Here is a 60,948-nt window from a genome sequence, read left to right on the forward strand (position 1 = left end):
TCTTGTGATGCCCCTCCTGGAGTACTCTGTTCAGCTCTGGGGCACACAGCATAAGAAAGACGTGGTCCTGCTCGAGCGGGTCCAGATGAGGGCCACAAAGATGATCAGGGGGCTGCAGCACCTGCCCTATGACAGGTTGAGAGACTTGGGGTTGTTTAGCCTGGAGAAGAGAAGGCTCCACGGAGACCTTATAGCGTCCTTCCACTACTTAAAGGGGGCATACACCAAAGATAGGGAGGGACTTTCTACAAGGGAGTGTAGTGATAAGATGAAGCGTAATGGTTTTACACTGAAAGAGGGTAGTTTTAGATTAGATACTAGGAAGAAATTACCTGCTGGGAGGGTGGTGAGACACTGGAACAGGTGCCCAGAGGAGCTGTGGATGCCCCTTGCCTGGAAGTGTCCAAGGCCAGGTTGGATGGGGCTTTGAGCAACCTGATATACTGGAAAATGTCCCTGCTCATTGCAAGGGGTTTGGAACTAGATCATCTTTAAGGTCCCCTCCAACCCAAACCATTCTGTGATTCTACAATCATGGCAACATCAACAGCTGTGGAAGCTGCTAGATACCCACCACTACACAAGGACAGCAGGTTGAAACATTACCCTCCCACAATGTCTTTCCCAAAACAGGAGCAAAAAGGTTCATCAGACAGTATTCAGCAGTCTGCATGTCACCCCCTCCTACCAACACATTGCCTACAGCAATCAGGCAGCAGCACAAGGGACTGTCTCTGCTGGCAGATAGTCGTACAACACTGTGGGGGTTTCAATACCATGTAACTATCTCAAACCCAGAAGGCCTCCAGCTCCAGATTCTTGGAGCCTGGAAAAGAATCCTGGGCAAAAACACTCTCTGCCCATCCTGCCTCATGCTTTCCTCTAGGCAGCCTCCACTCCCCACTCTCCAACATGCATTCTCAAGAAAAGCACACATCTCCCATTCTTGTCTTCTTATGGCATAGGCCATGGAATTCCCAAGGATTTGCGGTTCCCACAGACAAGTCTTCCCACTGCTCAGAATCACCCTTCACATCAGGAAATGCCCAGGCCCTGCTCAATGCCAGGGCCACAATCACCTCCACGACATGCCACAGTTTCCTTTCCCGGCTCAATCCAACTTTTGCTTATGCTTCCCATCAATGAGATCACCGTAGAAAACACACAGAGGTATCACGTACACAGCGTCGGCAAACTCTCTGCTGATGACCCGTCATGTCTGGCAATGTTTTGTGGGATATTTGAAAAACAAAGGACATATAGTGAACAATCCAGGCACAATGGAACTGATTATTCCGTGAGCCAGAGGCCTCTGCACGCAGCAGGCCTCAAGGACATAGCAAAGATTAACTGTTGCTACAAGTTTGATGAAGCGAGCACAAAAAGTAGAACAAGGCTAACTGTTGCTACAAAGTTTGATGAAATAAGCACAAAAAGCTGAACTAAGTTGGACCTATGTGACTGAAAGAAGGACACAAGACAAGATACAGGCGGAGGGAACCATTCGCGTGATCAGAAGGCCTTATCCTATCAAATTATTGTTTTAGGCACGTGGACAGCACATGTTAACCAATCAACAGACGGCTTACGCATGAGCAGGAACTAAAATACTTATATAAACCAAGCTATTTCGGCAATGAAGTGGCATCTGCTTTGATCATATTGATTGTGTGCAGCGTCCGTGACTTCCGCGTTGACAATGTTGCAGCTATCTCAAAGGGAAATGTTGCAGACCTGAGAGCAAGACTATTTCTGCAAGTGACATTGTGACAGCTCTAAATGGCAACAGCATCAATTTCTTGCTCTGAAAAAACAACCCAACTGTTGATGAGCACCCCACTGCAACACATGATATTGACTACATAGGAAAATCTGGTTTGGGTTTTGTTTTGTTGGGTTTGTTTTGTTTGGGTTTGTTCTGCTTGTTAGGTTTTGCTTCTTTGGTGATTTTGGGTTTGTTGGGGTTTTTTTCCCCAAGAAGATGTTTCCAGGGCTTCAGCAACCATGAGGCTGTCGATTCAAATATTAGAAGAACATCAAAACAGACCAGTGTATGTCACATGACTTCTTTGGCCACGAACAAGAGACCAAAACCTGGGGGATGCTGGAAAAAAACAAAATGAAAAGGAAATTCCTGTCTCTAACACCTACCTTGTTGGGTGATGCTCCTCTCCCTGAACACTTTACACTAGCAACTAGCGTTACAACGCACTTGGAAAAACAACATGGGAAAAGTCTGTATTGCCTTCCCTACTTTCATAATTCCTCCAGTTGGTGAATAAAAATGCAGAAATTACACCACGGGGAGAGAACACCCTGAACACCCAACTGTCACCTTCCATCACAGCTCTCGCAGAAGGGAATCAAATCAGGACGAGGACAGAGTTTGCGACAAGAAACCACAGTTCATACCAGCATGGTCAGCAGAAAGCAACTCTAAGAAGCAGTACATAGTGCCTGCATGTCTGGCACGCCTTCAGCAAGCTCGGGTGGAAATGCTGCACACCAGCAAGCCCGAGAGTCCGCAAAGCTGATGTCGTGGCACCTCACATCGCAGTCGGCAGGGACTTCATTCCACGGGACAACAGCCCACACCCACAACAGCAAAGCTCAGCTGCGGACGGCCACCGCTGCGGGGTGCGGCAACACCTTGCTTGCTTGCTTGCTCGCTTCCCCCCGCCCCACAGCGAGAGCCCGGGGGCTCCGGCAAGGACGCCAAGGTCCCGTGAACACCCTGAAGAAGCACCCGCCAGGCCCCCACCGCCCGCGGGCCCCGGCGGCGGAGCCCGGCTCCCACCAGCGCCTGCCCAGGGCCCGGGCGACAAGGGCCACAAGAAGGGGGAAGGGGCGAGAGGCGACAAAGGGGGGGGCACTGACCGTGTCCACGAGAGCGGGCGCCTCCGGCTGCGTCTCCTTCGCCGCGGGGCCGGGCGGCGGCGGGAAGTTGGGGCTGAAAACCATCAGGTCGCTCTTGCCCGCGCCCTCCGCCACGCACAGGCTCCGGCTCTGGCGCTGCGAGTACGACCAGCTCCCCACTTCGCTGGCGCACACCAGCGTCGCCGGCCCGGGCCCCGACAGCACGGCCGCCCGCGGCGCCCACCGCGACGCCCCGTACAGCACCACCGCCAGCAGGAACAGGCTCGACACCGCGCAGATGGCCACCACCAGCCACACGTTCGTCGCCGCCGCCGCCGCCGCCGCCGCGCCGCCCTCCGCGCCCGCCGCCGGCCGCAGCCCCGCCCCCGACGAGGACGAGCCCGAGCCCGCGGCCGCCAGCGCCGCCTCGGCGCCCTCCACCAGCGACACGCTCAGCGTGGCCGTGGCCGAGCGCGCCGGCTCCCCGTGGTCCCGCACCACGATCACCAGCCTCTGCCGCGGGCCGTCCGCCTCCTCCAGCGCCCGCGCCGTGCTCACCTCGCCGCTGTACAGCCCCACGCGGAACGGGCCCTTCCCCCGCGGCTCCCACAGCTCGTAGCGCAGCCACGCGTTGTAGCCCGAGTCCGCGTCCACCGCGCGGATCTTCGCCACCACCTGCCCCGCCGGCGCCCCCCACGCCGCCCACGCCCACAGCGCCCCCGAGCCCGAGCTCGAGCCCGGCCCCGACGAGCCCGCCGCCCCGCCACCCGGCCCGCCCCCGGCAGGAGCAGGCGGGAGCAGCGCCGGCGCGTTGTCGTTCTCGTCCACCACGAAGAGCTGCACCGTGGCGTTGCCGCACAGCGGCGGCTCCCCCGCGTCCACCGCCCGCACCTCGAACTGCAGCACCTGCACCTCCTCGTAGTCCAACGGCTGCAGCGCCCACAGCCGCCCGCTCTCCGCGTCCACCGACACGTAGCTCGACGCCGCCCGCCACCCCCCGCCCGCCACCGCGCCCCCGCCGACGCCCTCCGCCACCGAGTAGCTCACGCGCCCGTTGCCCGCCTCGTCCGGGTCCCGCGCCCACAGCCGCGCCAGCTCCGCGCCCGCCGCGTTGTTCTCCCGCGCCAGCACCGTGTACACGGCCTGCGCGAACGCCGGCGCGTTGTCGTTCACGTCCGACACCGGCACCCGCACCCCGCGGCTGGCGCGCAGCGCCGGCGCCCCGCCGTCCTCCGCCCGCACCTCCACCTCGTACTCCGACACCCGCTCCCGGTCCAGCGCCTCCCGCAGCACCAGCGAGTACGAGCCCGCGAACGTCGCCACCAGCCCGAACGGCGCCGCCGGCCACACCGCGCAGCGCACCCGACCGTTCGCCCCCGAGTCCCGGTCCGACACGCTCAGCAGCGCCACCACCGTCCCCACCGCCGCGTCCTCCGGCACCGGCACCGACAGCGACGTCACCCACACCTCCGGCGCGTTGTCGTTCACGTCCAGCACCTCCAGCTCCACGCTGCAGTGACCTGACAGCGGGGGCGAGCCTTTGTCTCTCGCCTTAACGTGTAGGTCATAGAAAGTTTCTCTCTCAAAGTCCAGGGCGCCCGTCAGTCTGATCTCCCCGCTGTTCCTGTCGATGCTGAACACATCTGAGGCCGAGGGAGGCACAATAGTATCAATTTCATAAAGCACCTCGCCATATATTCCCAAGTCCGGATCCGTGGCGTTCACCCGCACCACTAACGTCCCCTCTAAGGAGTCTTCGGGCAAAAGGACTTTATACACTGACTGGTTGAACTGGGGCGCGTTGTCATTCACGTCCAGCACCGAGATCACCAGCTCCATCGTGCCCGTCAGCGACGGACGGCCCCCGTCACTCACCGACAACACCAAACGGTGCTCAGGCATTGTCTCGCGGTCCAGAGATTTCGCGAGCACCAGGAACAGGGATTTCCTGTTCTCGTCAGAGGATTTAACATCGAGCGTAAAATACTCGCTGGGGCTGAGGGTATAGGAGAGCTGCGCGTTGGCTCCGACATCTGCATCCGACGCGCCCTCCAGCGGGAACCGAGACCCTGGGGGGGAGTTCTCCGGTAAACTGAGGTTTTTCCGGGCGGCGGGGAAGAGCGGCGCGTTGTCGTTGATGTCGGTCACCTCCAGCTCCACGTGGAAGACGCGCAGCGGCCGCTCCACCAGCACCTCCAGGCGCAGGGCGCACGGCGCGCTCTTCCCGCACAGCTCCTCCCGGTCCAGCCGCGAGCTCACCACCAGCGCCCCGCTCGCCCCGCTCACCTCCACGCTCGCCCGCCGGCCCTGCGCCACCAGACGCAGCCGACGCGCCTCCGGCTCGCCCGCCTCCAGGCCCAGGTCCTGCGCCAGCCGGCCCACCACCGTCCCGGCCTTGGCTTCCTCCGGCACCGAGTAGCGCACCTGCCCGCCGCCCAGCGCCCAGGCCGCCTGCAGCACCAGCACCCGCACCACGGGCCCCCAGCACACGCCCATCGCCGCCGCCGCCCGCACGGGCCCCGCACGGCTCCCCGCCGCCGCCCGGACGCACCGGCTCTCCTGCCCGCCCCGCGCCGCCCCCCGCGCTCACAGCCGGGCTCTCCGCCGCACTGGGGCGGAGCCGCCTCCCCGCTCCGACCCCGTTCCTGAGCCTGCAGCGACACCGTGTGCTGCTCCGACGCCTCGCACGCTCCCCACCATCGCCAGCCCGCCGCCTCTCGCCTCGCTTCCTTCCGTGCTCCTCCTGCTTTGCCCCCTTCCTTCCTTTTTCCCCTCCTCCTCGCGTCTTTGCTCTTGCCCTCGTCCTTTCTTCTTTCCTCCTTCAGTTATCTCTTCTTATGCGTTTATCGCCTTCTTCCTTCCTTTCCTGACATTTTCCTTCTCTTTTATTCTTTCTCTTTCGTCTTCTCTTTCCAACTCCTTTCTGCTTTCTTCTCTTTCCACCTTCGAGGTCCTCTTTCTGCTCTTCCTTCTCCTTTTCGTTCCTGCCCTGACGTGCCCAAGTCTTTACTCCCCTTTCCCTTCTCCTTCCATCCTTCGCTCTTCTCTGCCGCCGCTGACAGCTCGCCAGCCGCCTCCGGCACCGCGGCGGAAACCGTCAAAGACGGAGCCAGCAGCGCTAATTACGGGCCAGCAGCGCCGGAGCGCGGTACTCTAAACAAGGCGGAGGCTGTTAGGGACCAACCCTCTTCAGCGTCTACAGGTGACGTCGTGCTCGTCATCTCCTCTATCGTCTCTTCTTTCCTTCCTTTCTTCCTCTTTGCTTTCTTTTTACTTCCACCAATTCCTTCCTTGTCTTCTTCCTTCCCTTCTGCCATTTTCTCTCTCCTTTTCTCCCTTTTTTCCGTTACCCTTTCTTCTCCTGATTCTTCTTCCTTCTGCCTTTCCTTAGCTCTATCCCTAGATCTTCCCTTTTTCCCCTGCCCTGCCTCATCTTTGCCTCCTAATCCTTTCTGTTTATACACAAACAGCCGAGCCATTGTATCTTCCTTTCTTTTTCTCCTTCACCAAAATAATTTCTAAATGGCTACAACACACTCACAATGAAGCATGGACACCCCTTCAGGCAAGGCCTCTCCTTCCTCTTCCTCACCACTTTTCAACAAGCCTTACACAGCACCCTGAGTACTCAGGGTGCTGAGGACTTCCACCTCATTCATCCTGTCAATACAACGTTGGTGCATGCTGGTAATCTCCACTATCGTCTCTTCCTTCTTTCTTGTTTCTTCTTTCTTTCATTCTTTCTCGTTTTCTTGCTTGCTTGCTTGCTTCTTACTTGCATAGATTACTTCCTGTCCTTCTTCCTTTTCCTCTTCCTTCCCGTCTCATCTCCCTTTTAGTTTTTTTTTTGTCCTGCCCTATCCTTGCCTCCCATTCTTTTCTACTTCCATCCTTGCATCTTCTGTTTCGTTTTTCCGTTACCAAGAAGTTTTAAAAATGTCTACACCACACTCACCATGAAGCACGGACGTGCCCTTTGGCAAGAGCTCTCATTCCTCATCCCTATCACCTTCCATCCTTCCATATAGTAAACAACCCTCCTGTTTTCCTCCAGTCTATGAATCTGCACCTGCCCTTATCTTCCTGAAGAAGAACACACCCTTCGGCATACCAGCCATCTCAAGGACCCAGCAAATCACAGAGTGAGGCAATCAAATGGCAAAGAACATCTCTGCCTCATCTGTTATGGGTTTGTGTGGCATGGGGGGTTTTGCTAGCGGGGGAGGGGTCGCAGGGGTGGCTCCTGTGAGAAGCTGCTAGAAGCTCCCCTGGCTCCAAGCCAGACCCTCCTCTGGCCCAGGCCGACCCAATCAGTGACAGTGGTAGCACCTCTGGGAGAAGGTATTAAAGAAGGGGAACCTGCAGTGAGTGGGGGTATTGGAATGTGAGAGGAACACCTCTGTGGATACCGAGGTCAGTGAAGGAGGGGGAGGAGGGGCGCCTGAGGATGTTGATGCCCCTGCAGCCCGTGGTGAGATGGCAGGCTGTCCCCCTGCAGCCCGTGGAGGTGAGCAGGGGAGCACATGCCCCTGAAGATGGCCGTCACTCCATCCAAAAGCCCACACTGGAGCAGTGCGTGGCTGAAGATCAGCCTGCGGAAAGGACCCACGCCAGGGAAGTTTGTGAGGAACTGCAGCCCGCGGAACTCACGTTGGAGAAGTTCGTGAAGGACTGTCTCCCGTGGGAGGGACCCCACGGTGGAGCAGGGGAAGAGTGAGGGGTCCTCCCCCGTGAGCAGGAAGGAGTGGCAGAGACAAGGTGTGGCAACCTGACCCCAACACCCATCCCCTGTTCCCCTGCGCCGCCAGAGAGAGGGGGTAGAGAGAAAACGGAGTGGGGTTGAGCCGGGAAGGAGGGAAGGGTTGGGGGAAGGTGTTCTAAGATTTCGTTTTACTTCCTAATATCCTTGTTTTGATTTGACTTGTAGTCAATTAAGTTGATTTTGTTTCTTCCCAAAACTGAGCCTGCCTTTTACCCGTGACCGTAAGGGGTGAGTGATCCCACCCTGTCCTTCTCTCGACCCATGAGACTGCCTTTATATTTTCTCCTCAACCCACAGTAGCTGGGGGGGGGGGGGGGGGGGGGGGGCGTGAGAAGCAGCTGCATGGTGCTTTGTTACCGGCTGGGCTGAAACCACGACACTCATCAGAACACAATCCACCACTCTCTGAAACACAAGCCCCAGATACAGGGATGTCTCATTAAAAAAAGGCTCCACAGACTCCAAACAATACAGACAATGCAGGCGCGTCTCTCATTCAGGAACTCATACCTAGCACAGGCGAGCAGAACCTTCCAGGAGGGCTGAAAAAGCACAGGGCAACCACAGCTCCCAAGCACTCTCCATATACCTCCATCCTTCCAGACTCATTTTCCACCTGCATGCTGAATCGCAAGCTCTTGCTTCCCATTCAGGCAGGCATGCACTGCAAGAACAACACAGCAAGAACCTCAGTACCCAGGGGCATTAGTCCCCTCGGAATAGCATGACCCACCCATCACACAGCCAAACAAAAGCCACAAGGGTAACACCATGGCATTTTTACAGACAACATCTGCTCAATGCCCAAAACATCCACCCCATGAAATGGACTGTGATCGCTCCTTCATATACGCTTGCTGCCACACACTCGGGTTATGCCTCAAAGCAGCAGGAAAGCTACAAGAGCAGGCAGTGGTTCCTTGCTGCTCCAAACCTACAGGCATTACAATCCTGGCAACATACGGTTGATTCAACAGCAAGATACCACGACAAAACAGGAAGAACATTACATCTGTCTCTCAGAATCATCCACTTCAGGTATGAACAACTTAGCTGTAGAATCATTAGCTGCTTCTTCAAAATAAAAAACATTTTCAGGACAGCAGAAACAATGGCTTTAAGAGACATTTGCAACTAACATTATGAGATATTCCTGGGGAAAGTGGCCACAAAAAAATTACTCATGTTCTGCAAAAGCCTGGAAAACGATACACAGTGCACAGTGCTCCCTTATGCACTTCTATCACAAGGAGAGTAGGAAGGAGACCTGAAAGCCAAGGACATTCTGTCAATGTCAAGCTCAGCTCAAGAGAGTGGAAAAGCCATCCCCTGCACTGATGACAAACCGCCCAAATGTCTGCAACCTGACAGCTGCCACAATTCCGCCTCCTGCATCTCATCCGCTGTTACCAACACATTGCCAATGTGAGAGAAGAGAAAACAAAACAATGGGAGGTTTTGGTAAGAGGAAGGAAGAAAACCAAAGGAACCCCTTGCACTGTATTGAAACACAAGAGGACAACAACAGGCACAAGGCTATGCAGAAATTCTGGAGGCCCCGAAAGGATCCCAGGCAAGTAGCACTGTCTGTGGAGCCTCTTCTTGAGGTTTTCTAATGGCATCCTCTATCCCACACCCAGGGCAACGGCATCTCCAACTAAGTGGACATTCTCCACTTCTTCCCCAATGACACAGACCACGTTCTAACCAGCATCTCCATTTCCCTCACGCAAGACTTTTCCCCACTCAAGGTCACACTCCCCATGACGCATGCCCAGGCCACACTTCAGCCACTCAAAGGATTGCAGCCACAGCACCCGGGGACTGCTCCAGCACAACAACATGCCCCACCTCTAAGCCCCATTCTCAACATGACCCAGGCCTTTGCACATCCTCACTTTCCCTCACAAATGGCACAGAAAACATACAGAGGGCTGCAAAGCCGCACAGTGTCTGACACACTCTTCCCAGCTGCCTGAACTTCACCCTGAATGTTTTCTGGCTTTTCAAGCAATCTCAGAGGGAAACAACACTGCTGTGCATTAGAATGTAAAGATTCTTTGATTAGAGCTGGACAGCTCTGACTCCTGTCCCAACAAATTTATTTTTTTTCTGCAGACAACCACACCAAATATTGAAGCAGAAGTGCAATCACAATGTCAACCACATGGGAGAATTTGTACCAGAGAAAACCACAGCTGGGCAGGCTTTGGCGTGTAAGTGCACATCTCTGAATGACTTAAGCATAACAGGACACACCATCTCTACCAAGGCCAACTGTGCAAGTGAACAGGTACAGGGAGTCAAGCACAGAAAGATTACACCCACCTCCCTACATCCCCTTACAAATCCTCCCCAAGGAGGATCAAGGAACCATCATGGCAACGTCAACGGCTATGGAAGCTGCTATAGATGCCCACCACTGCACAAGGACAGCAGGGTGAAGCACTACCCTCCCACAACACCCTGCCAAAACACAGGAGAAAGAAAGTTCATCAGACAGCATTCACCAGTCTGCATGTCACCCCCTCTTAACAACACATTGCCTACATCAGGCAGGCTGCAGGGGAACCTACTGACCCTGGTGGGAGACATTCATAAACTCAAAACACATTGCAGGCATTTCAGTTTCACATACTGTCCCAAGATCCAGAAGGCCTCATACTCCAGACCCTTGGAGCCTGGAAAGGATCCTGGGCAGCAACACTCTCTGCCCATCCTGCCTCATGCTTTCCTCTAGGCAGCCTCCACTCCCCACTCTGCAACATGTGTTCTCAAGACAAGCACATCACCTCCCATTCTTGCCTTCTTACAACACGGCCCACGGTCTTCCCAAGGATTTCCACTGCCCTCTGTCTTCCCACTGCTCAAGGTCAACCTTCACATCCAGAAATGGCCAGGCCTTACTCAGTACCACTGCCACGTTCACCTCCGCAACATGCCACACTCTCCTGTGGCTTCAGCAACCTCGGACGGAAACGTTACACAACTGGGAGCAATAATAGTTATAGGGGTGATATCGGAACAGCTCTAATGGCAATGGGCATAAATTGCATGCTGTGCAAGAAGAACCCAAATGCTGACAAACACACCAGTGTCACCAATGATATCTTCTGTATACAAAAACTTTCTCTTGAGTTTTGGGGGTGAGCTGTTTAGCTTGTTGGGGTTGTTTTCATTTGGTTCGTTTTCTGAAAAGAGGTTTTTCCATCAGTTCTGTAACGGCATGGCTGGTGATGCAAATGTTGAATGAACATCAAAACAGGCCAGTGTACAGTCACGCCTCCTCTCGGGCCAGGAACTCAAGTCCAAAACCCAGCATGGAGGGCAGGACAAGAAAAAGGAGATACCTGCCTTGGGTCACACACTTCTGCCTCAACACTTCATGCGACTCACTACAGTTAAAATACACTTGGAAAAAGAACACTTGGAAAAGTCCATACAGCCTTCCCTACTTTTATAATAAACCTGTTGGGCAAATAAAAATGGAGAAACTACGCTATAGGGTAGACTGGCGATTGTCACCTTGCATCACGTCTCTTGCGGAACAGAATCAAACAGGGTGAGGACAGAGTTTACAACAGGAAACCACAGCCGATACCAGCACGATCTGCAGTCAGCAAAGGTAATAAGTTCTTCCGCTGCTCAAGGTCACCCTTCACATCAGCAGATGCCCAGGCCCTACTCAATGCCACTGCCACATTCACCTCCAGGAACATGCAACAGTTTCCTTGCCCACCTCAGGCCTCACTCCAGATTTTCCAGACCCTTCCCACCAAAGACAGCACCATAAATAAACATACAGATGGCATCACACACACAGCACCCAGCAGAGTCTCTGCAGCTGACCCTTCATGTTTGGCAATGCGTCAATGTTCTCTGAAGGAAATTTGGCAGACCTGGGAGCAATACTCTTTATAAAGGTGACGCTGGGACAGCTCGAGAGGGCCATGGCATTGATTTCATGCTCTGACGGAAAAACAAAAATGTTGACACGCACAGCACTGTAACAGATGATATCGACTGTGTAGGGGAATTCTTTTTCAGTTTTGTCGGCAAGGGGCAGTTCTTTGGATTTGGGTGGGGTTTTTGTTTCTTTGTTTTTTCTTGTAAGAAAAGAAGATTTCCAGGGCTTGTGCAATGATGTGACTTCTGGTCCAAATATTGAAAGAACATCGAAACAGGCCAGCGTACTTCATGACACTTCACTGGCGAGGAATGCACTCCAGATCCTGGGGGAAAGGGGAAGCAAGAAAAGAAAAAGAAAATTCCCGTTCCTAACACCTACCTTGTGGGGTGACACTCCTCTCCCTCAACACCTTATCATACTAACTATGGTTACAACACACGTGGAGAAAGAACACTGGATTACAGCCACCTCCCCGTCACTTCCACTTACAAATCCTGCGTGAGGAGGAGAAGGAACCATCATGGCAACATCAACGGAGGTAGAAGCTACTATGGATATCCACCACTACGTAAGGACAGCAGGCTGAAGCGCTACCCTCCCACAACACCCTGCTCAAAACAAGCGGGAAATGGATCAGCAGACAACATTCAGCAGTCTGCATCTCAACCCCTCTTACCAACACATTGCCTAGGTCAGGAAGGCAGCAGCACAAATGACTCTCTCTGGTGGGAGATATTCATCAACTCAAAACGCATTGTGGGCATTTCGATACCATGTAACTGTCTCACAACCCAAAAGGCCTCATACTCCAGGCCCTTGGGAGCCTGGGAAAAGATCCTTGGCAAAAACACTCTGGGCCCTTCCTGCCTCATGCTTTCCTCTAGGCAGCCTCCACTCCCCACTCTGCAACATGTGTCCTTAAGAAAAGCACATCATCTCCCATTACTGTCTGCTTATGACATGGCCCATGGTCATCCCAAGGATTTCCACTTCCTTCACACAAGCCTTCCCACTGCTCAAGGTCACCCTTCACATCAGGAGATGCCCAGGCACTACTCAATGACACTGCCACATTCACCTCCATGTACATGCCACACTTCCCTTTCAGTCCAGCTTTTGTTGACCCTTCTGTCAACGAGAGCACCACAGAAAAACATACAGATGCTATCGCATACTCCGTGTCCAGCAGACTCTCCACAGCTTACTCCTCATGGTTTGCAGTGCTTCAGCAACCTCACATGGAAACCTTACACATCTCGGAGCAATACTATTTCCAGAGGTGATCATAGAGTCATTAATATTGGAGAAGATCCTTCAGACCATCGAGTCCAACCATTAACACAACACTGCCAAGTCCACCACTAAACCATGTCCCTAAGCACTACGTCTTCTAAATATCCCCAGGGATGGTGACTCAAGTACTTCCCTGGCCAGCCTGTCCCAATGCTTGACAACCCTTTGAGGGGAGAATTTTTTCCTAATATTCAATTTAAACCTCCCCTGGCACAACTTGAGGCCATTTCCTCTCACCCTATCACTTGCTATTTGGGAAAACAGACCAGCAACCACCTAGTTACAATCTCCTTTCAGGCAGTTGTAGAGGTCTCCCCTCAGCCTCCTTTTCTCCAGACCAAACAACCCCGGTTCCCTCAGCTGCTCCTTGTACATCCTGTTCTCTAGAGCCTTCATCAGCTTCAGTGCTCTTCTTTGGACACGCTCCAGCACCTCAGTGTCTTTCTTGGGGTGAGGGGCCCAAAACCAAACACAGTATTCGAGGTGCGGTCTCACCAATGCCATGTATAAAGGGATGATCACTTCCCTACTCCTGCTGACCACACGATTTCTGATACAAGCCAGGAGGCTATTGGATGCCTCGGCCATCCGGGCACGCTGCTGGCTCATATTCAGCTGGCTGTTGACCAACACCCCCAGGCCCTTTTCCTCCAGGCAGCTTTCCAGTCACTCTTCCCCAAGCCTGTAGCCTTGCACTGGGTTGTTATGACCCACATGCAGGACCTGGCACTTAGCCTTCTTGAAGCTCATCCAGTTGGCCTCGGCTCATCGATCCAGCCTCTCCAGACCCCTCTGCACAGTCTCTACCCTCAAGCAGATCAACACTCCCGCACAGCTTGGTGTCGTCTGCAAACGTACTGAGGGTGTGCTCGACTCCCTCATCCAGATCACTGATAAAGATATTAAACAGAACTGCCCCAAGAATGAACCCTGGGGAACACCGCTTGTGACCGGCCGCCATCTGGATTTACCTCTCTTCACTACAACTCTTTGGGCCCGGCCAGCCAGCCAGTTGTTTACCCGGCAAACAGTACACCCACCCAAGCCATGAGCAGCCAGTTTCTCCATGAGAACCCTGTAGGAAACAGTGTCAAAAACTCTACTAAATCCAGGCAAACAACATCCACAGCCTTTCTCTCATCCACTAAGCGGGTCATCTTGTCAAAGAAGGAGATCAGGTTAGTCAAGCAGGACCCGCCTTTCCTAAACCCATGATATTGGGACAGCTCTAATGGTAGTGGGCATTGATTTCATGCTGTGAGAGAGCAACCCAAATGCTGACGAGCACATCACTGCCATGGATGAGATCTAACGTGTCGGACAATTTGGGGATGGTTGGCATTTGGGGGTTGAAGAGAAGGCTTACGTGGATTCTTTAAGGTTGTCGCTGCTGATCCAAATATTGAAGGAACATCAAATTCTTTCAATTTGATGGGGGGAGAGGGGGAGCAGCAAAAGAAAATTCCCATTTCTAACACCTGCCTTATTCGGTCACACCTCTCTCCCTGAAAAATTTATCTTATGAACTAGACTTACAACACAGTTGGAAAAAAAATATAGGAAAAGCCCACATTGCCTTCCGTACTTTCATAATGACTCTGGTCAGCCAACCAAAATGGAGAAATTACACCATGGGAAGAGAAATCCCTGAAGTCTCAACTCTCACCTTCCATCACGTCTCTTCCACACGACAATCAAAGAGGAGGACGACAGAGTTTGTGACAAGAAAGCACATCCAATCCAAGCACAGTCAGCAATTGGCAACGGAAATGGCAGAAAACAGTGCCTGGGGGGCTTCCACCACCACAGCCTGCATGTCTCACCATTCTTCATCAATCTTGAGTGGAAATGCTACACGCCAGCAAGCAAGAGCATCTGCAAAGCTGGTGGTGTGGCACCTCTAACGCAATCGGCAGTGATTTTATTCTACGGAAGAACAATTCACACCCACAACAGCAAACCTCAGCTGGGAGAATGAAGTACTGCCCACCGCAGAAGAAGATGAGGTTGGAGACTGTGAATGTGCGCAAGTCCGTGGAACCTCATGAGATACATCTGAGGGTCCTGAGGGAACTGGCAGGTGAAGTTGCCAAGCCACTATCCCTCCTATTTGAAAAGTCATGACAGACTGGTGAAGTTCCCAGTGACTGCAAAAGGGGAAACATAACCCCCATTTTGCAAAAGGGGAAAAAAGGAAGACCTGGGCAACTACAGGCCAGCCAGTCTCCCTTCTGTGCCCGGCAAGACCGTGAAGCAGATCCTCCTGGAAATTATGCTAAGGCACATGGAAAACAGAGAGGTGACTGGTGACAGCCAACGTGCCTTCACTAATGGCAAGTCATGCCTGACAAATTTCTGGTGGTCTTCTGTTGCAGGGTTACAGCATTGGTGGATAAGGGAAGATGACTGACATCACCTACCTGGACTTGTGCAAAGCATTTGATACTGCCCCACACAACATCCCTGCCTCTAAAATGGAGAGACGTGGATTTGACGTGTGGACCATTTGGTGGATAAGGAGTTGGATGGATGGTCACACTCAAACAGTTACGCTCAGCGCCTCAATGTCTGGGTGGAGATCAGCAACAAGTGGTGTCCTTCAGGGGTCTGTATTCAGAACAGTATTACTTAACATCTTTGTCGGGGCCATGGACAGTGGGATTGAGTGAATCCTCAGCAAGTTTGCAGATGACACCAAGCTGAGTGCTGTGGTTCGTACTCTAGAGGGAAGGGATGCCATCCAGAGGGACCATGACAGCCTTGAGAGCTGGGCCCGTGCAAACCTCATGAAGCTCAACAAGGCCAAGCACAAGGTCCTGCACCTGGGTCGGGGCAATTCCAAACATGGATACAGCCCTGGCAATGAGTGGATTGAGAGCAGCCCTGTGGACACGGACTTGGGGGTACGGGTGGATGAAAATGTGAATATGAGCCAGCAACGTGTGCTCACAGCCCAGAAAGCCAATCATGTCCACGGCGGCATTCAAAAGAAGTGTGGCTCACAGGTTGAGGAAGCTGATTCTCTCCCTCAACTCTGCTCTTGTGATGCCCCTCCTGGAGTACTCTGTTCAGCTCTGGGGCACACAGCATAAGAAAGACGTGGTCCTGCTCGAGCGGGTCCAGACGAGGCCCACAAAGATGATCAGGGGGCTGCAGCACCTGCCCTATGACAGGTTGAGAGACTTGGGGTTGTTTAGCCTGGAGAAGAGAAGGCTCCACGGAGACCTTATAGTGTCCTTCCACTACTTAAAGGGGGCATACACCAAAGATAGGGAGGGACTTTCTACAAGGGAGTGTAGTGATAAGATGAAGCGTAATGGTTTTACACTGAAAGAGGGTAGTTTTAGATTAGATACTAGGAAGAAATTACCTGCTGGGAGGGTGGTGAGACACTGGAATAGGTGCCCAGAGGAGCTGTGGATGCCCCTTGCCTGGAAGTGTCCAAGGCCAGGTTGGATGGGGCTTTGAGCAACCTGATATACTGGAAAATGTCCCTGCTCTTTGCAAGGGGTTTGGAACTAGATCATCTTTAAGGTCCCCTCCAACCCAAACCATTCTGTGATTCTACAATCATGGCAACATCAACAGCTGTGGAAGCTGCTATAGATACCCACCACTACACAAGGACAGCAGGTTGAAACATTACCCTCCCACAACGTCTTTCCCAAAACAGGAGCAAAAAGGTTCATCAGACAGTATTCAGCAGTCTGCATGTCACTCCCTCCTACCAACACATTGCCTACAGCAATCAGGCAGCAGCACAAGGGACTATCTTTGCTGGCAGATAGTCGTACAACACTGTGGGGGTTTCAATACCATGTAACTATCTCAAACCCAGAAGGCCTCCAGCTCCAGATTCTTGGAGCCTGGAAAAGAATCCTGGGCAAAAACACTCTCTGCCCATCCTGCCTCATGCTTTCCTCTAGGCAGCCTCCACTCCCCACTCTCCAACATGCATTCTCAAGAAAAGCACACATCTCCCATTCTTGTCTTCTTATGGCATAGGCCATGGAATTCCCAAGGATTTCCGGTTCCCACAGACAAGTCTTCCCACTGCTCAGAATCACCCTTCACATCAGGAAATGCCCAGGCCCTGCTCAATGCCAGGGCCACAATCACCTCCACGACATGCCACAGTTTCCTTTCCCGGCTCAATCCAACTTTTGCTTATGCTTCCCATCAATGAGATCACCGTAGAAAACACACAGAGGTATCACGTACACAGCATCAGCAAACTCTCTGCTGATGACCCGTCATGTCTGGCAATGTTTTGTGGGATATTTGAAAAACAAAGGACATATAGTGAACAATCCAGGCACAATGGAACTGATTATTCCGTGAGCCAGAGGCCTCTGCACGCAGCAGGCCTCAAGGACATAGCAAAGATTAACTGTTGCTACAAGTTTGATGAAGCGAGCACAAAAAGTAGAACAAGGCTAACTGTTGCTACAAAGTTTGATGAAATAAGCACAAAAAGCTGAACAAAGTTGGACCTATGTGACTGAAAGAAGGACACAAGACAAGATACAGGCGGAGGGAACCATTCGCGTGATCAGAAGGCCTTATCCTATCAAATTATTGTTTTAGGCGTGTGGACAGCACATGTTAACCAATCAACAGATGGCTTACGCATGAGCAGGAACTAAAATACTTATATAAACCAAGCCTATTTTGGCAATAAAGTGGTATCTGCTTTGATCATATTGATTGTGTGCAGTGTCCGTGACTTCCGCGTTGACAATGTTGCAGCTATCTCACAGGGAAATGCTGCAGACCTGAGAGCAAGACTATTTCTGCAAGTGACATTGTGACAGCTCTAAATGGCAACAGCATCAATTTCTTGCTCTGAAAAAACAACCCAACTGTTGATGAGCACCCCACTGCAACACATGATATTGACTACATAGGAGAATCTGGTTTGGGTTTTGTTTTGTTGGGTTTATTTTGTTTGGGTTTGTTCTGCTTGTTAGGTTTTGCTTCTTTGGTGATTTTGGGTTTTTTGGGTTTTTTTCCCCAAGAAGATGTTTCCAGAGCTTCTGCAACCATGAGGCTGTCGATTCAAATGTTAGAAGAACATCAAAACAGACCAGTGTATGTCACGTGACTTCTCTGGCCACGAACAAGAGACCAAAACCTGGGGGATGCTGGAAACAACAAAATGAAAAGGAAATTCCCGTCTCTAACACCTACCTTGTTGGGTGACGCTCCTCCCCCTGAACACTTTACACTAGCAACTAGCGTTACAACGCACTTGGAAAAACAACATAGGAAAAGTCTGTATTGCCTTCCCTACTTTCATAATTCCTCCAGTTGGTGAATAAAAATGCAGAAATTACACCACGGGGAGAGAACACCCTGAACACCCAACTGTCACCTTCCATCACAGCTCTCGCAGAAGGGAATCAAATCAGGACGAGGACAGAGTTTGCGACAAGAAACCACAGTTCATACCAGCATGGTCAGCAGAAAGCAACTCTAAGAAGCAGTACATAGTGCCTGCATGTCTGGCACGCCTTCAGCAAGCTCGGGTGGAAATGCTGCACACCAGCAAGCCCGAGAGTCCGCAAAGCTGATGTCGTGGCACCTCACATCGCAGTCGGCAGGGACTTCATTCCACGGGACAACAGCCCACACCCACAACAGCAAAGCTCAGCTGCGGACGGCCACCGCTGCGGGGTGCGGCAACACCTTGCTTGCTTGCTTGCTCGCTTCCCCCCCCCCCACAGCGAGAGCCCGGGGGCTCCGGCAAGGACGCCAAGGTCCCGTGAACACCCTGAAGAAGCACCCGCCAGGCCCCCACCGCCCGCGGGCCCCGGCGGCGGAGCCCGGCTCCCACCAGCGCCTGCCCAGGGCCCGGGCGACAAGGGCCACAAGAAGGGGGAAGGGGCGAGAGGCGACAAAGGGGGGGGCACTGACCGTGTCCACGAGAACGGGCGCCTCCGGCTGCGTCTCCTTCGCCGCGGGGCCGGGCGGCGGCGGGAAGTTGGGGCTGAAAACCATCAGGTCGCTCTTGCCCGCGCCCTCCGCCACGCACAGGCTCCGGCTCTGGCGCTGCGAGTACGACCAGCTCCCCACTTCGCTGGCGCACACCAGCGTCGCCGGCCCGGGCCCCGACAGCACGGCCGCCCGCGGCGCCCACCGCGACGCCCCGTACAGCACCACCGCCAGCAGGAACAGGCTCGACACCGCGCAGATGGCCACCACCAGCCACACGTTCGTCGCCGCCGCCGCCGCCGCCGCCGCGCCGCCCTCCGCGCCCGCCGCCGGCCGCAGCCCCGCCCCCGACGAGGACGAGCCCGAGCCCGCGGCCGCCAGCGCCGCCTCGGCGCCCTCCACCAGCGACACGCTCAGCGTGGCCGTGGCCGAGCGCGCCGGCTCCCCGTGGTCCCGCACCACGATCACCAGCCTCTGCCGCGGGCCGTCCGCCTCCTCCAGCGCCCGCGCCGTGCTCACCTCGCCGCTGTACAGCCCCACGCGGAACGGGCCCTTCCCCCGCGGCTCCCACAGCTCGTAGCGCAGCCACGCGTTGTAGCCCGAGTCCGCGTCCACCGCGCGGATCTTCGCCACCACCTGCCCCGCCGGCGCCCCCCACGCCGCCCACGCCCACAGCGCCCCCGAGCCCGAGCTCGAGCCCGGCCCCGACGAGCCCGCCGCCCCGCCACCCGGCCCGCCCCCGGCAGGAGCAGGCGGGAGCAGCGCCGGCGCGTTGTCGTTCTCGTCCACCACGAAGAGCTGCACCGTGGCGTTGCCGCACAGCGGCGGCTCCCCCGCGTCCACCGCCCGCACCTCGAACTGCAGCACCTGCACCTCCTCGTAGTCCAACGGCTGCAGCGCCCACAGCCGCCCGCTCTCCGCGTCCACCGACACGTAGCTCGACGCCGCCCGCCACCCCCCGCCCGCCACCGCGCCCCCGCCGACGCCCTCCGCCACCGAGTAGCTCACGCGCCCGTTGCCCGCCTCGTCCGGGTCCCGCGCCCACAGCCGCGCCAGCTCCGCGCCCGCCGCGTTGTTCTCCCGCGCCAGCACCGTGTACACGGCCTGCGCGAACGCCGGCGCGTTGTCGTTCACGTCCGACACCGGCACCCGCACCCCGCGGCTGGCGCGCAGCGCCGGCGCCCCGCCGTCCTCCGCCCGCACCTCCACCTCGTACTCCGACACCCGCTCCCGGTCCAGCGCCTCCCGCAGCACCAGCGAGTACGAGCCCGCGAACGTCGCCACCAGCCCGAACGGCGCCGCCGGCCACACCGCGCAGCGCACCCGACCGTTCGCCCCCGAGTCCCGGTCCGACACGCTCAGCAGCGCCACCACCGTCCCCACCGCCGCGTCCTCCGGCACCGGCACCGACAGCGACGTCACCCACACCTCCGGCGCGTTGTCGTTCACGTCCAGCACCTCCACCACCACCTTGCAGTGGCCCGACAGCGGGGGGTTTCCCTGATCCGAGGCATCCACTTGCAGGCGATAGAAACCAATATCCTCAAAGTCTAAGTCACCTCTAAGACGGATCTCCCCGCTATTATAGTCGATCCCAAAAATATCTCTTCCATCTGGAGGGAACAAATACTGGAGAGAATATGAGATATTCCTGTTCGACCCCTCATCAGAATCCGTGGCGTTTACTCTGATCACCAAAGAGCCCCGTTCCGTATTTTCCGCCAACTGCACTTTATATACCGACTGGTTGAACTGGGGTGCATTGTCGTTGGCGTCCAGCACCGAGATCACCAGCTCCATCGTGCCCGTCAGCGACGGACGGCCCCCGTCACTCGCCGACAACACCAAACGGTGCTCAGGCATCGTCTCGCGGTCCAGCGGTTTCCTAAGCACCAGAAATAACGATTCAGAGTCCTCCTCTGTTTTTTGCCAGTCCACCGAGAAGTGCTCGCTGGGGCTGAGGGTATAGGAGAGCTGCGCGTTGGCTCCGACATCTGCATCCGACGCGCCCTCCAGCGGGAACCGAGACCCTGGGGGGGAGTTCTCCGATAAACTGAGGTTTTTCCGGGCGGCGGGGAAGAGCGGCGCGTTGTCGTTGATGTCGGTCACCTCCAGCTCCACGTGGAAGACGCGCAGCGGCCGCTCCACCAGCACCTCCAGGCGCAGGGCGCACGGCGCGCTCTTCCCGCACAGCTCCTCCCGGTCCAGCCGCGAGCTCACCACCAGCGCCCCGCTCGCCCCGCTCACCTCCACGCTCGCCCGCCGGCCCTGCGCCACCAGACGCAGCCGACGCGCCTCCGGCTCGCCCGCCTCCAGGCCCAGGTCCTGCGCCAGCCGGCCCACCACCGTCCCGGCCTTGGCTTCCTCCGGCACCGAGTAGCGCACCTGCCCGCCGCCCAGCGCCCAGGCCGCCTGCAGCACCAGCACCCGCACCACGGGCCCCCAGCACACGCCCATCGCCGCCGCCGCCCGCACGGGCCCCGCACGGCTCCCCGCCGCCGCCCGGACGCACCGGCTCTCCTGCCCGCCCCGCGCCGCCCCCCGCGCTCACAGCCGGGCTCTCCGCCGCACCGGGGCGGAGCCGCCTCCCCGCTCCGACCCCGTTCCTGAGCCTGCAGCGACACCGTGTGCTGCTCCGACGCCTCGCACGCTCCCCACCATCGCCAGCCCGCCGCCTCTCGCCTCGCTTCCTTCCGTGCTCCTCCTGCTTTGCCCCCTTCCTTCCTTTTTCCCCTCCTCCTCGCGTCTTTGCTCTTGCCTTCGTCCATTCTTCTTTCCTCCTTCAGTTATCTCTTCTTATGCGTTTATCGCCTTCTTCCTTCCTTTCCTGACACTTCTCTTCTTTCTTCCGTTCCGTCTTCTCTTTCCAACTCCTTTCTGCTTTCTTCTCTTTCCACCTTCGAGGTCCTCTTTCTGCTCTTCCTTCTCCTTTTCGTTCCTGCCCTGACGTGCCCAAGTCTTTACTCCCCTTTCCCTTCTCCTTCCATCCTTCGCTCTTCTTTACCGCCGCTGGCAGCTCGCCAGCCGCCTCCGGCGCCGCGGCGGAGACCGTCAAAGACGGAGCCAGCAGCGCTAATTACGGGCCAGCAGCGCCGGAGCGCGGTACTCTAACCACGGCGGAGGCTGTTAGGGACCAACTCTCTTCAGCGTCTACAGGTGACGTCGTGCTCGTCATCTCCTCTATCGTCTCTTCTTTCCTTCCTTTCTTCCTCTTTGCTTTCTTTTTACTTCCACCAATTCCTTCCTTGTCTTCTTCCTTCCCTTCTGCCATTTTCTCTTTCCTTTTCTCCCTTTTTTCCGTTACCCTTTCTTCTCCTGATTCTTCTTCCTTCTGCCTTTCCTTAGCTCTATCCCTAGCTCTTTCCTTTTTCCCCTGCCCTGCCTCATTTTTGCCTCCTAATCCTTTCTGTTTATACACAAACAGCCGAGCCATTGTATCTTCCTTTCTTTTTCTCCTTCAACAAAATAATTTCTAAATGGCTACAACACACTCACAATGAAGCATGGACACCCCTTCAGGCAAGGCCTCTCCTTCCTCTTCCTCACCACTTTTCACCAAGCCTGACACAGCACCCTGAGTACTCAGGCTGCTGAGGACTTCCACCTCATTCATCCTGTCAATACAACGTTGGTGCATGCTGGTAATCTCCACTATCGTCTCTTCCTTCTTTCTTGTTTCTTCTTTCTTTCATTCTTTCTCGGTTTCTTGCTTGCTTGCTTCTTACTTGCATAGATTACTTCCTGTCCTTCTTCCTTTTCCTCTTCCTTCCCGTCTCATCTCCCTTTTAGTTTTTTTTTGTCCTGCCCTATCCTTGCCTCCCATTCTTTTCTACTTCCATCCTTGCATCTTCTGTTTCGTTTTTCCGTTACCAGGAAGTTTTAAAAACGTCTACACCACACTCACCATGAAGCACGGACGTGCCCTTTGGCAAGAGCTCTCATTCCTCATCCCTATCACCTTCCATCCTTCCATATAGTAAACAACCCTCCTGTTTTCCTCCAGTCTATGAATCTGCACCTGCCCTTATCTTCCTGAAGAAGAACACACCCTTCGCCATACCAGCCATCTCAAGGATCCAGCAAATCACAGAGTGAGGCAATCAAATGGCAAAGAACACCTCTGCCTCATCAGAACACAATCCACCACTCTCTGAAACACAAGCCCCAGATACAGGGATGTCTCATTAAAAAAAGGGCTCCACAGAGCCCAAACAATGCAGACAAGTCTCTCATTCGGGAACTCAAACACTAGCACAGCCGAGCACAACAACCCTCCAGGAGGGCTGAAAAAGCACAGGGCAACCACAGCTCCCAAGCACTCTCCATATACCTCCATCCTTCCAGACTCATTTTCTACATGCACGCTGAATGGCAAGCTCTTGCTTCCCATTCAGGCAGGCATGCACTGCAAGAACAACACAGCAAGAACCTCAGTACCCAGGGGCATTAGTCCCCTCGGAATAGCATGACCCACCCATCACACAGCCAAACAAAAGCCACGAGTTTAACACCATGGCATTTTTACAGACAACATCCGCTCAATGCCCAAAACATCCACCCCATGAAATGGATTGTGATCCCTCCTCCATATGTGCTTGCTGCCTCGAAGCTGTGCCTCGAAGCAGCAGGAAAGCTACGAGAGCAGGCAGCGGTGCTTTGCTGCTCCAAACCTACAGGCATTACAATCCTGGCAACATTTGGTTGATCCAACACGAAGATACCATGACATAACAGGAACAACAGTACATCTGCCTCGCAAACTCATCCTCTTCAGGTATGGACAACTTAACTGTAGAATCACTGGTTGCTTCTTCAAATTAAAAAACGTTTTCAGAAAAGCAGAAACAATGGCTTTAAGGGACATTTGCAATTAACATTATGAGAGATTCTTGGGGAAGCTGGACACAAAAAAATTACTCATCTTCTGCAAAACCTTATGCACTTCTATCACAAGGAGAGTAGGAGGGAGACCTGAAAGCCAAGGACATTCTGTCAATGTCAAGCTCAGCTCAAGAGAGTGGAAAAGCCATCCCCCGCACTGATGACAAACCGCCCAAATGCCTGCAACCTGACAGCTGCCACAATTCCGCCTCCTGCATCTCATCTGCTGTTACCAACACATTGCCAATGCGAGAGAAGAGAAAACAAAACAATGGGAGGTTTTGGTAAGAGGAAGGAAGAAAACCAAAGGAACCCCTTGCACTGTATTGAAACACAAGAGGACAACAACGGGCACAAGGCTATGCAGAAATTCTGGAGGCCCTGAAAGGATCCCGGGCAAGTAGCACTGTCTGCGGAGCCTCTTCTTGAGGTTTTCTAATGGCATCCTCTATCCCACACCCGAGGCAATGGCATCTCCAGCTAAGTGGACATTCTCCACTTCTTCCCCAATGACACAGACCACGTTCTAACCAGCATCTCCATTTCCCTCATGCAAGACTTTTCCCCACTCAAGATCACACTCCCCATGACGCATGCCCAGGCCACACTTCAGCCACTCAAAGGATTGCAGCCACAGCACCCGGGGACTGCTCCAGCACAACAACATGCCCCACCTCTAAGCCCCATTCTCAACATGACCCAGGCCTTTGCACATCCTCACTTTCCCTCACAAATGGCACAGAAAACATACAGAGGGCTGCAACTCCACACAGTGTCTGACACACTCTTCCCAGCTGCCTGAACTTCACCCTGAATGTTTTCTGGCTTTTCAAGCAATCTCAGAGGGAAACAACACTGCTGTGCATTAGAATGTAAAGATTCTTTGATTAGAGCTGGACAGCTCTGACTCCTGTCCCAACAAATTTATTTTTTTTCTGCAGACAACCACACCAAATACTGAAGCAGAAGCACACTCACAATGTCGACCGCATGGGAGAATTTGTACCAGAGAAAACCACAGCTGGGCAGGCTTTGGCGTGTAAGTGCACATCTCTGAATGACTTAAGCATAACAGGACACACCATCTCTACCAAGGCCAACTGTGCAAGTGAACAGGTACAGGGAGTCAAGCACAGAAAGATTACACCCACCTCCCTACATCCCCTAACAAATCCTGCCCAAGGAGGATCAAGGAACCATCATGGCAACGCCCAACGGCTATGGAAGCTGCTATAGATGCCCACCTCTGCACAAGGACAGCAGGGTGAAGCACTACCCTCCCACAACACCCTGCCAAAACACAGGAGCAAAAAAGTTCATCAGACAGCATTCACCAGTCTGCATGTCACCCCCTCTTAACAACACATTGCCTACATCAGGCAGGCTGCAGGGGAACCTACTGACCCTGGTGGGAGACATTCATAAACTCAAAACACATTGCAGGCATTTCAGTTTCACATACTGTCCCAAGATCCAGAAGGCCTCATACTCCAGACCCTTGGAGCCTGGAAAGGATCCTGGGCAGCAACACTCTCTGCCCATCCTGCCTCATGCTTTCCTCTAGGCAGCCTCCACTCCCCACTCTGCAACATGTGTTCTCAAGACAAGCACATCACCTCCCATTCTTGCCTTCTTACAACACGGCCCACGGTCTTCCCAAGGATTTCCACTTCCCTCTGACAAGTCTTCCCACTGCTCAAGGTCAACCTTCACATCCAGAAATGGCCAGGCCCTACTCAGTACCACTGCCATGTTCACCTCCGCAACATGCCACACTCTCCTGTGGCTTCAGCAACCTTGGACGGAAACGTTACACAACTGGGAGCAATAATAGTTATAGGGGTGATATCGGAACAGCTCTAATGGCAATGGGCATAAATTGCATGCTGTGCAAGAAGAACCCAAATGCTGACAAACACACCAGTGTCACCAATGATATCTTCTGTATACAAAAACTTTCTCTCGAGTTTTTGGAGTGAGCTGTTTAGCTTGTTGGGGTTGTTTTCATTTGGTTCTTTTTCTGAAAAAAGGTTTCTCCATCGGTTTTGTAATGGTATGGCTGGTGATGCAAATATTGAAGGAACATCAAAACAGGCCAGTGTACAGTCACGCCTCCTCTCGGGCCAGGAACTCAAGTCCAAAACCCAGCATGGAGGGCAGGACAAGAAAAAGGAGATACCTGCCTTGGGCCACATGCTTCTGCCTCAATATTTTATGCGACTCACTACAGTTAAAATACACTTGGAAAAAGAACACTTGGAAAAGTCCATACAGCCTTCCCTACTTTTATAATAACTCTGTTGGGCAAATAAAAATGGAGAAACTATGCTATAGGGTAGACTCCCGATTGTCACCTTGCATCACATCTCTTGCGGAACAGAATCAAACAGGGTGAGGACAGAGTTTACAACAGGAAACCACAGCCGATACCAGCACGATCTGCAGTCAGCAAAGGTAATAAGTTCTCCCGCTGCTCAAGGTCACCCTTCACATCAGCAGATGCCCAGGCCCTACTCAATGCCACTGCCACATTCACCTCCAGGAACATGCAACAGTTTCCTTGCCCACCTCAGGCCTCACTCCAGATTTTCCAGACCCTTCCCACCAAAGACAGCACCATAAATAAACATACAGATGGTATCACACACACAGCACCCAGCAGAGTTTCTGCAGCTGACCCTTCATGTTTGGCAATGCTTCAGCATTCTCAGAAGGAAATGCGGCAGACCTGGGAGCAATACTCTTTATAAAGGTGACGCTGGGACAGCTCGAGAGGGCCATGGCATTGATTTCATGCTCTGAGGGAAGAACGAACACGTTGACACGCACAGCACTGTAACAGATGATATCGACTGTGTAGGGGAATTCTTTTTCAGTTTTGTCGGCAAGGGGCGGTTCTTTGGATTTGGGTGGGGTTTTGTTTCTTTGTTTTTTTCTTGTAAGAAAAGAAGATTTCCAGGGCTTGTGCAATGATGTGACTTCTGATCCAAGTATTGAAAGAACATCGAAACAGGCCAGTGTACTTCATGACACTTCACTGGCGAGGAATGCACTCCAGATCCTGGGGGAAAGGGGAAGCAAGAAAAGAAAAAGAAAATTCCCGTTCCTAACACCTACCTTGTGGGGTGACACTCCTCTCCCTCAACACTTTATCATACTAACTATGGTTACAACACACGTGGAGAAAGACCACTAGATTACAGCCACCTCCTTATCACTTCCGCTTACAAATCCTGCCTGAGGAGAAGGAACCATCATGGCAGCATCAACGGATGTGGAAGCTACTATGGATACCCACCACTACGTAAGGACAGCAGGCTGAAGCGCTACCCTCCCACAACACCCTGCTCAAAACAAGCGGGAAATGGATCAACAGACAACATTCAGCAGTCTGCATCTCAACCCCTCTTACCAACACATTGCCTAGGTCAGGAAGGCAGCAGCACAAATGACTCTCTCTGGTGGGAGATATTCATCAACTCAAAACACATTGTGGGCATTTCGATACCATGTAACTGTCTCACAACCCAAAAGGCCTCATACTCCAGGCCCTTGGGAGCCTGGAAAAGATCCTTGGCAAAAACACTCTCTGCCCTTCCTGCCTCATGCTTTCCTCTAGGCAGCCTCCACTCCCCACTCTGCAAAATGTGTACTCAGGACAAGTATATCATCTCCCATTACTGTCTGCTTATGACATGGCCCATGGTCATCCCAAGGATTTCCACTTCCTTCACACAAGCCTTCCCACTGCTCAAGGTCACCCTTCACATCAGGAGATGCCCAGGCACTACTCAGTGACACTGCCACATTCACCTCCATGTACATGCCACACTTTCCTTTCAGTCCAGCTTTTGTTGACCCTTCTGTCAACGAGAGCACCACAGAAAAACATACAGATGCTATCGCATACTCCGTGTCCAGCAGACTCTCCGCAGCTTATCCTCATGGTTTGCAGTGCTTCAGCAACCTCACATGGAAACCTTACACATCTCGGAGCAATACTATTTCCAGAGGTGATCATAGAGTCATTAATATTGGAGAAGATCCTTCAGACCATCGAGTCCAACCATTAACACAACACTGCCACCACTAAACCATGTCCCTAAGCACTACGTCTTCTAAATATCCCCAGGGATGGTGACTCAAGTACTTCCCTGGCCAGCCTGTCCCAATGCTTGACAACCCTTTGAGGGGAGAATTTTTTCCTAATATTCAATTTAAACCTCCCCTGGCACAACTTGAGGCCATTTCCTCTCATCCTATCACTTGCTACTTGGGAAAACAGACCAGCAACCACCTAGTTACAATCTCTTTTCAGGCAGTTGTAGAGATCTCCCCTCAGCCTCCTTTTCTCCACACCAAACAACCCCGGTTCCCTCAGCTGCTCCTTGTACATCCTGTTCTATAGAGCCTTCATCAGCTTCAGCGCTCTTCTTTGGACATGTTCCAGCACCTCAGTGTCTTTCTTGGGGTGAGGGGCCCAAAACCAAACACAGTATTCGAGGTGCGGTCTCACCAATGCCATGTATAAAGGGATGATCACTTCCCTACTCCTGCTGACCACATGATTTCTGATACAAGCCAGGAGGCTATTGGATGCCTCGGCCATCCGGGCACGCTGCTGGCTCATATTCAGCTGGCTGTTGACCAACACCCCCAGGCCCTTTTCCTCCAGGCAGCTTTCCAGTCACTCTTCCCCAAGCCTGTAGCCTTGCACTGGGTTGTTATGACCCACATGCAGGACCTGGCACTTAGCCTTCTTGAAGCTCATCCAGTTGGCCTCGGCCCATCGATCCAGCCTCTCCAGACCCCTCTGCACAGTCTCTACCCTCAAGCAGATCAACACTCCCGCACAGCTTGGTGTCGTCTGCAAACGTACTGAGGGTGCGCTCGACTCCCTCATCCAGATCACTGATAAAGATATTAAACAGAACTGCCCCAAGAATGAACCCTGGGGAACACCGCTTGTGACCGGCCGCCATCTGGATTTACCTCTCTTCACTACAACTCTTTGGGCCCGGCCAGCCAGCCAGTTGTTTACAAGGCAAACAGTACACCCGCCTAAGCCATGAGCAGCCAGTTTCTCCATGAGAACCCTGTAGGAAACAGTGTCAAAGACTTTACTAATTCCAGGCAAACAACATCCACAGCCTTTCTCTCATCCACTAAGCGGGTCATCTTGTCAAAGAAGGAGATCAGGTTAGTCAAGCAGGACCTGCCTTTCCTAAACCCATGATATTGGGACAGCTCTAATGGTAGTGGGCATTGATTTCATGCTGTGAGAGAGCAACCCAAATGCTGACGAGCACATCACTGCCATGGATGAGATCTAACGTGTCGCACAATTTGGGGATGGTTGGCGTTTGGGGGTTGAAGAGAAGGCTTACGTGGATTCTTTAAGGTTGTCGCTGCTGATCCAAATATTGAAGGAACATCAAATTCTTTCAATTTGATGGGGGGAAAGGGGGAGCAGCAAAAGAAAATTCCCATTTCTAACACCTGCCTTATTTGGTCACACCTCTCTCCCTGAAAAATTACTTTATGAACTAGACTTACAACACAGTTGGAAAAAAAACATAGGAAAAGCCCACATTGCCTTCCCTACTTTCATAATGACTCTGGTCAGCCAACCAAAATGGAGAAATTACACCATGGGAAGAGAAATCCCTGAAGTCTCAACTCTCACCTTCCATCACATCTCTTCCACACGACAATCAAAGAGGAGGACGACAGAGTTTGTGACAAGAAAGCACATCCAATCCAAGCACAGTCAGCAGTCGGCAACGGAAATGGCAGAAAACAGTGCCTGGGGGGCTTCCACCACCACAGCCTGCATGTCTCACCATTCTTAATCAATCTTGAGTGGAAATGCTACACGCCAGCAAGCAAGAGCATCTGCAAAGCTGGTGGTGTGGCACCTCTAACGCAATCGGCAGTGATTTTATTCTACGGAAGAACAATTCACACCCACAACAGCAAACCTCAGCTGGGAGAATGAAGTACTGCCCACCGCAGAAGAAGATGAGGTTGGAGACTGTGAATGTGCGCAAGTCCGTGGAACCTCATGAGATACATCTGAGGGTCCTGAGGGAACTGGCAGGTGAAGTTGCCAAGCCACTATCCCTCCTATTTGAAAAGTCATGACAGACTGGTGAAGTTCCCAGTGACTGCAAAAGGGGAAACATAACCCCCATTTTGCAAAAGGGGAAAAAAGGAAGACCTGGGCAACTACAGGCCAGCCAGTCTCCCTTCTGTGCCCGGCAAGACCGTGAAGCAGATCCTCCTGGAAATTATGCTAAGGCACATGGAAAACAGAGAGGTGACTGGTGACAGCCAACGTGCCTTCACTAATGGCAAGTCATGCCTGACAAATTCCTGGTGGTCTTCTGTTGCAGGGTTACAGCATTGGTGGATAAGGGAAGATGACTGACATCACCTACCTGGACTTGTGCAAAGCATTTGATACTGCCCCACACAACATCCCTGCCTCTAAAATGGAGAGACGTGGATTTGACGTGTGGACCATTTGGTGGATAAGGAGTTGGATGGATGGTCACACTCAAACAGTTACGCTCAGCGCCTCAATGTCTGGGTGGAGATCAGCAACAAGTGGTGTCCTTCAGGGGTCTGTATTCAGAACAGTATTACTTAACATCTTTGTCGGGGCCATGGACAGTGGGATTGAGTGAATCCTCAGCAAGTTTGCAGATGACACCAAGCTGAGTGCTGTGGTTCGTACTCTAGAGGGAAGGGATGCCATCCAGAGGGACCATGACAGCCTTGAGAGCTGGGCCCGTGCAAACCTCATGAAGCTCAACAAGGCCAAGCACAAGGTCCTGCACCTGGGTCGGGGCAATTCCAAACATGGATACAGCCCTGGCAATGAGTGGATTGAGAGCAGCCCTGTGGACACGGACTTGGGGGTACGGGTGGATGAAAATGTGAATATGAGCCAGCAACGTGTGCTCACAGCCCAGAAAGCCAATCATGTCCACGGCGGCATTCAAAAGAAGTGTGGCTCACAGGTTGAGGAAGCTGATTCTCTCCCTCAACTCTGCTCTTGTGATGCCCCTCCTGGAGTACTCTGTTCAGCTCTGGGGCACACAGCATAAGAAAGACGTGGTCCTGCTCGAGCGGGTCCAGACGAGGGCCACAAAGATGATCAGGGGGCTGCAGCACCTGCCCTATGACAGGTTGAGAGACTTGGGGTTGTTTAGCCTGGAGAAGAGAAGGCTCCACGGAGACCTTATAGTGTCCTTCCACTACTTAAAGGGGGCATACACCAAAGATAGGGAGGGACTTTCTACAAGGGAGTGTAGTGATAAGATGAAGCGTAATGGTTTTACACTGAAAGAGGGTAGTTTTAGATTAGATACTAGGAAGAAATTACCTGCTGGGAGGGTGGTGAGACACTGGAATAGGTGCCCAGAGGAGCTGTGGATGCCCCTTGCCTGGAAGTGTCCAAGGCCAGGTTGGATGGGGCTTTGAGCAACCTGATATACTGGAAAATGTCCCTGCTCTTTGCAAGGGGTTTGGAACTAGATCATCTTTAAGGTCCCCTCCAACCCAAACCATTCTGTGATTCTACAATCATGGCAACATCAACAGCTGTGGAAGCTGCTATAGATACCCACCACTACACAAGGACAGCAGGTTGAAACATTACCCTCCCACAACGTCTTTCCCAAAACAGGAGCAAAAAGGTTCATCAGACAGTATTCAGCAGTCTGCATGTCACTCCCTCCTACCAACACATTGCCTACAGCAATCAGGCAGCAGCACAAGGGACTATCTTTGCTGGCAGATAGTCGTACAACACTGTGGGGGTTTCAATACCATGTAACTATCTCAAACCCAGAAGGCCTCCAGCTCCAGATTCTTGGAGCCTGGAAAAGAATCCTGGGCAAAAACACTCTCTGCCCATCCTGCCTCATGCTTTCCTCTAGGCAGCCTCCACTCCCCACTCTCCAACATGCATTCTCAAGAAAAGCACACATCTCCCATTCTTGTCTTCTTATGGCATAGGCCATGGAATTCCCAAGGATTTCCGGTTCCCACAGACAAGTCTTCCCACTGCTCAGAATCACCCTTCACATCAGGAAATGCCCAGGCCCTGCTCAATGCCAGGGCCACAATCACCTCCACGACATGCCACAGTTTCCTTTCCCGGCTCAATCCAACTTTTGCTTATGCTTCCCATCAATGAGATCACCGTAGAAAACACACAGAGGTATCACGTACACAGCATCAGCAAACTCTCTGCTGATGACCCGTCATGTCTGGCAATGTTTTGTGGGATATTTGAAAAACAAAGGACATATAGTGAACAATCCAGGCACAATGGAACTGATTATTCCGTGAGCCAGAGGCCTCTGCACGCAGCAGGCCTCAAGGACATAGCAAAGATTAACTGTTGCTACAAGTTTGATGAAGCGAGCACAAAAAGTAGAACAAGGCTAACTGTTGCTACAAAGTTTGATGAAATAAGCACAAAAAGCTGAACAAAGTTGGACCTATGTGACTGAAAGAAGGACACAAGACAAGATACAGGCGGAGGGAACCATTCGCGTGATCAGAAGGCCTTATCCTATCAAATTATTGTTTTAGGCGTGTGGACAGCACATGTTAACCAATCAACAGATGGCTTACGCATGAGCAGGAACTAAAATACTTATATAAACCAAGCCTATTTTGGCAATAAAGTGGTATCTGCTTTGATCATATTGATTGTGTGCAGTGTCCGTGACTTCCGCGTTGACAATGTTGCAGCTATCTCACAGGGAAATGTTGCAGACCTGAGAGCAAGACTATTTCTACAGGTGACATTGTGACAGCTCTAAATGGCAACAGCATCAATTTCTTGCTCTGAAAAAACAACCCAACTGTTGATGAGCACCCCACTGCAACACATGATATTGACTACGTAGGAGAATCTGGTTTGGGTTTTGTTTTGTTGGGTTTGTTTTGTTTGGGTTTGTTCTGCTTGTTAGGTTTTGCTTCTTTGGTGATTTTGGGTTTGTTGGGGTTTTTTTCCCCAAGAAGATGTTTCCAGGGCTTCTGCAACCATGAGGCTGTCGATTCAAATATTAGAAGAACATCAAAACAGACCAGTGTATGTCACATGACTTCTTTGGCCACGAACAAGAGACCAAAACCTGGGGGATGCTGGAAAAAAAACAAAATGAAAAGGAAATTCCCATCTCTAACACCTACCTTGTTGGGTGACGCTCCTCTCCCTGAACACCTTACACTAGCAACTAGCGTTACAACGCACTTGGAAAAACAACATGGGAAAAGTCTGTATTGCCTTCCCTACTTTCATAATTCCTCCAGTTGGTGAATAAAAATGCAGAAATTACACCACGGGGAGAGAACACCCTGAACACCCAACTGTCACCTTCCATCACAACTCTCGCAGAAGGGAATCAAATCAGGACGAGGACAGAGTTTGCGACAAGAAACCACAGTTCATACCAGCATGGTCAGCAGAAAGCAACTCTAAGAAGCAATACATAGTGCCTGCATGTCTGGCACGCCTTCAGCAAGCCCGAGAGTCCGCAAAGCTGATGTCGTGGCACCTCACATCGCAGTCGGCAGGGACTTCATTCCACGGGACAACAGCCCACACCCACAACAGCAAAGCTCAGCTGCGGACGGCCACCGCTGCGGGGTGCGGCAACACCTTGCTTGCTTGCTCGCTTCCCCCCCCCACAGCGAGAGCCCGGGGGCTCCGGCAAGGACGCCAAGGTCCCGTGAACACCCTGAAGAAGCACCCGCCAGGCCCCCACCGCCCGCGGGCCCCGGCGGCGGAGCCCGGCTCCCACCAGCGCCTGCCCAGGGCCCGGGCGACAAGGGCCACAAGAAGGGGGAAGGGGCGAGAGGCGACAAAGGGGGGGGCACTGACCGTGTCCACGAGAACGGGCGCCTCCGGCTGCGTCTCCTTCGCCGCGGGGCCGGGCGGCGGCGGGAAGTTGGGGCTGAAAACCATCAGGTCGCTCTTGCCCGCGCCCTCCGCCACGCACAGGCTCCGGCTCTGGCGCTGCGAGTACGACCAGCTCCCCACTTCGCTGGCGCACACCAGCGTCGCCGGCCCGGGCCCCGACAGCACGGCCGCCCGCGGCGCCCACCGCGACGCCCCGTACAGCACCACCGCCAGCAGGAACAGGCTCGACACCGCGCAGATGGCCACCACCAGCCACACGTTCGTCGCCGCCGCCGCCGCCGCCGCCGCGCCGCCCTCCGCGCCCGCCGCCGGCCGCAGCCCCGCCCCCGACGAGGACGAGCCCGAGCCCGCGGCCGCCAGCGCCGCCTCGGCGCCCTCCACCAGCGACACGCTCAGCGTGGCCGTGGCCGAGCGCGCCGGCTCCCCGTGGTCCCGCACCACGATCACCAGCCTCTGCCGCGGGCCGTCCGCCTCCTCCAGCGCCCGCGCCGTGCTCACCTCGCCGCTGTACAGCCCCACGCGGAACGGGCCCTTCCCCCGCGGCTCCCACAGCTCGTAGCGCAGCCACGCGTTGTAGCCCGAGTCCGCGTCCACCGCGCGGATCTTCGCCACCACCTGCCCCGCCGGCGCCCCCCACGCCGCCCACGCCCACAGCGCCCCCGAGCCCGAGCTCGAGCCCGGCCCCGACGAGCCCGCCGCCCCGCCACCCGGCCCGCCCCCGGCAGGAGCAGGCGGGAGCAGCGCCGGCGCGTTGTCGTTCTCGTCCACCACGAAGAGCTGCACCGTGGCGTTGCCGCACAGCGGCGGCTCCCCCGCGTCCACCGCCCGCACCTCGAACTGCAGCACCTGCACCTCCTCGTAGTCCAACGGCTGCAGCGCCCACAGCCGCCCGCTCTCCGCGTCCACCGACACGTAGCTCGACGCCGACCGCCACCCCCCGCCCGCCACCGCGCCCCCGCCGACGCCCTCCGCCACCGAGTAGCTCACGCGCCCGTTGCCCGCCTCGTCCGGGTCCCGCGCCCACAGCCGCGCCAGCTCCGCGCCCGCCGCGTTGTTCTCCCGCGCCAGCACCGTGTACACGGCCTGCGCGAACGCCGGCGCGTTGTCGTTCACGTCCGACACCGGCACCCGCACCCCGCGGCTGGCGCGCAGCGCCGGCGCCCCGCCGTCCTCCGCCCGCACCTCCACCTCGTACTCCGACACCCGCTCCCGGTCCAGCGCCTCCCGCAGCACCAGCGAGTACGAGCCCGCGAACGTCGCCACCAGCCCGAACGGCGCCGCCGGCCACACCGCGCAGCGCACCCGACCGTTCGCCCCCGAGTCCCGGTCCGACACGCTCAGCAGCGCCACCACCGTCCCCACCGCCGCGTCCTCCGGCACCGGCACCGACAGCGACGTCACCCACACCTCCGGCGCGTTGTCGTTCACGTCCAGCACTTCCACCACCACCTTGCAGTGGCCCGACAGCGGGGGCGTCCCCTTATCTGTCGCTTCGATTTGTATCTCGTATGAAGGGACGTCTTCGAAGTCCAGGGCGCCCGTGAGACGGATCTCCCCCGTCTTCGCATCTAAAATGAAAAGGTTTAATCCATTTGCGGGAAAAGTATTGCTCGTAGTGAACGTCACTGCGCTATTGCTTCCCACGTCCGGATCCGTGGCATTCACCCGCACAACTAGCGTCCCATCTGCAGCGCTCTCCGGCAGCTGCACTTTGTACACCGACTGGTTGAACTGGGGCGCGTTGTCGTTGGCGTCCAGCACCGAGATCACCAGCTCCGTCGTGCCCGTCAGCGACGGACGGCCCCCGTCACTCACCGACAACACCAAACGGTGCTCAGGCATCGTCTCGCGGTCCAGCGGTTTCCTGAGCACCAGAAACAAGGATTCTCGGTATTCTTCACTGCGCTGTAAATCCAGAGAGAAGTGCTCGCTGGGGCTGAGGGTATAGGAGAGCTGCGCGTTGGCTCCGACATCTGCATCCGACGCGCCCTCCAGCGGGAACCGAGACCCTGGGGGGGAGTTCTCCGATAAACTGAGGTTTTTCCGGGCGGCGGGGAAGAGCGGCGCGTTGTCGTTGATGTCGGTCACCTCCAGCTCCACGTGGAAGACGCGCAGCGGCCGCTCCACCAGCACCTCCAGGCGCAGGGCGCACGGCGCGCTCTTCCCGCACAGCTCCTCCCGGTCCAGCCGCGAGCTCACCACCAGCGCCCCGCTCGCCCCGCTCACCTCCACGCTCGCCCGCCGGCCCTGCGCCACCAGACGCAGCCGACGCGCCTCCGGCTCGCCCGCCTCCAGGCCCAGGTCCTGCGCCAGCCGGCCCACCACCGTCCCGGCCTTGGCTTCCTCCGGCACCGAGTAGCGCACCTGCCCGCCGCCCAGCGCCCAGGCCGCCTGCAGCACCAGCACCCGCACCACGGGCCCCCAGCACACGCCCATCGCCGCCGTCGCCCGCACGGGCCCCGCACGGCTCCCCGCCGCCGCCCGGACGCACCGGCTCTCCTGCCCGCCCCGCGCCGCCCCCCGCGCTCACAGCCGGGCTCTCCGCCGCACCGGGGCGGAGCCGCCTCCCCGCTCCGACCCCGTTCCTGAGCCTGCAGCGACACCGTGTGCTGCTCCGACGCCTCGCACGCTCCCCACCATCGCCAGCCCGCCGCCTCTCGCCTCGCTTCCTTCCGTGCTCCTCCTGCTTTGCCCCCTTCCTTCCTTTTTCCCCTCCTCCTCGCGTCTTTGCTCTTGCCTTCGTCCATTCTTCTTTCCTCCTTCAGTTATCTCTTCTTATGCGTTTATCGCCTTCTTCTTTCCTTTCCTGACATTTTCCTTCTCTTTTATTCTTTCTCTTTCGTCTTCTCTTTCCAACTCCTTTCTGCTTTCTTCTCTTTCCACCTTCGAGGTCCTCTTTCTGCTCTTCCTTCTCCTTTTCGTTCCTGCCCTGACGTGCCCAAGTCTTTACTCCCCTTTCCCTTCTCCTTCCATCCTTCGCTCTTCTTTACCGCCGCTGGCAGCTCGCCAGCCGCCTCCGGCGCCGCGGCGGAGACCGTCAAAGACGGAGCCAGCAGCGCTAATTACGGGCCAGCAGCGCCGGAGCGCGGTACTCTAACCACGGCGGAGGCTGTTAGGGACCAACTCTCTTCAGCGTCTACAGGTGACGTCGTGCTCGTCATCTCCTCTATCGTCTCTTCTTTCCTTCCTTTCTTCCTCTTTGCTTTCTTTTTACTTCCACCAATTCCTTCCTTGTCTTCTTCCTTCCCTTCTGCCATTTTCTCTTTCCTTTTCTCCCTTTTTTCCGTTACCCTTTCTTCTCCTGATTCTTCTTCCTTTTGCCTTTCCTTAGCTCTATCCCTAGCTCTTTCCTTTTTCCCCTGCCCTGCCTCATTTTTGCCTCCTAATCCTTTCTGTTTATACACAAACAGCCGAGCCATTGTATCTTCCTTTCTTTTTCTCCTTCAACAAAATAATTTCTAAATGGCTACAACACACTCACAATGAAGCATGGACACCCCTTCAGGCAAGGCCTCTCCTTCCTCTTCCTCACCACTTTTCACCAAGCCTGACACAGCACCCTGAGTACTCAGGCTGCTGAGGACTTCCACCTCATTCATCCTGTCAATACAACGTTGGTGCATGCTGGTAATCTCCACTATCGTCTCTTCCTTCTTTCTTGTTTCTTCTTTCTTTCATTCTTTCTCGGTTTCTTGCTTGCTTGCTTCTTACTTGCATAGATTACTTCCTGTCCTTCTTCCTTTTCCTCTTCCTTCCCATCTCATCTCCCTTTTAGTTTTTTTTTGTCCTGCCCTATCCTTGCCTCCCATTCTTTTCTACTTCCATCCTTGCATCTTCTGTTTCGTTTTTCCGTTACCAGGAAGTTTTAAAAACGTCTACACCACACTCACCATGAAGCACGGACGTGCCCTTTGGCAAGAGCTCTCATTCCTCATCCCTATCACCTTCCATCCTTCCATATAGTAAACAACCCTCCTGTTTTCCTCCAGTCTATGAATCTGCACCTGCCCTTATCTTCCTGAAGAAGAACACACCCTTCGCCATACCAGCCATCTCAAGGATCCAGCAAATCACAGAGTGAGGCAATCAAATGGCAAAGAACACCTCTGCCTCATCAGAACACAATCCACCACTCTCTGAAACACAAGCCCCAGATACAGGGATGCCTCATTAAAAAAAAGGCTCCACAGAGTCCAATCAACACAGACAAGTCTCTCATTCAGGAACTCAAACACCAGCACAGCCGAGCACAACAACCCTCCAGGAGGGCTGAAAAAGCACAGGGCAACCACAGCTCCCAAGCACTCTCCATATACCTCCATCCTTCCAGACTCATTTTCTACATGCACGCTGAATGGCAAGCTCTTGCTTCCCATTCAGGCAGGCATGCACTGCAAGAACAACACAGCAAGAACCTCAGTACCCAGGGGCATTAGTCCCCTCGGAATAGCATGACCCACCCATCACACAGCCAAACAAAAGCCACGAGTTTAACACCATGGCATTTTTACAGACAACATCCGCTCAATGCCCAAAACATCCACCCCATGAAATGGATTGTGATCCCTCCTCCATATGTGCTTGCTGCCTCGAAGCAGCAGGAAAGCTACGAGAGCAGGCAGTGGTGCTTTGCTGCTCCAAACCTACAGGCATTACAATCCTGGCAACATTCGGTTGATCCAACACGAAGATACCATGACAAAACAGGAACAACAGTACATCTGCCTCGCAAACTCATCCTCTTCAGGTATGAACAACTTAACTGTAGAATCACTGGTTGCTTCTTCAAATTAAAAAACGTTTTCAGAAAAGCAGAAACAATGGCTTTAAGGGACATTTGCAATTAACATTATGAGAGATTCTTGGGGAAGCTGGACACAAAAAAATTACTCATCTTCTGCAAAACCTTATGCACTTCTATCACAAGGAGAGTAGGAGGGAGACCTGAAAGCCAAGGACATTCTGTCAATGTCAAGCTCAGCTCAAGAGAGTGGAAAAGCCATCCCCTGCACTGATGACAAACCGCCCAAATGTCTGCAACCTGACAGCTGCCACAATTCCGCCTCCTGCATCTCATCCGCTGTTACCAACACATTGCCAATGCGAGAGAAGAGAAAACAAAACAATGGGAGGTTTTGGTAAGAGGAAGGAAGAAAACCAAAGGAACCCCTTGCACTGTATTGAAACACAGGAGGACAACAATGGGCACAAGGCTATGCAGAAATTCTGGAGGCCCCGAAAGGATCCCAGGCAAGTAGCACTGTCTTTGGAGCCTCTTCTTGAGGTTTTCTAATGGCATCCTCTATCCCACACCCGAGGCAATGGCATCTCCAGCTAAGTGGACATTCTCCACTTCTTCCCCAATGACACAGACCACGTTCTAACCAGCATCTCCATTTCCCTCATGCAAGACTTTTCCCCACTCAAGGTCACACTCCCCATGACGCATGCCCAGGCCACACTTCAGCCACTCAAAGGATTGCAGCCACAGCACCCGGGGACTGCTCCAGCCCAACAACATGCCCCACGTCTAAGCCCCATTCTCAACATGACCCAGGCCTTTGCACATCCTCACTTTCCCTCACAAATGGCACAGAAAACATACAGAGGGCTGCAAAGCCGCACAGTGTCTGGCACACTCTTCCCAGCTGCCTGAACTTCACCCTGAATGTTTTCTGGCTTTTCAAGCAATCTCAGAGGGAAACTGTTGAGGATTTCTTGGCTGGGCAAAGGCATATGAGCAATCCAGCAGGTATTTGGGAGCGAAGCATAAGTTTACAAAGTGCTGAAACGGACAAGGACGCTGTGTCCTTGTACGCTGGGAAAAAGGAAGATAAGAAGAGCCTGATTAACAACACCTGGATGCTGAAGGATGAGATCAGTAACTGCTGGACCCCTCATGAAGAAGTTTTCACAGCCAATAGAGGATAAGATAGTGTCGCGTGAAACGGGGTATTGTACCAATTAGAGTAATGATCAAGGCGCGTGGACATAGAAGCTTAGCCAATAATAACACTGTAGTTAGCGCGTGTTATCATCTTTTTCTATATAAACCCTGTAAAAACCTTTAATAAAGGAGAACGACTATACTCATGTTGAGATTTCATCGTTACTCCGGTACCGACCCCCACTCCGACATCTGGTAGCAGAGGATGGTTGCGCCTGAGTCAATTCTCCGAGACTGCGGTAAGCAGTGAGAGGAGGGGACTGGGGGACTAATCGGCTGGGAGAAGTGCTGCTTGGGTGCATAGTCAGAGCAGACAACGGCGCGAGTTGGCCCCTCGCCTCCCAGAAGGTAAAGCACAGCAAGGGAAATAGAAGCTGTAGCAGGATAAACCGCAGCAATGGAAGTGGAAGCTGCGGCAATGTTGCTCGCAAGTATCCTCTCTAAGAGAGGGATCGAGACAACGGTAAAACAACTTAACAAGTTGATTAAATTAGGACAGCGATGGGATCGCTTTAAAGACACGTACATGCTGTTCTCTGTTACGGAATGGCGCAAATTCGGGGAGATAATGTGGCAGAAAACTATAACTGGAGATGAGAAAGACGAAAAGGAAATAAAAGCTGTCCGCGAGTTGTGGCGAACAGTATTAGAGACTCTGAAAGCCATGAAAGCAGAACGGGAAGTAGCCTGCGCCGCGGCCCAAATGTTAGCTCCTGAGCCAGCCCCAGAGAAATCTAAAGACAATGATCCTAACCCCGGGCTTTTGCGCGAATTTTTGGGTTACCCGCGGTAAAAGGGATGACCGGGACTACATGTAAGACGGTTGCCGAGATTCGTGCAAGTGCCGACTCTGTCCCGGTCCCACAAAAGGCGGAAGAGCCATCGGACCCGCCGCAGCGCGTTGAAAAACCGGAAGTTGCTGCCACTAGACCGAAACAGAGATGTGAGCCGCATGCGGAAGTAGTGCCCAAGGGAACTCCTCAGGAGGAGTGGCCGGCGCCGCTCCGTCCGCCTCCTGAGTTGGGAGGAGAAGGATGTCGGCCCCCGCCTTCGGCTCCACCTCGATACCCGCCTTTGCCGCCCTCCTCTGATTCATCCGCTCCAGTGACTCCACCTAACGGCGGCCGTGAAAAACCTTTCCAAGAAAATACAGATAAACTACTACAAACAATCTTACAGCGTCTCGATAATTTAGATCTGCGTCTAAAACAAGGATCGTCAACAACAAAACCCTTTTCACGACAAGAAGAAGCCAACCCCCCACCTTGTCCTGTAGGCCCACCGGCACCAGTAAGGCTTACACGATGGAGCGGCATCATAAGAGACGCTATCCTAGAAGGACAGTGGGGTGCAGCCGCCAACCTGGGAGGTGCCCCACCACTAGCCTTCCCGGTAGTGCAAGAAAATGGCACTGCAAAGTGGGAACCACACGACTGGAAAATTTTACAACAAGCCCGAAATACCATCTCACAATATGGAGTAAAATCTGAAGCTACTCGACAGATCATCAGTTGGATTTTTTCTGCTGATTTAATGTGTCCACATGACTGTCGAAGCCTAATGAGGCTGTTGTTAACCCCTACACAATTCTTGTTATGGGGATCTTCGTGGACCCAACGAGCAGTAAATGAGGCAGCTCGACGACAAGAACAAGGAGATCCACTCTATGGAGTGACAGCAGAAATGCTTACAGGAGAGGGACGTTATGCAAATTTGGAAGTACAATTAACATTTCCTGCTAATTTGCTACAACGATCAGCACAACTTGCTCTAGACGCCTTTCTTAGTTTACCCGGATCTTCTCTTCCTTCATTTGGGACTGTGATACAAGGAGCCACCGGAAAATATAGCAATTTTATCAACAGACTGTGGGATGCAGTGATGAATCATCCGGACTTAGGCGACGAAAATAAACAGCAAATGTTTAGAACATTGGCTTTTGACAATGCTAACAAAACTACAAAACAAATCCTAGTTAGTCTGCCAAAAGGTGCCGGGGTAGAAGAAATGTTATTGAGAGTAGAAAGAGCTAGTGCGCAAAAACAAAATGAGACAGTTGCAGCAGCAGTGCAGGGTGCAGTCAGAGAAGCTATCCGACCTTTTGCAGCTGTCGTTCAACAAAATCAACAAAAGCGCCCTCAGCGCTTGAATCAACCTTTCCGTGGAATTTGTTTTCGTTGTGGAGAAACTGGACATGCCAGGCGTAATTGTCGTAATGCGGTGTGGTGTGAAAAATGTCAGAAGAACTCCCATTTAACAAAAACCTGTGAGGGAAACTGGAAACCGAGCGCGGAGAGAGGCCGCGTGCGGAAACAAATGACTCCTCTAAGCGAAACAAAGGTTTTTTACAACAGCACCAAGCCGCAACCAGAGGTAGCCTGGGAGTCGACATGGAAACCGCAGTAGACACCACTCTCACCAGTACTGAAGTTCATAAAATTCCCAGTAATGCAATGGGGCCTTTAATTAGCCAAGACAGTGTAGTAGGAGGACTTTTGCTAGGGCGTTCCTCTGCAGGTATTAAAGGACTGCTTGTCATCCCTGGAGTTATCGATGCTGATTATACAGGATGTATCTATATTATGGCTTATACTATCTGCCCCCCTCTGTTTGTTCCGAAGGGAAGCAGAATAGCCCAAATAGTGGCATTGAACAACCCGCTTTGTCATTCGCCGGAATCAAAGAGTTATCGTGGAGATCAAGGCTTTGGCTCCACTGGACCTGCAGTGTGTTTTACTACCAGGATGGATCATCGACCCACCATGAATATAGTTCTGTCCCAAAACAACTCGTCTAAGCAAATTGTCGCCATGTTAGACACCGGAGCTGATGTCACAATTATCAACAAATCTATCTGGCCGGTGTGCTGGCCTGTAGAATTGCCCACGTCACCAATCGCAGGCGTCGGAGGACAGTCTACACCCTATGTGAGTAAACATCCTGTGTGCCTACAATTCCCTGAGGGACAAGAAGTAAGTCTTAAAGTATATGTATTACAATTACCGGGAACACTAGAAGTCTTAATTGGCCGAGATGTTCTAAGTCAAATTGGAGCCGTACTGACTACGAACCATTTTTAGTCATGGCCACTGGAGAGCAGTCGCCCAACCCACCATTGACTTGGTTTACTAATGAGCCCGTGTGGGTTGACCAGTGGCCCATGACAGAAGAGCGACTGCAAATAACGAAACAATTAGTAGCTGAACAGCTTGCAATTGGTCATATCAAACCCTCTGTTAGTCCATGGAATACTCCTATTTTTGTAATTCCAAAAAAGAATGGAAAATGGCGCCTCTTGCATGATTTACGCAGAATAAATGACCAAATGCAATCTATGGGAGCCCTACAGCCAGGCATGCCCTCCCCCGCCGTGTTGCCAGAAGGATGGCACATACTTATTGTAGATTCAAAGGACTGTTTCTTTACCATTCCTTTGCATCCTCAAGACACTCAGCGATTTGCCTTTTCTGTACCAGCTATAAACAAGGCAGCACCTGCAGACCGCTACGAGTGGGTAGTTCTACCACAAGGCATGAAAAATTCACCAACGTTGTGTCAACTATATGTAGCCTGGGCGTTACAGCCACTCAGAGCACAATGGCCTAACACAATAATCTACCATTATATGGACGATATTCTTTGTTGTCAACAAGAACCTTTTACAGGGAACTCTTTGAAGCAACTAACTACCATTTTATCGAGCAAGGGACTTGTAGTCGCTCCAGAAAAAATACAGCAAACCGCCCCCTGGAAATATCTTGGGTGGTCCATATCTGATGCGAAAATCCGACCGCAGAAATTAGAGTTAACGACCCAGTTGCATACATTAACTGACGTACAAACACTGCTTGGAGACATCCAATGGGTGCGCAATTGTGTTGGTATTTCGAACACTGAAATTGCACCCTTGACAGAACTTTTACGAGGACAACATCCTAGCACCGTCATCAGCTTGTCTGTGATACAACAAGCGGCATTACAACACATTGTACAGAAGTTACAAGCAGCTTGGTCAGCCAGACGCATTTTGGCCCTCCCTCTATCTCTACTAATATGTAATGCCAGTGAATCACCATATGCCATCATTTGCCAGTGGCAAAGCAAGAAGAAGGAACTACCATTCTGCAGTTCGTCTATCCGTGCCAATGACAAATGCACTAATACCCCTGATGAGTCTAGTGACAATTTATTTCATGTGTTAGAATGGGTATTTTTATGCGTACAACCAAAATCTAGCATTCAAACATGGCCAGAAGCAGTAGGTGAACTAATACGGAAAGGCAGAACAAGAATTATTGAAATGACGGGACAGGAACCAGATGATATCAGTATACCGGTCAACGCTGTGGATTTGGAATGGTGGCTACGGAATGCATCTCCCATACAGGAGGCCTTGTTAGGCTATGGTGGGAAGGTGCATTCACAGCAACCGAAAGGAAAGTTATGGCAAATCTTGAAACGTAATCAATGGCTAGAGAAAACTAAGGTTCAAAAGGAGCCATTAGCTGAAGGGATTACAGTATATACAGATGCAGGAAAACGTTTGCACCGAGCAGCTTGTGTCTGGCAAGAGAAGGGTCGATGGTGCCAACATATATTGCAAGGGCAGATCCACGATTCACTTCAAATGTTAGAACTAACTGCAGTGGTCTGGACTTTAACCAACTGGTTGAATGATCCTTTAAACGTAGTAACTGATTCTTTATATGTAGCTGGCGTGGTACCACGACTAGAAGATGCTCTGCTTAGGGAAACAACTAACCCTAGGCTAGGAAGATTGTTTATCCAGTTACAATCTACACTGGCTCAACGAACAGCGGCCTGCTGTATCATTCACATGCGTAGTCACCAGTGGAATCTTGGACTAGGGCAAGGTAATCAGCTTGCCAATAGCCTGGTCAGTCCAGTGTGTCATGCGCCTCCTATAGACAAATTCCAACAAGCCAGACAGAGTCATGAAAACTTTCACCAAAATGCTAAAGGCTTAAAAAGGCAATTTGAATTGACAGAAAATGAAGCCCGCTCTATTATCCAAGCTTGTCCTAAATGTGGGAATCATGGTCCAGGAATAGGACAAGGAGTAAACCCAAAAGGGTTAAAGGCATTAGAATTATGGCAAATGGATGTCACACATGTCCCAGAATTTGGGCGTTTACAGTATGTACACGTCACCATTGATACCTTTTCAAAAATGATATGGGCTACTGCCTTGCCTGGTGAGAAGGCACATTATGTTTGTAAACATTTGCTTGCTTGTTTTGCTGTATTGGGAGTACCTGAGCAAATCAAAACAGATAATGGGCCTGCGTATATTAGTCAAAAATTAAGGACATTTTTGTTGAAGTGGGGTGTTAAACACACCACAGGAATTCCACATTCACCAACAGGGCAAGGGCTTATTGAACGTACTCATCAAGTATTAAAGGACTATTTGAACAAACAAAAGGGAGCAGAGACCGATGCGCAACAGAGATTATATCGGACACTTTTCACATTGAATTATTTGTGTCTGATGGGTGATCGAGAGGAACCGCCAGTGGTTGTACATCATCAAAACCTGAAGTTTAATAATGCAACAACCCTGCCTCATTTTAAAGTGATATACCGAGACCCGGCCACCGAAGTCTGGGAGGGACCTGTTCCTGTAATCTTTAATGGTCGAGGTTATATGTGTGTTTCCACAGATCGCGGTCCAGTGTGGGTGCCCAGCCGAGCAGTGAAGCCTGCATTGGATCACCAAGGCCAGCTGTCTGAGCAGCAAAGTGAAGAATCTCTTGAAAAGAACCAAGACAACAGAGAAGTAGTACCATAAGTAGAGAAGGACTCTATGAGCGGGTACAAGGAAACGCCTATTAGCTTGTACCTCCTGTACAACCTGTGAACCCTGGGTCTTGTGTATTTGTTATACTTGTAAAAGGGAATGTTGGCATCGGGCGTCGCTTGCTAGACGCTGGTGTGACAACTGTTTGCAAAAAGAAGTTAATGTAGCTAAAGTTCTGTTTCTCACAGGGCACGAACCATTGGGGAGTAGTCGTTATTTGCATAGTTGTGGAGACTGGGCAAATTTGGTGTTTAAAAAGGGCAGAAGAAGTGTCTATTTATAAACTTAGTGCCACTATATGGGCCGTTCCCAAACCAGATTGGACTCAAATGAAAGAAAAATGCCGGAAGCAATTTGCGTGAAAATTAAAAAAGGGCAAGAAGTTATTTTAATGACCAGGATTTTGATTATCGGCATGATGGTTCCAGTGACAATGACCCTCCATCACATTGAACCCAAACAAAACATGTGGGTTACCTGGGCGAACATGACAGGTCAATCCGCTTTTTGTCTGTCTCTTGCTTCTGCAACCAAGCCTTTTCGAACCTGTTTAATAGGAGTGCCTGGCTTTCAAGCAGAAAAATTCGCCGCTTATAGCACAACAAACTGTAGTGCCACAATAAGTGTTAGTCATTGTTCTGCTATGCTTTTGAATAACTTGAACCGCACATTACCGTGGGACCCCCAAGAATTGGACTTGTTAGGCTCAATGCGCATTGGTAACACTTCACAGAATTGGACCCAAACCTGTGTAATTTTTGGAGGACCTGGCTTCACTGGTTTGAACTATTATCGATCTTATAATTGGTCAGGATGGACGAATATCACCCCAGCTGCCACCTATTACGACTATATGGACATAGGCAGCTTTTGTGGTACAAATGACACCTCACGGCCACAGGAACTAGGAGCCCTTGGGGGAGAAGCTAGAGGTGGTCTACCCATCTGGAACAATGGTACCCCCAAGGCCCTGCCACCTGATGTCTTTTTAATATGCGGCGACAGAGCATGGCAGGGAATTCCAAAAAATGTATTTGGCGGACCGTGTTATCTGGGCAAGTTAACATTGCTGGCTCCAAACCAAAATTGGTGGAAAAGTTTAAACAGAATTAATATATCTGGTCGTCAGAAGCGAAGCGTCACAGGTCTTGCTCCTGACTGTAATGATCAGGTCACTCTACTTAGCCCCACAGAACGGGTGTTTTTATCATTGTTTGTTCCAGGTGCAGCTGCAGGAAGAGCGCTAAATGAACTAGGAAAACTAGCTTGCTGGGCAGAAAAGCAAGCCAATGTTACCACGGAGGTGTTGGAAGCACTCTTAGATGATCAAAAGAGCCTACGCCATGCAATTTTACAAAATAGAGCAGCAATAGATTTTTTATTATTGGCTCAAGGACATGGTTGTGACGATTTTGAAGGTATGTGTTGTATGAACCTGTCTGACCACAGTGAATCCATACATAAACAGTTGCAATGGTTAAAGACGCATGCCAATCGGATTCGTCAGGACCATGGCCTTCTTGACGGATGGCTGACTAACATTTTTGGGAACTTGCCAACTTGGCTGTTAGGGTTGTTTACTGAAGGCTTATGTATTTTAATTATTTTTGTAATTTTGGGTATTTTTGTGTGTGTGGCACTTAGCTGTGTTAAAAAGGCCATGATGAAAATAATAGACCAAGCCTGGATTGCTCAAAAACAAGAAAGGGGGATTGTGGAAACATGGTTGAGCGAGAACGGACACGATTTCATACCACTGAGCAAGCCAGGCGTTGAACAAGAGTTAGGCCCGAAGGAAGTGACCTTAGACTCACTTTGAAAAGTAAGATATAAAGAAATAAGTGCATGCGTCATAGATTGCAACAGAGGCAGACTTTTGGCACCCGCTGCCCACGTGTGCCAAAACCCATGCCTCTGCAAATGTATAAATACCGGGATTTTTCCGAAGAGCATCGGCTGGTGTACAGTGAGGCCATCGTTGCCTCTGTGGGGACGCCCACGAAAAGACTGGCACCTACCGATTGCTAAGCTGAGTTTGCGGAACAAGAAGACACAAGAATGTATGAATGGTTCATCTTCCTCATAATCCTCCTGGTTCGGGTCATTGGGGGTAACAAGTTAACTTAAAGAGTTATGGCCATTGTTGTAGTTATTGTAATTTTAGCTATTGTAATAATTTTATTTTGTTCAGCTTGTTGAGAAAAAATGACATCCCAAGTTATTAAGCAAGCCTGCATTGCTCAAAAACAAAAAGGGGGAATTGTTGAGGATTTCTTGGCTGGGCAAAGGCATATGAGCAATCCAGCAGGTATTTGGGAGCGAAGCATAAGTTTACAAAGTGCTGAAACGGACAAGGATGCTGTGTCCTTGTACGCTGGGAAAAAGGAAGATAAGAAGAGCCTGATTAACAACACCTGGATGCTGAAGGATGAGATCAGTAACTGCTGGACACCTCATGAAGAAGTTTTCACAGCCAATAGAGGATAAGATAGTGTCGCGTGAAACGGGGTATTGTACCAATTAGAGTAATGATCAAGGCGCGTGGACATAGAAGCTTAGCCAATAATAACACTGTAGTTAGCGCGTGTTATCACCTTTTTCTATATAAACCCTGTAAAAACCTTTAATAAAGGAGAACGACTATACTCATGTTGAGATTTCATCGTTACTCCGGTACCGACCCCCACTCCGACAGGAAACAACACTGCTGTGCATTAGAATGTAAAGACTCTTTGATTAGAGATTGACAGCTCTGACTCCTGTCCCAACAATTTTATTTTTTTTCTTCAAACAACCACACCAAATACTGAAGCAGAAGTGCAATCACAATGTCGACCACATGGGAGAATTTGTACCAGAGAAAACCACAGCTGGGCAGGCTTTGGCGTGTAAGTGCACATCTCTGAATGACTTAAGCATAACAGGACACACCATCTCTACCAAGGCCAACTGTGCAAGTGAACAGGTACAGGGAGTCAAGCACAGAAAGATTACACCCACCTCCCTACATCCCCTTACAAATCCTCCCCAAGGAGGATCAAGGAACCATCATGGCAACATCAACGGCTGTGGAAGCTGCTATAGATGCCCACCTCTGCACAAGGACAGCAGGGTGAAGCACTACCCTCCCAAAACACAGGAGCAAAAAAGTTCATCAGACAGCATTCACCAGTCTGCATGTCACCCCCTCTTAACAACACATTGCCTACATCAGGCAGGCTGCAGGGGAACCTACTGACCCTGGTGGGAGACATTCATAAACTCAAAACACATTGCAGGCATTTCAGTTTCACATACTGTCCCAAGATCCAGAAGGCCTCATACTCCAGACCCTTGGAGCCTGGAAAGGATCCTGGGCAGCAACACTCTCTGCCCATCCTGCCTCATGCTTTCCTCTAGGCAGCCTCCACTCCCCACTCCGCAACATGTGTTCTCAAGACAAGCACATCATCTCCCATTCTTGTCTTGTTACGACACGGCCCACGGTCTTCCCGAGGATTTCCACTTCCCTCTGACAAGTCTTCCCACTGCTCAAGGTCAAACTTCACATCCAGAAATGGCCAGGCCCTACTCAGTACAACTGCCACGTTCACCTCCGCGACATGCCACACTCTCCTGTGGCTTCAGCAACCTTGGACGGAAACGTTACACAACTGGGAGCAATAATAGTTATAGGGATGATATCGGAACAGCTCTAATGGCAATGGGGATAAATTGCATGCTGTGCAAGAGGAACCCAAATGCTGACAAACACATCAGTGTCACCAATGATATCTTCTGTATACAAAAACTTTCTCTTGAGTTTTGGGGGTGAGCTGTTTAGCTTGTTGGGGTTGTTTTCATTTGGTTCTTTTTCTGAAAAGAGGTTTTTCCATCAGTTCTGTAACGGCATGGCTGGTGATGCAAATATTGAAGGAACATCAAAACAGGCCAGTGTACAGTCACGCCTCCTCTCGGGCCAGGAACTCAAGTCCAAAACCCAGCATGGAGGGCAGGACAAGAAAAAGGAGATATCTGCCTTGGGCCACACGCTTCTGCCTCAACATTTTATGCGACTCACTACAGTTAAAATACACTTGGAAAAAGAACACTTGGAAAAGTCCATACAGCCTTCCCTACTTTTATAATAAACCTGTTGGGCAAATAAAAATGGAGAAACTACGCTATAGGGTAGACTGGCGATTGTCACCTTGCATCACATCTCTTGCGGAACAGAATCAAACAGGGTGAGGACAGAGTTTACAACAGGAAACCACAGCCGATACCAGCACGATCTGCAGTCAGCAAAGGTAATAAGTTCTCCTGCTGCTCAAGGTCACCCTTCACATCAGCAGATGCCCAGGCCCTACTCAATGCCACTGCCACATTCACCTCCATGTACATGCCACACTTTCCTTTCAGTCCAGATTTTGTGGACCCTTCTGTCAAGGAGAGCACCACAGAAAAACATACAGATGCTATCGCATACACCGTGTCCAGCAGACTCTCCGCAGCTTACTCCTCATGGTTTGCAGTGCTTCAGCAACCTCACATGGAAACCTTACACATCTCGGAGCAATACTATTTCCAGAGGTGATCATAGAGTCATTGATGTTGGAGAAGATCCTTCAGACCATCAAGTCCAACCATTAACCTAACACTGCCAAGTCCACCACTAAACCATGTCCCTAAGCACTACGTCTTCTAAATATCCCCAGGGATGGTGACTCAAGTACTTCCCTGGCCAGCCTGTCCCAATGCTTGACAACCCTTTGAGGGGAGAATTTTTTCCTAATATTCAATTTAAACCTCCCCTGGCACAACTTGAGGCCATTTCCTCTCATCCTATCACTTGCTACTTGGGAAAACAGACCAGCAACCACCTAGTTACAATCTCCTTTCAGGCAGTTGTAGAGGTCTCCCCTCAGCCTCCTTTTCTCCACACCAAACAACCCCGGTTCCCTCAGCTGCTCCTTGTACATCCTGTTCTCTAGAGCCTTCATCAGCTTCAGTGCTCTTCTTTGGACACGCTCCAGCACCTCAGTGTCTTTCTTGGGGTGAGGGGCCCAAAACCAAACACAGTATTCGAGGTGCGGTCTCACCAATGCCATGTACAACGGGATGATCACTTCCCTACTCCTGCTGACCACATGATTTCTGATACAAGCCAGGAGGCTATTGGATGCCTCGGCCATCCGGGCACGCTGCCGGCTCATATTCAGCTGGCTGTTGACCAACACCCCCAGGCCCTTTTCCTCCAGGCAGCTTTCCAGTCACTCTTCCCCAAGCCTGTAGCCTTGCACTGGGTTGTTATGACCCACATGCAGGACCTGGCACTTAGCCTTCTTGAAGCTCATCCAGTTGGCCTCGGCCCATCGATCCAGCCTCTCCAGACCCCTCTGCACAGTCTCTACCCTCAAGCAGATCAACACTCCCGCACAGCTTGGTGTCGTCTGCAAACGTACTGAGGGTGCGCTCGACTCCCTCATCCAGATCACTGATAAAGATATTAAACAGAACTGCCCCAAGAATGAACCCTGGGGAACACCGCTTGTGACCGGCCGCCATCTGGATTTACCTCTCTTCACTACAACTCTTTGGGCCCAGCCAGCCAGCCAGTTGTTTACCCGGCAAACAGTACACCCGCCCAAGCCATGAGCAGCCAGTTTCTCCAGGAGAACCCTGTGGGAAACAGTGTCAAAGACTTTACTAAATCCAGGCAAACAACATCCACAGGTTTTCTCTCATCCACTAAGCGGGTCATCTTGTCAAAGAAGGAGATCAGGTTAGTCAAGCAGGACACGCCTTTCCTAAACCCATGATATTGGGACAGCTCTAATGGTAGTGGGCATTGATTTCATGCTGTGAGAGAGCAACCCAAATGCTGACGAGCACATCACTGCCATGGATGAGATCTAATGTGTCGCACAATTTGGGGATGGCTGGCGTTTGGGGGTTGAAGAGAAGGCTTACGTGGATTCTTTAAGGTTGTCGCTGCTGATCCAAATATTGAAGGAACATCAAATTCTTTCAATTTGATGGGGGGAAAGGGGGAGCAGCAAAAGAAAATTCCCATTTCTAACACCTGCCTTATTCGGTCACACCTCTCTCCCTGAAAAATTTATCTTATGAACTAGACTTACAACACAGTTGGAAAAAAACATAGGAAAAGCCCGCATTGCCTTCCCTACTTTCATAATGACTCTGGTCAGCCAACCAAAATGGAGAAATTACACCATGGGAAGAGAAATCCCTGAAGTCTCAACTCTCACCTTCCATCACGTCTCTTCCAGACGACAATCAAAGAGGAGGACGACAGAGTTTGTGACAAGAAAGCACATCCAATCCAAGCACAGTCAGCAGTCGGCAACGGAAATGGCAGAAAACAGTGCCTGGGGGGCTTCCACCACCACAGCCTGCATGTCTCGCCGTTCTTCATCAATCTTGAGTGGAAATGCTACACGCCAGCAAGCAAGAGCATCTGCAAAGCTGGTGGTGTGGCACCTCTAACGCAATCGGCAGTGATTTTATTCTACGGAAGAACAATTCACACCCACAACAGCAAACCTCAGCTGGGAGAATGAAGTACTGCCCACCGCAGAAGAAGATGAGGTTGGAGACTGTGAATGTGCGCAAGTCCGTGGAACCTCATGAGATACATCTGAGGGTCCTGAGGGAACTGGCAGGTGAAGTTGCCAAGCCACTATCCCTCCTATTTGAAAAGTCATGACAGACTGGTGAAGTTCCCAGTGACTGCAAAAGGGGAAACATAACCCCCATTTTGCAAAAGGGGAAAAAAGGAAGACCTGGGCAACTACAGGCCAGCCAGTCTCCCTTCTGTGCCCGGCAAGACCGTGAAGCAGATCCTCCTGGAAATTATGCTAAGGCACATGGAAAACAGAGAGGTGACTGGTGACAGCCAACGTGCCTTCACTAACGGCAAGTCGTGCCTGACAAATTTCTGGTTATCTTCTATTGCAGGGTTACAGCATTGGTGGATAAGGGAAGATGACTGACATCACCTACCTGGACCTGTGCAAAGCATTTGATACTGCCCCACACAACATCCCTGCCTCTAAAATGGAGAGACGTGGATTTGACGTGTGGACCATTTGGTGGATAAGGAATTGGATGGATGGTCACACTCAAACAGTTGCGCTTAGCGCCTCAATGTCTGGGTGGAGATCAGCAATGACTGCTGTCCTTCAGGGGTCTGTATTCAGAACAGTATTACTTAACATCTTTGTCGGGGCCATGGACAGTGGGATTGAGTGAATCCTCAGCAAGTTTGCAGATGACACCAAGCTGAGTGCTGTGGTTCGTACTCCAGAGGGAAGGGATGCCATCCAGAGGGACCATGACAGCCTTGAGAGCTGGGCCCGTGCAAACCTCATGAAGCTCAACAAGGCCAAGCACAAGGTCCTGCACCTGGGTCAGGGCAATTCCAAACATGGATACAGCCCTGGCAATGAGTGGATTGAGAGCAGCCCTGTGGACACGGACTTGGGGGTACGGGTGGATGAAAATGTGAATATGAGCCAGCAACGTGTGCTCACAGCCTAGAAAGCCAATCATGTCCACGGCGGCATTCAAAAGAAGTGTGGCTCACAGGTTGAGGAAGCTGATTCTCTCCCTCAACTCTGCTCTTGTGATGCCCCTCCTGGAGTACTCTGTTCAGCTCTGGGGCACACAGCATAAGAAAGACATGGTCCTGCTCGAGCGGGTCCAGACGAGGCCCACAAAGATGATCAGGGGGCTGCAGCACCTGCCCTATGACAGGTTGAGAGACTTGGGGTTGTTTAGCCTGGAGAAGAGAAGGCTCCACAGAGACCTTATAGTGTCCTTCCACTACTTAAAGGGGGCATACACCAAAGATAGGGAGGGACTTTCTACAAGGGAGTGTAGTGATAAGATGAAGCGTAATGGTTTTACACTGAAAGAGGGTAGTTTTAGATTAGATACTAGGAAGAAATTACCTGCTGGGAGGGTGGTGAGACACTGGAACAGGTGCCCAGAGGAGCTGTGGATGCCCCTTGCCTGGAAGTGTCCAAGGCCAGGTTGGATGGGGCTTTGAGCAACCTGATATACTGGAAAATGTCCCTGCTCATTGCAAGGGGTTTGAAACTAGATCATCTTTAAGGTGCCCGCCAACCCAAACCATTCTGTGATTCTACAATCATGGCAACATCAACAGCTGTGGAAGCTGCTACAGATACCCACCACTACACAAGGACAGCAGGTTGAAACATTACCCTCCCACAACGTCTTTCCCAAAACAGGAGCAAAAAGGTTCATCAGACAGTATTCAGCAGTCTGCATGTCACCCCCTCTTACAAACACATTGCCTACAGCAATCAGGCAGCAGCACAAGGGACTATCTTTGCTGGCAGATAGTCGTACAACACTGTGTGCGTTTCAATACCATGTAACTATCTCAAGAACCAGAAGGCCTCCAGATTCTTGCAGCCTGGAAAAGAATCCTGGGCAAAAACACTCTCTGCCCATCCTGCCTCATGCTTTCCTCTAGGCAGCCTCCACTCCCCACTCTCCAACATGCATTCTCAAGAAAAGCACACATCTCCCATTCTTGTCTTCTTACAGCATAGGCCATGGAATTCCCAAGGATTTGCGGTTCCCACAGACAAGTCTTCCCACTGCTCAGAATCACCCTTCACATCAGGAAATGCCCAGGCCCTGCTCAATGCCAGGGCCACAATCACCTCCACGACATGCCACAGTTTCCTTTCCCGGCTCAATCCATCTTTTGCTTATGCTTCCCATCAATGAGATCACCGTAGAAAACACACAGAGGTATCACGTACACAGCGTCGGCAAACTCTCTGCTGATGACCCGTCATGTCTGGCAATGTTTTGTGGGATATTTGAAAAACAAAGGACATATAGTGAACAATCCAGGCACAATGGAACTGATTATTCCATGAGCCAGAGGCCTCTGCACGCAGCAGGCCTCAAGGACATAGCAAAGATTAACTGTTGCTACAAGTTTGATGAAGCGAGCACGAAAAGTAGAACAAGGCTAACTGTTGCTACAAAGTTTGATGAAATAAGCACAAAAAGCTGAACAAAGTTGGACCTATGTGACTGAAAGAAGGACACAAGACAAGATACAGGCGGAGGGAACCATTCGCGTGATCAGAAGGCCTTATCCTATCAAATTATTGTTTTAGGCACATGGACAGCACATGTTAACCAATCAACAGATGGCTTACGCATGAGCAGGAACTAAAATACTTATATACACCAAGCTATTTGGGCAATGAAGTGGCATCTGCTTTGATCATATTGATTGCGTGCAGTGTCCGTGACTTCTGCGTTGACAATGTTGCAGCTATCTCACAGGGAAATGTTGCAGACCTGAGAGCAAGACTATTTCTACAGGTGACATTGTGACAGCTCTAAATGGCAACAGCATCAATTTCTTGCTCTGAAAAAACAACCCAACGGTTGATGAGCACCCCACTGCAACACATGATATTGACTACATAGGAAAATCTGGTTTGGGTTTTGTTTTGTTGGGTTTATTTTGTCTGGGTTTGTTCTGCTTGTTAGGTTTTGCTTCTTTGGTGATTTTGGGTTTGTTGGGGTTTTTTTCCCCAAGAAGATGTTTCCAGAGCTTCTGCAACCATGAGGCTGTTGTTTCAAATATTAGAAGAACATCAAAACAGACCAGTGTATGTCACGTGACTTCTTTGGCCACGAACAAGAGACCAAAAACTGGGGGATGCTGGAAAAAAACAAAATGAAAAGGAAATTCCTGTCTCTAACACCTACCTTGTTGGGTGACGCTCCTCTCCCTGAACACCTTACACTAGCAACTAGCATTACAACGCACTTGGAAAAAAAAACATGGGAAAAGTCTGTATTGCCTTCCCTACTTTCATAATTCCTCCAGTTGGTGAATAAAAATGCAGAAATTACACCACGGGGAGAGAACACCCTGAACACCCAACTGTCACCTTCCATCACAGCTCTCGCAGAAGGGAATCAAATCAGGACGAGGACAGAGTTTGCGACAAGAAACCACAGTTCATACCAGCATGGTCAGCAAAAAGCAACTCTAAGAAGCAGTACATAGTGCCTGCGGGACTGCCACCACCACAGCCTGCATGCCTGGCACGCCTTCAGCAAGCTCGGGTGGAAATGCTGCACACCAGCAAGCCCGAGAGTCCGCAAAGCTGATGTCGTGGCACCTCACATCGCAGTCGGCAGGGACTTCATTCCACGGGACAACAGCCCACACCCACAACAGCAAAGCTCAGCTGCGGACGGCCACCGCTGCGGGGTGCGGCAACACCTTGCTTGCTTGCTTGCTCGCTTCCCCCCCCCCACAGCGAGAGCCCGGGGGCTCCGGCAAGGACGCCAAGGTCCCGTGAACACCCTGAAGAAGCACCCGCCAGGCCCCCACCGCCCGCGGGCCCCGGCGGCGGAGCCCGGCTCCCACCAGCGCCTGCCCAGGGCCCGGGCGACAAGGGCCACAAGAAGGGGGAAGGGGCGAGAGGCGACAAAGGGGGGGGCACTGACCGTGTCCACGAGAGCGGGCGCCTCCGGCTGCGTCTCCTTCGCCGCGGGGCCGGGCGGCGGCGGGAAGTTGGGGCTGAAAACCATCAGGTCGCTCTTGCCCGCGCCCTCCGCCACGCACAGGCTCCGGCTCTGGCGCTGCGAGTACGACCAGCTCCCCACTTCGCTGGCGCACACCAGCGTCGCCGGCCCGGGCCCCGACAGCACGGCCGCCCGCGGCGCCCACCGCGACGCCCCGTACAGCACCACCGCCAGCAGGAACAGGCTCGACACCGCGCAGATGGCCACCACCAGCCACACGTTCGTCGCCGCCGCCGCCGCCGCCGCCGCGCCGCCCTCCGCGCCCGCCGCCGGCCGCAGCCCCGCCCCCGACGAGGACGAGCCCGAGCCCGCGGCCGCCAGCGCCGCCTCGGCGCCCTCCACCAGCGACACGCTCAGCGTGGCCGTGGCCGAGCGCGCCGGCTCCCCGTGGTCCCGCACCACGATCACCAGCCTCTGCCGCGGGCCGTCCGCCTCCTCCAGCGCCCGCGCCGTGCTCACCTCGCCGCTGTACAGCCCCACGCGGAACGGGCCCTTCCCCCGCGGCTCCCACAGCTCGTAGCGCAGCCACGCGTTGTAGCCCGAGTCCGCGTCCACCGCGCGGATCTTCGCCACCACCTGCCCCGCCGGCGCCCCCCACGCCGCCCACGCCCACAGCGCCCCCGAGCCCGAGCTCGAGCCCGGCCCCGACGAGCCCGCCGCCCCGCCACCCGGCCCGCCCCCGGCAGGAGCAGGCGGGAGCAGCGCCGGCGCGTTGTCGTTCTCGTCCACCACGAAGAGCTGCACCGTGGCGTTGCCGCACAGCGGCGGCTCCCCCGCGTCCACCGCCCGCACCTCGAACTGCAGCACCTGCACCTCCTCGTAGTCCAACGGCTGCAGCGCCCACAGCCGCCCGCTCTCCGCGTCCACCGACACGTAGCTCGACGCCGCCCGCCACCCCCCGCCCGCCACCGCGCCCCCGCCGACGCCCTCCGCCACCGAGTAGCTCACGCGCCCGTTGCCCGCCTCGTCCGGGTCCCGCGCCCACAGCCGCGCCAGCTCCGCGCCCGCCGCGTTGTTCTCCCGCGCCAGCACCGTGTACACGGCCTGCGCGAACGCCGGCGCGTTGTCGTTCACGTCCGACACCGGCACCCGCACCCCGCGGCTGGCGCGCAGCGCCGGCGCCCCGCCGTCCTCCGCCCGCACCTCCACCTCGTACTCCGACACCCGCTCCCGGTCCAGCGCCTCCCGCAGCACCAGCGAGTACGAGCCCGCGAACGTCGCCACCAGCCCGAACGGCGCCGCCGGCCACACCGCGCAGCGCACCCGACCGTTCGCCCCCGAGTCCCGGTCCGACACGCTCAGCAGCGCCACCACCGTCCCCACCGCCGCGTCCTCCGGCACCGGCACCGACAGCGACGTCACCCACACCTCCGGCGCGTTGTCGTTCACGTCCAGCACCTCCACCAACGCCTTGCAGTGACCCGACAGCGGGGGCGAGCCTTTGTCTTTCGCCTTAACGTGTAGCTTGTAGAAAGTAATTGTCTCAAAGTCTAGGGCGCCCGTCAGTCTGATCTCCCCGCTGTTCCTGTCGATGCTGAATACATCTGAGGCCGAGGGAGGCACAAAAGTATCAATTTCATAAAGCACCTCGCCATATATTCCCAAGTCCGGATCCGTGGCATTCACCCGCACCACTAATGTCCCCTCTGCAGCGTTCTCCGGCAGCTGCACTTTATACACTGACTGGTTGAACTGGGGGACGTTATCATTCACGTCCAGCACCGAGATCACCAGCTCCATCGTGCCCGTCAGCGACGGACGGCCCCCGTCACTCGCCGACAACACCAAACGGTGCTCAGGCATCGTCTCGCGGTCCAGCGGTTTCCTAAGCACCAGAAAAAACGATTCAGAGTCCTCCTCTGTTTTTTGCCAGTCCACCGAGAAGTGCTCGCTGGGGCTGAGGGTATAGGAGAGCTGCGCGTTGGCTCCGACATCTGCATCCGACGCGCCCTCCAGCGGGAACCGAGACCCTGGGGGGGAGTTCTCCGGTAAACTGAGGTTTTTCCGGGCGGCGGGGAAGAGCGGCGCGTTGTCGTTGATGTCGGTCACCTCCAGCTCCACGTGGAAGACGCGCAGCGGCCGCTCCACCAGCACCTCCAGGCGCAGGGCGCACGGCGCGCTCTTCCCGCACAGCTCCTCCCGGTCCAGCCGCGAGCTCACCACCAGCGCCCCGCTCGCCCCGCTCACCTCCACGCTCGCCCGCCGGCCCTGCGCCACCAGACGCAGCCGACGCGCCTCCGGCTCGCCCGCCTCCAGGCCCAGGTCCTGCGCCAGCCGGCCCACCACCGTCCCGGCCTTGGCTTCCTCCGGCACCGAGTAGCGCACCTGCCCGCCGCCCAGCGCCCAGGCCGCCTGCAGCACCAGCACCCGCACCACGGGCCCCCAGCACACGCCCATCGCCGCCGCCGCCCGCACGGGCCCCGCACGGCTCCCCGCCGCCGCCCGGACGCACCGGCTCTCCTGCCCGCCCCGCGCCGCCCCCCGCGCTCACAGCCGGGCTCTCCGCCGCACCGGGGCGGAGCCGCCTCCCCGCTCCGACCCCGTTCCTGAGCCTGCAGCGACACCGTGTGCTGCTCCGACGCCTCGCACGCTCCCCACCATCGCCAGCCCGCCGCCTCTCGCCTCGCTTCCTTCCGTGCTCCTCCTGCTTTGCCCCCTTCCTTCCTTTTTCCCCTCCTCCTCGCGTCTTTGCTCTTGCCTTCGTCCATTCTTCTTTCCTCCTTCAGTTATCTCTTCTTATGCGTTTATCGCCTTCTTCCTTCCTTTCCTGACACTTCTCTTCTTTCTTCCGTTCCGTCTTCTCTTTCCAACTCCTTTCTGCTTTCTTCTCTTTCCACCTTCGAGGTCCTCTTTCTGCTCTTCCTTCTCCTTTTCGTTCCCGCCCTGACGTGCCCAAGTCTTTACTCCCCTTTCCCTTCTCCTTCCATCCTTCGCTCTTCTTTACCGCCGCTGGCAGCTCGCCAGCCGCCTCCGGCGCCGCGGCGGAGACCGTCAAAGACGGAGCCAGCAGCGCTAATTACGGGCCAGCAGCGCCGGAGCGCGGTACTCTAACCAAGGCGGAGACTGTTAGGGACCAACTCTCTTCAGCGTCTAGAGGTAAGGTCGGTGCCTTTTGGTAATCTCCTCTTCCGATCCTTCTTTCCTTCCTTGCTCTCCCTCACCACCTTTCTGTATACAAGTCATAGCGTCCGTGCATGCTAGTAAACTCAATTATCCTTTCTTGTTTTCTTTATCTTTCTCTCCATTGCTTGCTTCCTTCTTGTTTGATTTTCTTTCTCTCTGTTGTGTGTGCCTTCCTTCTCTGCTTTCTCTTTCTCCCTTCCCCTCTCTGCCCTGTCCGTCCTTCCCCTTCTCTTCTTCCCTCTTTGCTTCTTCATCGTCTCCTTTACCAACATGCTTTCCATATGACTACCTCACCCTCACCACGAAGCACGGACATGCCCTGTGGCAAGAGCTATCATTTCCCTTCCTCACCAATTCTCATCAAGCCTTGCACAGCGTCCCTTGGTCCCAAGGATGCCGAGGTCCTCACCTCCATTCACCATGTAGAGATGGCATCAGTGCATCCTGGTAATATCCTCTATCGCCTCTTACTCACTTTCTTTCTTTGTCCTTCTATCTTTCTTCATTGCATACAGTCCTTTTCTTCCATCTTCCTCTCTCTTTCACTCCTTATTTCCTGCTTCCTTTCTCATTACTTTTTCATCCTTTTTCTTTCATCTCTTCTTTTCATCTTTTTTCTTTCCTACTTCTCTTCGTTTGCTTCCTTTTCCTTTTTTGCCTCACCCTGCCCTATCCTTGCTTCCCCTTCTCTTCTGTTTCCACGCTTATCTCTTCTATTCTTTTTCCCCTTTACCAAAAGATTTTCTACATGTCTACACCGCACTCGACATGAAGCACGGGCATGCCCTTTGGCAAAGGCTCTCATTCCTCTTCCCTGCCACCTTCCAACCCTCCAGGTGAATAACAACCTCCCTGCTTTCCTCCAGCCAATGCAAGACACAGGCACTGCTCCTGCATCTCCCCATCCCTCCCTTCTGCAAGAAGTCTACACTCGTCAGCCCCCAGTCCTCTCAAGGACACACCAAATAACAGAGCAAGGCAATCACATGGCAAAGAAAGATCATCACTGCTACATCAGAAAAGAATCCCCCACCCTCTCAAACATAAGCCCAAGCCCCATGGACTTGGACATCTCTGCCAGCAGGCTCCAAAGAGTCCAAACAACCCAGGGAAGACTTTCTTTAGGGAAATCAAACCCATCACAGGCCAGCACAACAATCCTTCAAGAACACTGAAGAAGCACAGGGCAAACACAGCTCCCAAGCACTCTTCATGTATCTCGATGAAGAGCTATTCTTCCAGCCTCCTTTTCCACCTGCACGTGAATGGCAAACTCTTGCATTCCCTTTCAGGCAGGCATCCACTGCCAGAACAACACAGGGGCATTAGCCCCCACGGAATACCTCTCACTCATTAGCATGATCCACCTGTCACACAGACAAACAAAAGCCACAACAGTAACACCACAGCATTCTCACTGAGAACATCCCCTTGACTCCCCACACAGCCACTCCGTGAAAAGGATTGAGATCCCTTCTCCATCCGTGATTGCTGCCACCCACTCAGGCTGTGCCTGGAAGCAGCAGAAAAGCAGTGAGAGCAGGCAGTGGTGCTTTGCTGCTCCAAACCTACAGACATTACCATCCAGGCAACATTCGGTCGATCCGACATGAAGACACCACGACTAAACAAGAACAAAACTACAGCAGCCTCTCAAAACATATCTTCTTTCTGTACGAGCAACTTACCTGTAACATCACTATGTGCTTCTTCAGAAAACAAATATTTTCAGGACACAAGAATTGGTTTTAGAGGATATTTTCCCTTAAGAGTATCAGAGATTTGGGGGGTTGCTGGACAGAAAATAATTACTCCCGTTCTGCCAACACTTTGCAACCATTGTATAGTCCGCTCCTTGACCTCTCACAGGCTTGGTGCC

General features: G+C 52.9%; 3 protein-coding genes across 3 annotated transcripts; all 3 read right to left on the reverse strand.

The window, feature by feature from the left end:
- Positions 1 to 2,610: 2,610 nt before the first annotated feature.
- On the reverse strand, positions 2,611 to 23,202 carry LOC142044547 (uncharacterized). The gene is made up of 2 exons (XM_075057136.1): positions 18,738 to 23,202; positions 2,611 to 5,415 (listed from the first exon to the last, which is right to left on the reverse strand). Exons 1-2 carry the CDS (start codon positions 21,210 to 21,212, stop codon positions 2,611 to 2,613), a joined length of 5,280 nt encoding a protein of 1,759 aa, XP_074913237.1. The 5' UTR covers positions 21,213 to 23,202.
- A 10,077-nt stretch (positions 23,203 to 33,279) lies between these two features.
- On the reverse strand, positions 33,280 to 36,015 carry LOC142044548 (protocadherin alpha-2-like). Its single transcript, XM_075057137.1, has one exon. The coding sequence runs from the start codon at positions 36,013 to 36,015 to the stop codon at positions 33,280 to 33,282; it is 2,736 nt and encodes a 911-aa protein (XP_074913238.1).
- Positions 36,016 to 39,688: 3,673 nt separating this feature from the next.
- LOC142044549 (protocadherin alpha-2-like) lies at positions 39,689 to 58,585 on the reverse strand. The gene is made up of 4 exons (XM_075057138.1): positions 55,615 to 58,585; positions 40,311 to 40,541; positions 40,053 to 40,113; positions 39,689 to 39,760 (listed from the first exon to the last, which is right to left on the reverse strand). The coding sequence occupies exons 1-4, from the start codon at positions 58,341 to 58,343 to the stop codon at positions 39,689 to 39,691; spliced, it is 3,093 nt and encodes a 1,030-aa protein (XP_074913239.1). The 5' UTR covers positions 58,344 to 58,585.
- Positions 58,586 to 60,948: the final 2,363 nt, after the last annotated feature.

This window comes from Buteo buteo, chromosome 24 (genome assembly GCF_964188355.1).
Source record: "Buteo buteo chromosome 24, bButBut1.hap1.1, whole genome shotgun sequence".
In the NCBI taxonomy this organism is placed as follows: Eukaryota; Metazoa; Chordata; class Aves; order Accipitriformes; family Accipitridae; genus Buteo; species Buteo buteo.

Bases quoted from the DNA above. Each gene is read 5' to 3' on its own strand.
- LOC142044548 (XM_075057137.1), bottom strand. From the start codon at position 36,015: ATGGGCGTGTGCTGGGGGCCCGTGGTGCGGGTGCTGGTGCTGCAGGCG.
- LOC142044549 (XM_075057138.1), bottom strand. From the start codon at position 58,343: ATGGGCGTGTGCTGGGGGCCCGTGGTGCGGGTGCTGGTGCTGCAGGCG. The intron at 40,542-55,614 runs GTCCGCAGCTGA...CTCCCAACTCAG, and splicing joins CGCACCCCGCAGCGGTGGCC to GAGGCGGACGGAGCGGCGCC. The intron at 40,114-40,310 runs GTAACCCAAAAA...TCTCATCTCCAG, and splicing joins GGTCATCCCTTTTACCGCGG to TTATAGTTTTCTGCCACATT.
- LOC142044547 (XM_075057136.1), bottom strand. From the start codon at position 21,212: ATGGGCGTGTGCTGGGGGCCCGTGGTGCGGGTGCTGGTGCTGCAGGCG. The intron at 5,416-18,737 runs GTCAGTGCCCCC...CGGGGCGGGCAG, and splicing joins CGCCCGTTCTCGTGGACACG to GAGAGCCGGTGCGTCCGGGC.